At 44.8% G+C, this 65,000-nt stretch overlaps 3 protein-coding genes across 3 annotated transcripts in view; all 3 read right to left on the reverse strand.

The window, feature by feature from the left end:
* The window catches only part of stt3b (STT3 oligosaccharyltransferase complex catalytic subunit B), a 24,431-nt gene extending 9,037 nt beyond the window's left edge, over positions 1–15,394 (reverse strand). The window contains exons 1-3 of the mRNA XM_076971647.1: positions 14,889–15,394; positions 3,289–3,397; positions 1,899–2,186 (exon numbers count right to left, since the gene is read on the reverse strand). Of these exons, the coding sequence (XP_076827762.1) occupies positions 1,899–2,186; positions 3,289–3,397; positions 14,889–15,145 (654 nt within the window). The 5' untranslated portion in view covers positions 15,146–15,394. The remainder of the gene's footprint in view (positions 1–1,898; positions 2,187–3,288; positions 3,398–14,888) is intronic.
* Positions 15,395–27,025: 11,631 nt separating this feature from the next.
* On the reverse strand, positions 27,026–44,130 carry tgfbr2b (transforming growth factor beta receptor 2b). The gene is made up of 7 exons (XM_076971652.1): positions 43,936–44,130; positions 40,017–40,167; positions 39,434–39,624; positions 34,645–35,447; positions 33,692–33,833; positions 28,703–28,830; positions 27,026–28,248 (listed from the first exon to the last, which is right to left on the reverse strand). The coding sequence occupies exons 1-7, from the start codon at positions 44,012–44,014 to the stop codon at positions 28,060–28,062; spliced, it is 1,683 nt and encodes a 560-aa protein (XP_076827767.1). The 5' UTR covers positions 44,015–44,130; the 3' UTR covers positions 27,026–28,059.
* A 17,651-nt stretch (positions 44,131–61,781) lies between these two features.
* Positions 61,782–65,000, reverse strand: part of LOC143474251 (RNA-binding motif, single-stranded-interacting protein 3-like) — a 13,601-nt gene continuing 10,382 nt past the window's right edge. Inside the window, exon 6 of the mRNA XM_076971655.1 lies at positions 61,782–65,000. This exon is cut by the window's right edge and continues 1,040 nt beyond it. The gene's annotated coding sequence lies outside the window, so the exon portion shown is untranslated.

Here is a 65,000-nt window from a genome sequence, read left to right on the forward strand (position 1 = left end):
AATTGCGACTGATGGAAACTGTAATATATAGTCACAACACAGAAGTTAACGTTTGATCAGTCCGACGTCGTGCGCAACATTCAATATTCATGAACTGACAGAGCACTGCAGCGACAGGAATTTCTCTTTATCCGTACGACTCCTAAAGTGCCGTATAATTAGGCTGTTTATAAAAAGGTTTGTTTGCCCTTGATATAATGGACATATTAAAAGGATTGAATTCATTTCAACCATCAGTGATGAACTAATTGCAGAGGCCAAAATCATAATCATAATCACAATTAACTGTGCGGCGCTAACGCTACGACTGCATAACCCAGTACACGGAGAGCAGCAGTTATGCGGCTAAGCAGGCTGCACGTTCAAGATTCCCTTTCAGCGCTTCATTAAGCTCACGCCATAACACTCCTCTTCTTTGGGGCAGATTAATTCCATCAAAGCAGTAAAAAGTAAATAAATAAATAAAAAAACTGCACCTGTATTTAAGGGTGCTGATTTCCATATGAGCTGTGTGTGCTCATTAAGGTAAAAGCCCCGTGTACCTGGCATGAACCACGCAGAGCAGAATCATCCCAAACAAAAGACCAGACAATCCAGTAATCACCGCCATCATTAAGGATAATAGATTTATTTTAGGTTGCCTAGAAGAAATCATTTCCATCAAACTGTGCACCATAGAACAATTCAGCAAACAAAACATAAATCCCTGATGAATTCAGGGACCCACATATAAATCTCTTTGTTTGCCTGAATGTCCTCGACTTCTCCTGTGATGCCCTACGTGGCTGTAATCAGTGTGAAAATAATGACCAACAGCAGAGGATGAGGAGGAGGAGGAGGAGGAGGAGGACAGCTCGTTTCTCAGCAGTGGTTTCATTTCTCCAGCCCGGGACCCACAGCCAGGCCAGTGTGTTCTCTCACTACAGCTCCAGCAGGGAGCAGAAACGCCTCTGATGTCTGAGTGTATTCATCAGTTCATCTAGGGTGGCCAGAATAAAACACACACGAGGGTTTTGTTGCTATTCCGTGGAGACCACAGTTCTTAATCACCTTGGAAGGTCAAATATGCGTATGGCACAGATGGGTAGTGATCCAATAAATGAAGTTTAAGTTTCAATTGAGGACCAGGAGGTTTTAACGGTCCACACAGAAGAGGTTGTGGATGGTGGAGTGAGGAAGACAGAAGGAAGAAGGTGTGACGGAGCGGGTGAGGGTGGAGGGAGGGGGTGAGGGTGGAGGGCCGTGACGGAGGGGGTGAGGGTGGAGGGAGGGGGTGAGGGTGGAGGGCCGTGACGGAGGGGGTGAGGGTGGAGGGAGGGGGTGAGGGTGGAGGGCCGTGACGGAGGGGGTGAGGGTGGAGGGAGGGGGTGAGGGTGGAGGGAGGGGGTGAGGGTGGAGGGTGGAGGGAGGGGGTGGAGGGTGGAGGGAGGGGGTGAGGGGGGAGGGAGGGGGTGAGGGTGGAGGGCCGCCGTGATGGAGGGGGTGAGGGTGGAGGGAGGGGGTGAGTGTGGAGGGCCGCCGTGACGGAGGGGGTGAGTGTGGAGGGCCGCCGTGATGGAGGGGGTGAGGGTGGAGGGAGGGGGTGAGGGTGGAGGGCCGTGACGGAGGGGGTGAGGGTGGAGGGCCGTGACGGAGGGGGTGAGGGTGGAGGGCCGTGACGGAGGGGGTGAGGGTGGAGGGAGGGGGTGAGGGTGGAGGGCCGTGACGGAGGGGGTGAGGGTGGAGGGCCGTGACGGAGGGGGTGAGGGTGGAGGGCCGTGACGGAGGGGGTGAGGGTGGAGGGCCGTGACGGAGGGGGTGAGGGTGGAGGGCCATGACGGAGGGGGTGAGGGTGGAGGGCCGTGACGGAGGGGGGTGAGGGTGGAGGGGGTGAGGGTGGTGCGCGTGCTCTCTCTCACCCAGAGGTAGTAGGTGAACTGCAGAGCAAAGATGGCGATGCCCTCGTTGTCGAAGGAGCCGGCCACGGAGCGGGAGATGTAGCCGGGCACGATGGCGATGAAGCAGGCGGCCAGCAGCCCCGCGCTCTGGTTCCACAGCTCCCTCGTCAGCAGGAAGGTGGAGATGGACGTCAGGCCGCTGAAGACGGGAGCCAGGAACACGCACACGTCACGGATGTGTACAGTCACGTGGAGCAGGTTCAGCAGATAGTGGATGAGGCCCGCCGTCACCATCAGCCCAGGATACACCTGGAGACGGAGAAGAAGGGGAGAGGTCTCAGTATTACAACATCAAACCAACTGGACACTTTAAAATAAAAAATTACCTTTAGACATAATTTCTAGACCTCATCATCAAAAACTAGCAACTAGCAAACTAACATTATTAACTCAAGCGCCAGTCTTCATTTATTTAGAAAATAATTATAGTGTATTTTATAGCGGTGCTTTAATATTTAAAATGTAATTAGAAGCTTGCAGATTTATGGAAGACAAACTAGCAACAAGCTTTTTATAGCTTAGCATATAATCAGTGAAAGATTTGTTAATTAGACGAAGAGTCTATTCCGTGGTTTACCGGCATCATCAGTATCTTTGTACGTAAAGATTTTCTGACTACATTAATTTAACGCATGATCAGTAGCGAGCTTGAAGTTACACATCAGAACCACAAAGACCCACAGACCCGCTGCAAAACGAAGCTAATGAGGTCTTAAACCACACATACAGACAGGTCTAAACCTAATGAAGAAGAGCCAAACCGTTTGCTTAGCCATGCTACGCTAATTCCATGTTCTGCTTGCAAGGACTGTAGCAGGAAGGGGGGGGGGGGGGGGGGGGGTGCCGCCGGGGGAGGTGGGAAGTGTAGTCATAATGAAGGAGGCACTCATATGCCTTCTGGAGACAGCCTTTTGACCAATAGTGCGTCTGATCATTTCTCTTGTTCAAGGTGGCCTTGGAGTGTGGGGCTGTGTGCAGAGTGGACTACAGCAAGCAGCCATGTGTCAAAGCACCTGATGGCTGTCAGGACACACACAGGTGTATTCAACTAAATGAATTATATGTACACACAAGCATGAACAGGAACGCCAAATGGAGGAGAGAGAGAGAGAGAGAGAGAGAGAGAGAGAGAGAGAGAGAGAGAGAGAGAGAGAGAGAGAGAGAGAGAGAGAGAGAGAGAGAGAGAGAGAGAGAGAGAGAGAGAGAGAGAGAGAGAGAAGAAAGACAAAGAGAGTGAGTGTGTGTGCATGCGCAAGTGTGCACGCGTGTGTCAAAGGGTGACGGAGAGAAAGAGTGTAAAGCAGGTGAAGCCGAGAGTGTAAGGGCATCGTGAGAATATGAGCGTGCTCACCGTGCCTCCCACGATCCTGCCGAGTGGGTACCACGCCCTCTCATCGAACCAGTTGAGGAATTCATAAAATCCATTAGTGCTGAGATGATGGGTTGATCTATAGTTGAACCTGCAGATGTGGAGACAGAAAAGTTTAGTTTTTTGGAAGAGCAGGAAAAAAAGAGGGGGGGGAAAAAGAAAGAAAGAAAGAAAGATGTCACCGCTGGTAAGTCTGGCTCTAGGAATAAAACTATTCACAAGCTCTGCTATTCGTTCAGCATTTGTACGAGTCTCTGCTCATGTTCGCTGGGAACAATACACAGAAAGGAGCTCTCGGTGAGTGACAGAACCTTTGCAACTTCTACAATTGGGAGACAATCAGTAGAACAAATAAACCGCTCTCCTTTGCTAACTTCTCTCTCACAGTGTTCATGTCGGGTTGACTTGGAGCTGGTCCATACAGACCCACAAAAGCACGCTTTCAAAAGGTCCAAACCGAAGGAGGCTTTGAAGAGAATTACAATGAGTGATTATGTAGCCTGGCCTCCAAACGTGACAAAGGCGGGCAGCACCGTGAGCATACATCAGCACACCGGTTCTGACTGGCCCGTGTCGTTTGACGTCTGAAGGTGAAACCAAGCGTGAACGGAGAAGCGCAGACGTGGCTGTCGAGAGGAAACCGCTGCGGCGTCTTGACGAGGACCACGTACGCTTGAGCCCGATTTAAACCTTCGACGGGACGGCTATTTAGGCGAACTCGGAAATATGGGCTACATGTCTGACTTTGCACAAAATCCAGCAACTGCACAACTTCCTGCGGTTCTCAGACATGACAGCTGAAACTTCACACCTCTCAGCAGAGACGAAGGCCTTTCTCAAGTGGTCTTTCTTTCCCTTCACAGCTCTGGAGTCTCCACCAGATACACACATCAACTAATCTCACCACCTTCCGTTCCGCAGAAGTACGAATCGTGTAGAACTGCACTGTTGTGGAAATGAGTAGAGTGGCTTCTAATTGGCATCGACACACTAGCACCCACATCAGTCACATCTCCTCCAAACACCCATCTCACACACATCTGACTCACACACGCTACCTGCATTATCCGACAATCGGATATTGGAGATGATGCGTTTAGTCAGTCATTTTCATGGTGTCTAGATTTGGTAATCAAAGTCACTAGTGTGACAGCACCAGTGACAAAGGGGGATATCTCTCATTCGTAGCATATGGTGATTTGACAGAGCAAAAGAAAATAAAGAGAAAACACAAGTAGTGGATCAGAGGCGGTGAAAATCACAAAACAAGAACAGAACACAAACAGAAAACAAACAGCAAACAGAGTTCCATTGTGTTCCGTCCTGCCAAAACCAAACCCAGTGACCAAACCCAGAACAACACTGGAACCATTTTTTTTGTTGTTGCTTAAGTGCAGAAGGACTGTCAGGGGGCGCCCAAGAACAGCGCCCTCTCCTGGGCACGGCCTGTAGGAGCCACAGGGCAGCAGTCACCTACCTCAACTCCTCGGGAGAGAGCGCACGCCATAAAAACACCCATGCTCCGCTTAACTGCCCATCCAATATTGCTACATGAAGTCAAGAGGAAGGTAGTGATTGCCAGTAAACTTAAGATAACGTAGGCCTACTATTGACAAAAACATGCCCAAAACGCATGCACTGATGAATGTAGGCTACAGTCACCGACATGAGGAATTGCCTTAGACTGCCACAGGACAGGTAAGTATCTTAAATTCTCAATTTGAGTGATAGGAATTTGGTGTAAGCACAGCTAAAGAACTGCATTACTAAGAACCACAGGGCTGGTGAAAGCACGCTCATCTTCATCAAGAAGCGATGAAGGAGAGGTCCAGGTCACAGCTGATCACTGCTAGACTGGCTGATATCCTGGACCTGGGAGGCTCTCAGGACAGTTCACAGCACACGGCGAGGGTGAAGTCCAACGACTCTGAGCTTGAGAGGACGCCTGGACATTCGTCATTCGGGAAGTGCGCTGTAATAGCCGCTATGGCGGAAAGGAAAAATTAATCTGATGGCTGATTGAATGGCCCCCGCACTCCCCACCCCACTCAATCTCTTTGTTTCTTCTTGTAGAGCAACCTTGTGTTTCAGTTAGCAGATATTAGACTTATTAATCTTTATGTAAACCTGTGCTCTGAAAGAAAAGCAGCATGCTTTTTTTTACTCTACCATTTTCCTTTACACGAGCCCCTGTGGGCATGTTTATATGAGAACACAGCATAAGCGAGCCCAGATGAGGCCTCTGGAGATGTCCGCATCTGCACTGGCTTTACTTCCACGTCACACTGCTCTAGGACTGCACTCGTTGTTTTGAAGATAAAACTCGGTTATGGTCAGAGATGTTTTCAGCACCATCACATGAACACCCTGCTAATAGTTATAGAGCTGATCATATTTTTGCCATTTCACATGAACCCAGGTGTTCAAATGTTCAGCAAACGAAGGAGATAGACAGGGAGAGGAGGAGAGAGAGACAGGGGAGTATAAAGTTAAACAAAATATCTGGTGAGATATTTTCATTTCATATGGTTGCAGGAGGCACAGATTGAACATCTAAATGTAAGTGAATATTAAGATGTACTGAAGAAGAGGTCAAACATGATGCAGCTCGTGCAGTAAACAAAGAAAAATGCAAGACCAGAGCCGTTTATATTCATTTCAAAATAAAAGATCAGATACACATCTTCCATGACAGAGAGGTGTCTTAGTTGTTGTCATGGTAACTGAGTGAGTGAGGAACACTCTCCATGTCTGGCTAGACTTAGCAGGCAGTCATGCCTCAGATTAATGACCAGCCAATCAGATAACACAATCCTGCTAGCAGTCAGAGCTCCAAGAGTGTGAGCAAGATGATGGCTGGAACCAAGAAGATTCAGCCTGCTTACACACACACACACACACACACACACACACACAAGATATCTGACTGACACAACTGGCTTATATTTAGTTTGTAGAGTCTGTGCTTAAAACCGTGCATCTCTCTCCTCATGCGAGTGGTGAGCGGGAACTCTCACCTTTAGGGATTAAACCCTTGGCCAGCCGTTCTGCTCGGCGTTTCCTCCCTGCACCTCTGGACTACGCCCTCTCTTTCATAAAACTCAATTTCACGCTATGTGCTTATACATGGAGGCCTCTCAAAAGGTGCCACCCAGCAGTATTAAGCCAGAGAACCACTGATTAATATGCAGTGCAGGAAGGATGGAGGTACAGTCAGCTGCTTACGTTTAAGACCTCTGAGGCCCAGGTCTGCTGAGGTGAGCGCGAGAACGTATGTAAAATGGGAACAGGCTAGTGTCCTAATACTGCCTACGTAGTTCAGATATCACATGAGCGAATGACGGTAAGCGGTCAGTAACCTGGTTAAGTACTAGTGGGGACCCGAATCGACGGTCCAGCTGCAGACCGAGCAACATAGCAGAGGGCAAAATGCTCAGGAGTGGGTCCAAGCTGTAAGGAACGCACAGCAGGAAATGAGAGCAAGAACACCAGGGTGTGCGTTAAAGCTGACAGTGCCTCGTTCTCTCTAACGATGCTACAGAGCAGAATGGAGAGAGGGAATATTATTAATAACCACACAGACATACTTAATGTTTTAACTTACAATAAGATATATAAGCGCTGCAGGTGATGCCAGTTGATCGACGCGTAAGCCATGAGCTCCTGAACTGGTCTGCCAAGGTCTTAATAAATGAACCCAATGCATTCTCCTCAGGGTTGCTCTTCACAAGATCACCACTCCTGACTGCTGAAATGGCACCAACTCCTAACATTCACGAGAAAAGACTAAAGAAATCGTTATTTCTCAAGCGTTTCTCAGGGAGCCAACGCTCTCATGCAGAGACACTCCATCATGCTTAAACAATATTCAAGTGTTATTGTAAGAGGTGTTATTGATCTCTAGTCTCTGTACAGCAGTGTCACTACATTCACATTCACACATGCAACGTTTTAGACCACATGTTGTTATCTTTAAAAACCTGTTCAGGTAGCTAGATAGCCACAAGAAAATGTCACTATATTACACATCTACATTAATATCAGAGGGTTCATGATAATCTCAACTATAATCTGCTTTAAAAATGGCCATGTTATAATGTTAACGTTTGTTATCTTTGTACAGTAGCTTTACAAGGAAGCCTGCATATTAGTGTCATAGCTCAGATATCTATTCTATAGTCTATTGGTTGATTTATTTCCCTTTACACTTTGGCCTAAAACAATTTTAAGAACTGTTGAAGAGGTCTTTGAACAAACTTGGTGCAAGAATAAGCCTGGTTTTTCCATGCTTTATACCATAGCATAGCCACCATACACCTGTGACACTACAAATTAAGAAAATGCTCTTCACCATTAAAAAGTTGGGATAGTATTTTAATGTGGCATTACTGTGTGGAATATTTGCAGCATTAAACCAAAAACAAGACCACATAAGCAGGTGAACAACTCAGTAAAATGAGGTCAGCTGGATTAATAATATATTGGAATTTCCTGAATTGAACTGATTCAATAAACATGGGGGCTCTAAGCACTAGGCACACTGGACAAACAAACGATGCAAATGAGACGTGTCTCCCGATGGTCACAGCCACGGTGTTTTGATGCGTCTAGTTGAGAAGTGCCAATGCACTGTGGTGCAGTCTGTTTTGAATTCATTATGAATACACACTATCCATTTCAGTGCTTTGTTAATGGCCCACAAACAGTACAATCATGGTTTAATCATTAAGCTGTGTAAAATATAAAAATGTTTTATGCAGTAATTATTATACTTGGCTATGAATACAGAAAGGGACTGTCTGTCAGCCGCTTTGTCTAGTTAGACTTTGTTTTGTTTAAAAGGTTTGCAACATGGGACCAAATCATGAGTAATTGCAATGCATTAAAAAGTGACAACATTTAAATATGACCTGAATTATTAATATTCTAGTAAGAAAGACCTAGCGAGTGCCACCTCTACTAGGAACAGAACAAATCCCCTTCCCTGCACTGATGTACGCATCCGTGTGTGTGTGTGTGTGTGGGCGCGCATGCATACAGGATTCAACCTCACACCCCCCACCCCTCTTTTTTGCCATCAATCTACACTCCAGGGTATAGATATAATCCAACATAAAAGATGTGATTAACCTTGAGAAACAATCTAGAAGGTTTTCCAGACAAGGAGAAGGAGCCTGTCCCTAGGCAAGTGAACACCAAAGCACTGTTCCTGGAATACCTGACGCCTCGTAGCTGGCACACGAGACACGCTGTGCTTTGAATGCTGAGCAGTGGCACAAAGTGAAGGCATCATAATTAAACCTTTTTTTTGGTACAGTGACTTACTGTGTAGCAAACAGGGACTGCACGAGCTACTCTAGCGTACCTGGGGTGGAGAATATTGCCCTTATATTGCTCATATTTCAGCAAAGCTTTTTTTGTAGACAGACTACAAGATCGTTAAATAAGAAGAAGAGTTTTAGATTTTAGATTTCATGGTCATGGATATATTGAGATGCATGAAAGACTGAGACCATCAGGCACACTGAACCTGCCTCTCCAGTCGGTCCTGTTAGATGGGCTGCACAGCCCAAGGCATTATGGGCCGTTGAACCCACCTCTCATTCTGCTAAGGTGAGTTTTACAAGAGACAGCAGCAAGCAAAAAAAAATAGACTTCACAGAACCTTTCTAGGTTAAATATTTAAAAAAATGTGATTTTGAAATATTCTGACCAATCTCTCAACAGGCACCTATTATTTTTTTTTAATTATAATAACTTACCATAAGGTCAATACCGCTGCACTGTTCCAGTTCCCATAGCAGAACAAAGTTAAAAAACAGCACATAGCCTTTAGGAACACCTGGTACAGGTGAACTGGCAGCTGGCTTAGAGCTGTAAGCTGTATGTGTGCTGCTTGGTGGATACCAAGGACTAGCTTAAAGAAAACACGAGGATAGACGAATGGTCTGATTTTCAATGGAGGCATTTAAGAAACGCATTACATCAGGTCAGATGAAATAAAACGAGGAGTTAGAAGAGAAATGAGCTTGAGCACTGAGCACCAGGGCCTGTTATGAACCGGGCCACGGCCAGCTCCTCACACCATCCGCACACGGGGAACCTGCAGCCAAGCCAACACCACCATGTCCACCTCAGAGTTTACCAAAGGGACACTGCTGCTGTGAAGAGGTAGATACAACTTCTCCAATTGCTGCAGTTTCACAAATGAGCAGAGGGCAGATAAACAGAAGGTGAGTGAACAGCAGCTGGCCAGTGGCCACAAGAGTGCACCTCTCTTCCTACACATCCTTCAGTGTAGAGGGGGGATGTGTTAGACAATGCCCAACATCATGGGGGAAAACATTTACTGACACACCAATTCTAAACACTACATTTTAATACGAACAATTCATAATTAATGGGTAGTTTATTGTCAGGAAAAATAATCAAAATGAGCATTCCTAGAAACAGATGTTCAAAACTCTGAAAAAGCACACGGACTACCAATAAAAAAAGCCCTGTGGCTACAAAGACAGCTTAATATTTACATCCATCAAGTGTGAGTCAATTAGACAAAATGTATCCTGCCCTCATCTGGCTCAATCTAGTATCACAACTTCAACTGGCATGAAAGAACTGAACATGCACAGATGCATGTGCGAAGGGCCACAGATGCATGTGCGAAGGGCCCGGGGGGCACACGTCGGAGCTTCAGACCTTCTTCGGCTTAGCAGGTGATTTGACAAGCCTGTGTATCCAGTCCAAATGTACTGCGGTTTTATGGACTAGAGTGTGAACTAGGAGACTGGCATACAATTATGGACAAAGGTTCAGCTGAAGCAAAGCTCTCCACTGGAGACTTCATATGGACGTTTTTTAATGTTAGTGCTTTTCAAAAGTTTTGAAAGAAACTACTCACATTTAACTTCACACACACTAGGTGTGCCTATATAAAAATTTTAAATTATTTACTTAATGTACTAATGTTCTGACAATGTTACCAAACCCATTGGTGAAAGCTTAAACATAACTGGCTTCCCTATCTCTCTCTGAACAACAGAGATACGACCGTGTATGTAGACTTCTGGAACAATGTGTATTGTCAGGATCAAATGGGCTGTGAAGGATACTCTGCAATGACCTCAAAGCAAAGAAATACATGACTGACTAAACTGGCAAAGAGAGACAGTACAGGCAGAGAAGGCAGTTCCTGCACTGCTGCTGTAGCCCCCGAGCTATCAAGACCGCAGCAAACGGACACAACAACTGTCCTTATGTCAACCTGTCATGGGCTCCGGCTATCCCTTCAAATTCAAGAGCAAAGGTAGTCAATTAACTCTCAATACACAGTCAACAGCAAATAAATAAGGTCGACCCCACACAAGGATCATCATTTTAAGGGAAGTGTTAGGAAATGACCTGCCTTACAGGCCCTGGTTCATGATGCTCATGGCCTTTTTAAATATGGCTGCACCGTGTTGAGGGTAAAGCATTGGGTGGTTCCAAATGTCATGCCCTTTCAAAAGCGTTTACATTTTCATGGCTGTTTAACAGCTTTTATGATTGTTTAACAGCACAAACCTCTTGGCTTTTGCTTTTTGTATTATTATATTTAACAGTCCGTCTGACAGACATAATCCCAAGATATGAAAACTGGGACTTAGAGCACCAGTGAAGATCTGACGTGTGGACATTCAGGCACCCCTGGAATATCTGCAGTAGGGAACCACAAAGATTCCTGCTGGGAGACTCACATAAATAGCAAATTAAAAACTGAGGCATATAACAAGATATATCAAGTAAGAGTGCCAAAACTCTGAATAACAAACAAAATTTTTTTTTTTCTTCCCACAACATTTACTTGCAGGGAAGTTTGAATTTGAGGCAATTGGAAAAAGGTGGAGATGGTTCGTGGCCACAGAGGGAGGAGAACAGAGGGAGGAGGAACCAGCTCCACACTCACACGGCACAGAGCCGCAAGAGCTCAGAGCCAGAGCCTCAGAAAGCCATTTGTGCTTTCTAATCAATGAAGCCCCAGGATAAAACGTGGCCAAAGCATTCCAATAAGGCATAGCTATAATCTCACACACACACACACACACACACACACACACACACACACACACACACACACACACACACACACACACACACACACACGACCTTTGATGTTTTGGAATCATAGCATGCATTCAAGGCACAATAATTCCATTTCAAACTGATTGAATCAAGCACAACTAAATAATTTTGTTTGCCTCCCTCTGCGGTGCTCATTACAAAGACTCCACATCACAGTGCACCCAAAGCTGGTACTTACACGTTAAATACAGTCCGTTTAAAAAGCTCACCCAGCTGAGAGACACAAGCGTGCACACTTGCACCCGCACACATGCACAGCTGTCATGTTGGTGTCCAAATGCCGGATGACGCTACAAAAAAAAACTACTAAATTATGCAAGCTAATATGCCAATTTGAAAAACTTCCACCGATGGCATCAAAAAGAACGTGCAGTGGCAGGTGGCCTTAATTTAGAACTCCATTTGCCATTTTAATTACATACCACACTAACAGTTTCAATTTTTATTACATTCAAATATCTTTTTTTTTTTTTTGCTTGGAAGTTGTTCTACCATTTTCATGTTAAATAGGTTTATTACACTTGAAGCATACACAAAAAAACCCCCAAATATTTAAAAAGATAAAAAACAAGCAAATCTATGGCTTTGAGAACGTGAATTTAAAGGTTTATTCGGCATTATTCAGAATATGGTTAACACAATGACAAACCAGCTTGATTTAGAACCAATCACTGGACCCAGGCAGAATAACCCAACCCGTTTGAGGACTCCAAGACATGTCAATAGCACCATTTGTTTTGTTTCTCTTAAAGGGTTATAACAGTTGTTTGAATGACCCACATTCTGTCTGCATGACACAAGTGCAGTGGCCTTTCCGTCTCCATGAAAAGCACCATTGTTACTTGCAGTTAAAATCATCAGTAAACAAACTACACAACTGGAATGTGGTTTCAAGAACCAATAAGTGTGAAAGTAAATCGTCAGGCGTGTTACGTTCACTTTTCATGGTTATAGTAGCTACTCCTGTCTGTAACTAGACCCACATCTCAATCATCATTATCATCATCATCATCATCCCTACTTAATTTTTCATATATAATGTCCCACTTAAAGGAAGCACCTGAGGGGCTTGCTAGTCACAAAGAAAAAACTACACCTATGATACATTTCAATCTAATTTGGTGAACCTTCTAAAAGTCAGAGCACAGCATTTGATTCTGCATCTGCCACTAGCCAGCTAAAGCTAATTTAACAGTTTTAAACAGCATTTTATCTAGTGCACGTGACACTAGATATTAGTATCAAACATTTTGGTGTCATTTTATACCACCTAATGCCCTATAATCAAATTAAACGCGTGCATCTCGTGTGAGCTAATATCCATTATATTGTTCCAAGAACAAGCAAGATCATATGAGGGACTGCATTCCTGTTGCTTAGTGATGAACCCTGGCACAGTTCAGTTATAATAAAAGACTCCAGAAAACATTTCAGCAAATAATGCTGCGTGGTAGCTTCACAAAAGCCACACTGGAGGCAAATGATTAACTAAATGTAGAATCATCTCAATTAAAATAGACACAAAAAGCCAGATCACTCATGCCATTACCAGTTACACTGCAGGCTTTTATAAGACTTATCTGTAAACATGATCAGAGTAGTCGATTATGCAAATAACTGTTGCACTAATGTAAAAGTTGCACTCTTTTAACAGGTTATTCTATCAGTGGGATGCAAATTATTCACACCAAAATGCACGCACTGGAGAAACAGACAGAGTAATGAGCATTAGTTCCAACGGCTAAGATAATAAAGACTGCCAGAATAACAGGAACAACTCTGTCCAAAAACACAAACAAAAGAAACAAACAAAAACTCAACATTCAATCCACTGGTTTCCTACAAGGCTGCCTCAAATGTTCACCGTTTTTCTTTTAGAGAAGCATGCAGGTTTTAGCAGACACATTGAAATGATTCATTTGTCTCACTGCCGCTTCCTGTCTATGGACATAAATACTCACATTAACAGTTACTCTTCCTATTTGACCTGAGAGTGTTTAAGGGTAAATAAGTGAGATGTCATCTCTTTCAGACAGCGTTTGTGTTCATCAAAAGACATGAAACAGAATCTGCAATAGCTCCTGAACACCTATTTATTATCAAAATAATCTAATCCAAAAATTGCATTTAAATGCAATTAGTTAAATTTTGAGAAAAAGCTACTTTTTGCTGATATTCTGATGCTAAGAGGATACAAAAATGACTAGGCTAATGTGTCACCTGAAGAGTTGATCTTCTCAGATTAAAGCGTTTTTGTATCAGCTCTTACAAATGACAGACCCACTGAGCAAATCAAATGTCGTGCTGCCTCCGTGCATGTACCACGCTTTCGTAAAAGGAAGAAGCATCCAGCACCTGCCACTACTCCAACAAGGAGAACAGATTAAAAACCTTCTGAGAATTTTGTGAAATTGGGAATGATGCAATTATTCATGAGTCATTGTGATTTTTTTCCTGGTGTTTAGCAGGAATACAAGTAGTTGTGAATGGCCCTTAATGTCTTTAATAATTACATGAGATTATATATGAAAACAAACAATTATTGGTGATTATAAAATTACAAAACAATTATTGGTGATGCAATCTCCTTTTTCCTAAGACAATTCTTTTGCATTTACCAGTCCTTTATACTTCTTGCCCATTCTGAAGTTGACCTGCATCACCACATGATCTCTTAGGTTAGCACCTGCATTTGTTTTCTCTCTTGAAGTTGACTTGTTTGATATTAGTGATAAACTCCTGCGGCTTCTCTTCATAAAGAATTTCTTGCTCTGCAAATTTAATTTTTGCAATTGCAATCTAGCCATTTGCACAAACATGTAACATTATAAGCAAAACACAATTACATACAATTCCTTTCACTTGTGTTTACTAATTCCACAAACAGACTAAATTCATATCACACAAAATTTGCAAACTGCTCATTTCCCTTTTCATAACTCTATTTCATCTTTATACACAGCACAGCAACAAAAGTTCTTAAAGGTAATTATTAAAATCCATAATAATACAGTATGAAAAACCATCTTAGACACCGAGACACCAAGGTATGCAGTGCACTTAAGAACAAGGAGGAAAATCTGGTTCCTTGGGTTTAGTTTTACCTGCCAGACACTGTACTGAAACAAAACTGTGTTAACGCCCTTGATATGTTGAACATAACACTAACTCTTGGGTGACACTGTACTATAGGGGACAGCCTAGACCTGCACACCTCGCTTTAAGACACCATTAGGCAATATCCGGATTATCAGAAAGACCATTTCACCAAAAAACAGTGAAGTGCACAGATGAACAGATTTAAATGTTAGAACATTATCATATCATGTATTGTGTTCCCACATCACATGAGACTAAAGCCCAGCCGCTGCACCAGGGTGGGGGTCCCGCTACGAGGCTGCAGGCTGGACGCCCTATGTGGGCACGTATTGTTCCGAGACCAGCGGGTCAGGTCTACTCACCAAGGGTCAAACTCGTGGATGATGCTCTCGAAGCGAATAACCGCGAACAGCCTGGAGCTGAAGCCGGCGAGCCACGCCAGGAAGAGGATGGTGAACGACAGGAGCGACTGCCATCCCGCCGGCTGCGTCAACCCGCCGGAGAGGCCTCCGCCGGCGCACGCAGCCGCGGCGTTGCGTGGACCGTTACCCGAGAGGGAGCCCCCGGCGTTCGGACTGGCTCTGTGCTTGCACTCGGAGGCGGTGTGGTGCTCCGCCATGTTCTGCGTGAGCCGCGCTGGAATCGGTCAGGAAGAGCTTCCCACGGCCAAAAAATAAAACCGTTCCGGCCACAGCTCTTTAACCACGTCCGTGTCTTTCTTTTCACGGTAAACCGCTATTCCAGCACATACGCACGGAAAAATAAAGTTGTTTATCAACGGTTGTTTATTTGAAGTGGATTCTACGTGTGAGCGACATGCTAGCCGGCTCGTGTCACTCGGCACGCGAGGGCCACTAGTTCCTCCAGAAAGGGCTGGGCGGGATGACACGGCGCATCGAGGAAGAGCCTTCAGCCAATCACAGCGATACACGTACGACCGTGAGTGTCGCGCCGCCTGCTTAACACGAACCAATCCCCTGCGAGCGCAAGCTAGACGGACAGCAGGATTGGCCAATGGGATCTGGACGCACACGCAGAACGCTTGTCGAACAAAATCCGTCAGACGCGTGGAGAAAAATGGGCCAATGCGAAGTCGCGGTTTCTCTCGCCGCCGCTTAATGTGACCAATCAGAAGAACGGACGTCGCTGCGCGGCGGAGCTGTGAGCCAATGAAGTAAATGAATTCACTTAGGTTGAGAGGAAAAACGTGAGTGATAGCTAAGTTTGGTATAGATGCGACCTGAGCAAATCTGGTTACTAGAAAAGGATACAAGTAGCGCAGATTTGAATCGATCTGGGTTAGAGTTAGTGCTTATTCATTAATGTGGAGTCAATCCATATAGGGAAATGTTAGATTAGGATAATCTAATGAATGTATGAGTTGAAAATGCTTGCAAGGAGAGGCCTCCTGGTATCTAACAACTTGCCTGAAGGTTGTTGTGTGATCAAGTTAATGACCTTAATAAATATAAGCCGATGCTACGTCTAATCTAATTCTGGGAACAACTGCTGGGTCCGCCATGCTGGGCCCCAGTTTTGTCCATTATGTAACTTTAAGATGATTCCTGCATTCTGAGTCTATTATGCATAACAGAACTCTTGCATCCTGTTTGGGTGTAGACAGTCCATTGCGATTTGAAAGAAGTAGTACTTGTATATGCAGGTAAAGCAATCCAAAGCTGTTTAAAGCTGTGTAGAAACCACTCCACGCTTAATAACAGAACCTCCTCCCTGTGGTATCCAGCTGTTTTGTTTCAAGGCCCATGTCATCCACTTTTTTCTTTCCTTTAAAAAATTATACATTCACATATGCTGTGTCCACGGTCACAACTCACTGAACAGCGTAAGAAGTGTGAGACAAGCAGGTGCAGGCAGAGGAATTGGAATTGTTACTCCTTTCAAATGAGCTGTATATTGTATATTCTTCTCAGCCTTCCACAGAACATGTCAGGGTGAGACATAAAAACATCCCAAAACAGAAGACTCATGGTGAGTTTGATCATGAATCAATTCACATAGTTTCCCCTACTAAGTGTGAGATTAATCAAGACCGGTACCCAAAACGTGTTTCGTTAGTTTTACACTGGAGCTGTTATGCACGTTTTAAGTAAAACTTAAGAGAAGCTAGGCAGTACCTCACCAAACAGGTTCATGCAAAGCACTACTCATGTAATCACATGTGAAGTTTGACATCTAGTGGTAAGAGGGATGAATGAAACAAGTAGGATATAAAAAATACGACCGACTGGATACATAATAATAATAATAATAATAATAATCTTTATTTATATAGCACATTTCATACATACATGCAACTCAAAGTGCTTGACATTGAATTCATAACAGCCAGGACGTCCAACCCCTGGTTTATAATGGTAAATTACATTCAGTATATATATATATATATATATATATATATATATATATATATATATATATATATATATATATATATATATATATATATATATATATATAGAGAGAGAGAGAGAGAGAGAGAGAGAGAGAGAGAGAGAGAGAGCTGGGAACACAGAAGGATGCCAAGGTCTCCCAGAATGCTGTGTGCCTCTCCATATACTTTATTCCGTTGAAATTTTCAAAGTTGTACTTAGCTAATTTGTGTGAGTTTGTGTAGTATTCCCATGCCTTTTCCCTTTTAGTTAATTAGAAATGTGTTTAACATCTTTGTGATGTGTGTACTTTTTAATTGCCTTTCCCACAGTTGCTGCTATTAACAGTTTTCACTTTGAATCTCTTTTCCTCCTCACAAAAATGTCACTTTAAACTGCTGAGGAAGTCAATTTCAGGACACAGGGCGCAACAAATGATCCCATTTAAATAGTCGTGAAGGGCTGAGTAATGAAAAAATGGAAAACTATTTTTCAGATAAGCAATTTGAAAGCCTCTGTGGTGTTACATCAACAATTCATGATAATGATGCTTCAGAAAAACAAAGTGCTTTGAAATGTAGAGAGGGAATGCGGAACACTGATGAATTAGTTAAGTATTCACACAGGCTTTCTCTACATATGGCTATTGTACATTATGGCTACTATTCATTCTTGGTTAGTGTTATTTATTTATGTTTCACTCCAAAATACACATAGAATATAGATCCAGTCCTTATGTTCATGGATTAACCAGCTCACAGAGAAAATGCAATATGGGAATTTTCTTCATTCTCTCTGATGCATGTCTAAAGCCCTAAATACAGTTGAGGCATTTATTTTATTATTCATCCATTGATTTATTTAGGTAAATATTTAATTGTCATGTAGAACATATTTTCTTCAGATTTGAGAACACATGAATCACTGCAGTAAGTATATATAGATTGGCTTTTTCTGGTGCATGGGTTAGTGCAAACTAAAATCAGTGATAAAGTTCTGCTAATATTGTTTCTGCATGTTTTATAACCCTGTACTAACCCACAATGGAAAACATCCTCCTTTCCTCCAACCACAGCACGTCGGAACATCAGGCCCAACATAAATGACTGTTGTGAAAAGCACTTAAATTAACAGTCTGTACTACAGATTATGGCCTTGCGTCGAACAGTATCGAACACGTATCTCAAAGACGTTTCAGATATGTTCGTCAGTTTTGAGGAAGGATTTTTGCTCCCGTCCGTTCAGATTTCTGTGTAGTGTACAGTTACTGCCCTCTGCTGGTCAATTAGGTTACATACACCAAATCGGGAAGAAGTGTGAATCTGCTTTCGATGGATAGCAGTTGTGTATTAGCAAACGCCCTTTAACTCATCTACGTTGGCTGAACGATTAATGGTGGAAAATACATTTTTAGCAGAAAAATAAAAATGGACGAGATCATCAATACATAAATACTAAATCAACGAGGCAATTGTCAGAAATTGCCTCAAGCCACATATCGTTGGAAGAATCTCTAACAAAACAAACATAAATTTATTTGTACAATTTATCTGTGTCCTTTGGTAGCCTACCTGTGCTGCAATCTCCCTCAGCAGCCGCAACTGCAACCTGTAGCTACCTAGTTGTCAAAGCGAAAATGTGAAACAGACCGTTACTATTTATTTTAGGCCGGACTTTTTATTTGCTGGTGGAAAGTTAAGCACAACCTATTTTAACGACGCGAAAATGTGATGTCAGGTCAATTAGAAACGTTTCCGAGGACTAAACGCTAAGAGCCAGTTATTGACTTCATGTTCGGTACTGCAGAGCTAAACTGGGCTTAGAAACCAATGTGAAGCATGAAGTCAAAGCACACACTGAGAGAGAGTCTGTTTGCAGAGTCACCTATAGGCGATGCATCTTTCTCTTTGTGCAATGTACTGCGCATCTTAATCTGTTGTGTGTGGGAGTTAGTGCAAGTACCACAGTCCAGAACCTTCTGATCAACCCGCCAGATCAGGAGCTGGGAGGATATGTGAGAAAGTCTCAGCTGTTTTTCTGCACTGCTGACAACAATGCACATGTAGCCAAATCTAGAATGACAGTGATCACCACAACACAACATCAGCAGCTAGTCAGCCATGTTCACTCCGACCAATACCCTCCACTCGTTTGTGTCCTTTCTCCCATCTTACACATTTTAAGACTTATCCCTTAGGATTCTCCAATATAAGAAGTCAATATAAGTGTGCCAGATTGTTGCCCAGATTTTTAGTGGACACTAATTATTGGCTTATCCCAATAAGCCTGGTTGGGCCACCAGTTCTACTTAAACGTTTAAGTATTGATTCTTTGTACTTGTTATTATGAGGTGCCGATTTGTATCTCAAGCAGCTTTTTCTTCATCAAACGTCATTCTGGTTTCTTCTGCTATGTCCTCTAGAGACTGGGTCCATTACAGAGACCATCAACCCAAGCCTGTGTGCATCATGCTTCAAAGGAAGTCACAGAAATATGTGATATTCTGACCATCACACCTATAAGAGTGTGTTGTAGGTCCCATTCCAGAACCGTGGGCATTGATATCAAATGTCTCCACCTTCTCTTCATGCAGCACTTCTGAGGAGGCTGTCCACGTGGTTTTGGAGTGTGTCCGTGAGAATCCTGTGCCTGTTCAGACATAAAGGAGCATTTATGAGGTCAAACACTGATGGTGGATGAAAGTCAGGCAGTTTGCTGTAGTCAGTGATGCAACAGCGACATCCGTGAGTTTGCGTAGTCTACCACTCTGTGGCTGAGAGGTTGTTGAACCTTACATTTCACAGTAAGAGCACTTACAGTTGACCAGGGCAGATTTCGAGCTGCAAAAAATGTAGTTTTTCCCTTGCGCCAAAAGTGGTATCCTTCGACAGTGCCATGTTTAATGTGCCTGAGCTCTTCAGAACAATCCGTTCTACTGACATTGTTTGTCTATGGAGATTTGATGTATTTACACACCTGATAGTAGTAGGTTTAGTTGAACTTCATGAACTCAATAATACGGAGGTGTGTCTACATAAGTTTGGGTTTGTAGTGTAATTTGAACAGGGCTACATTCTTTTTTCAGAGAGGAGGAAACTGCACGACTGGTTATTTGGTGCATATTACACATATGTCATGGGTTTCATTCCCAGTGAGTTGATGCACTGTTTGATATATACTGAGAAATATATTACTTGACATATGTCAGCCACTTGACATAAGAGTGTTGGTCAAATTCTAAAAATGTAAAGATTCATGGCTTATTCAGTTTACATGTTGAGACATAATTTTTTTTTATTCACACTATTCTTATTGAAATCTTTGTTATTATTCATTTTGAAACTGGGAGACCAATCGTAAGTGCAGATGATTTCTGTTTCTGTCCATAAGTGTCCATCATAAGCTGCTTAAGCAGCCTGAGCTGTCCTCCACTGGCAGGTCTACATGTGAATCAGCCCCAACTGGCAGGTCTACATGTGAATCAACCCCAGCTGGCAGGTCTACATGTGAAGCAGCCCAAGCTGGCAGGTCTACATGTGAAGCGCCCCCAGCTGGCAGGTCTACACTTGAAGTGGCCATAGCGGGCAGGTCTACACGTGAAGCAGCCCAAGCTGGTAGGTCTACATGTGAAGCAGCCCAAGCTGGCAGGTCTACATGTGAAGCAGTCCCAGTGTTTGTGCTGGAGGAGGAGGCTGGACAGGAGGCTGGCTGAGCTGTTTGGCTGGGTGAAGGGGGGGTCATCCTCACCTACCCTTTGTTCATTTTTATTTCACTGCACGTAAGTTCTGGAATTTCCTGCTCTTTAAAGGTTCAAGTTCCAAATGCTTGTAAAGGAAATTCTGCAGTGTAATGCCTAGTTGTTATTTTTGTTTGATTTGTAAAGTTTTAAATAAGGTCTTGGTGTAGAAATGTAATTCCCCTTTAAGCACAAGAGTTGGCATTAAGTGTAATATTGGAGTTGAATGCAAAAGGATATCTTTAGTTGAGGACCTATCCTATCAAATCTCCAGTTACTAGTTGAGCAGTTGAGGAGTTAACTGCTTAACCCAACTACAAAAATATTATTCAGGAAAATTACAGATATGTAAAGTGTTTAGTCATGAGAACTTTGTGTTGTTGACTAGCTGGGTATCTCAGCAGCATTTATGTTCTTGATGTTGCATGATATCATCACTGTCCTGTTGCTAAGGAGAGGGGCCAGTGATAACGCTGCCCTGTCCCCATCCGCACAGCTAACGGGCAGCGATATGAACCATGTAGACACGTTTAAATGTGCATGTGTGGTGAAAGAGAAGGAGAAGACCTACTTCAGACATTATCAGTGTTGTATCCTCAAAACTATATTAGTGTTATTACTGCTTTACATAATGTTATGTTATTTTTGGACTGATTTATTTATTATTTGAAAAGTGTCTTGAGTGTGTTAATTAAATCAACTCTTTACTATTCACCATGTACATAATTCATTCAGGTTGGATTTACTCCTTGAAATCTTATAATATAATTTAATTTGCTGTTTCTTTTTTCTATAGGGTCATTACTCAGTGTCCAATGCAACAGGAATTCTGGAAATTGGCACAAAAATGTTAATGTAATTCCATTTGGCAAAAGGCAGGGAGCAACTTGTGACTAGGATATGTTAATTACCTTGTGGCATTATGAGCTGCAGTTAGTTCATGCTATTTCATATCTTATTATGACCTATATGCCAGGCTGTGTGTTATTGGACTCCCACAGAAATCTTGTGGCTTGAAATGCCTCCCTGGTCCCATTATTGTGTTGATGATGATGAAAATGATGATGATGGTGAGGGCGATGTTATTGTTACTGGGTTCCTTTTGCTCAGAGGCATAACGGATAGAGTGGCATGTACACAGCCAGAATAGAGGTTGGAATGGAGTGGATTATGAGAACATCGCAGTGTACTGAACACAGATTGGAATGAATGAACCTCAGAAAATGAATGGGTAATGAACAGAAGGAATGAGCATGTATTACATTTCAAAAATAAAAGGATGTGCATTAGATTTATAAGGGATAGCTGTTCATATTATTGGAATGCTGTTTATTTTAGCAGTCATTTAAAAGATTGGATCTGAATTGAGCAAGGATGAATTTAAAACTTGCAAGCATATTTTAAAAAGAACTATTGCTGTCAGATGTGTCACAAACCTACTTTGCTTTGATGCTTTGATGTTTGGAAACACAAACTCCAAGTGTCTGAATAGCTCATTGTGTGAGGCTTATCTGAACACGTCCTTGGAAGACCTGGTAGTTTATGTATAGGGAGCTGTTCCTTTCATGGTGAATGCCACAGCAGGCAGTGCAGTTCTTGGTGCTTTTGATCCACTGGAGGAAATTATGGAAGTGTGTGAGAGACTATGAGTAGGCTATGACCATGTCCTTCAGTATATATATATATATATATATATATATATATATATATATATATATATATATATATATATATATATATATATATACGCACGCACGCACACACGTGTATATATATATATATAACAAAATGGTTCCAGACCCTCCCTCACCATTCGTGAGGCAAGGCCACACAGTTCCCATGGAATCGTGGTTGAAGCTGCGGAACGTGATGTCCAGCAGGGGGCAGCGTTGCACGGAGTGAACCTGGCCAGCCAGTTCGGCCTCAGCCACGATGCTCTCCAGTTCTGGCGGCTCTGGCAGGCTGGAGGCACTCAGGGCTCGGAGGACACAGTGAACGAAGCTTTAACAATGTCCAAGTGTGTGTGCTGCACTGTGGTTGGAGAGCATAGGGTTGTGATATTGAGCAGTCAAATGGCTTTTATAATCCAGAGACTGACACACTGTGGAACAAGTATATATCAAGCCTATTTAAAAGGTTTTTCAAACATTGTCAAGAGGTTTTTTAAAGGTCTTGAAAGTCCTGGTTTCAATAAATAGCCTTGTGAAGGCAGTAAGATGACCATGTGTTGTGTTTTAAGTATTTTGTTAGCATGCCCTCTAGTGGCGGGAAGCAATTAAAAGTTTACTTAAATCCTTCGAAGGTACTTTGCTGAAGAAGTCCAAAAAATAAGAGAATTTTACATGGTGAAGCAGGCAGAATAAGGCACCATGGGCAGTTCTGTGAAATTCCTTAATTCATTAGTGAGAACAGAATGATTGGAAGTTGTTGTGTTTCACTTGCTTTAGCCCAAGTTTATAAATACGTTATATTGCCAAAAGTATTCGTTCACCCATCCAAATGACCAAATGATGACAAATCCAGTCGTAAAATTTCCTCGCTCTTAAATATTCCACAGTCAACTGTCAGCTGTATCATTAGAAAATGGAAGTTTTTGGGAACGACAGCAACTCAGCCACAAAGTGGTAGGACACGTAAACTGACTGAGCAGGGTCAGAGGATGCTGAAGCATATAGTGCGAAGAGGTCACCAAATTTCTGCAGGGTCAATCACTACAGACATCCAAACTTCATGTGGCCTTCAGATTAGCTCAAGAGCAGTGGACAGAGAGCTTCATGGAATAGGTTTCCATGGTCGAGCAGCTACATCCAAACCATACATTACAGACACCCCTCCTTATTAACGAGTTCATGAAGATGCAGTGGTATAATGCACACCACCACTGGGCCCTAGAGCAGTGGAGGCATGTTCTTTGGAGTGGTGAATCGCACTTCTCCATCTGGTAATCTGATGGATGAGTCTGGGTTTGGCGGTTGCCAACCGGTACTTGTCTGACTGCATTGTGCCAAGTGTAAAGTTTGGTGGAAGGGGGATTATGTTGTGGGGTTGTTTTTCAAGAGCTGGGCTTGGTCCCTTAGTTTTAGTGAAAGGAATTCTGAATTCTTCAGCATACCAAGACATTTTGGACCATGTTCTCAACTTTGTGGGAACAGTTTGGAGATGGCCCCTTCGTTTTCCAACATGACTGTGCACCAGTGCACAAAGCAAGGTCCATAAAGACATGGATGGCAGAGTCTGGTGTGGATGAATTTACATTTACATTTACATTTACAAACTTGACTGGCCTGCACAGAGTCCTGACCTCAACCTGATAAAACACCTTTGGGATGAATTAGGGCGGAAACTGAGAGCCAGGCCTTCTCGTCCAACATTAGTATGTGACCTCACAAATGCGCTTCTGGAAGAGTGGTCAAAAATCCCAGTAAATACACTCCTAAACCTTGTAGACAGCCTTCCCAGAAGAGTTGAAGCTGTTCTAGCTGCAAAGGGTGGACCAACGTCATATTGAACCCTATGGATTAGGAATGGGATGTCACTTAAGCTCATATGTGAGTTAAGGAAGGTGAGCGAATATTTTTGGCAATATAGTGTATGTCCTTCTAGTTTACCTCCCTCCCCAGTGTGATAAACAAACCAGAAGTCCATGAATTCTGCAAAAGATTCACACAGTAAGCAGCAATACAGACAAGAGGAGACAGAGTTGCAACAGGTCAACTGAGAGAAAAGTACTGGACATGATTCTGGCTTTCTGTGTGTCAATATACATCATGTCAGGCTAACAGAGCCAGTTTTCTCAAAACACTAAATAACAGTAGTACAATAAAATGTTTTTTACTACTTAAAACATCCTTCGTAATTACAGAGAGGGTTTTCAAAGGATAAATTTGCGTAAATTACATACAAATACAAATAGGAATCAGGCCAGACATCCCTAAGCAGAACTAAATTATGTTTACAGTCTGGTTTGACTCTGGATGAATAAGACGTTGAGATACAAGCAATGACCTTATATCATTCCCAGTGTACTGCATCAAAATGAGGATGCCAGCACTGTACAGAGAAAATGAGGGCATAAAACGATGTGCAATGTGTGTGTGTGTGTATTATATATACATAATGAAATGTGGATGAATTTACATTTACATTTACATTTACAAACTTGACTGGCCTGCACAGAGTCCTGACCTCAACCTGATAAAACACCTTTGGGATGAATTAGGGCGGAAACTGAGAGCCAGGCCTTCTCGTCCAACATTAGTATGTGACCTCACAAATGCGCTTCTGGAAGAGTGGTCAAAAATCCCAGTAAATACACTCCTAAACCTTGTAGACAGCCTTCCCAGAAGAGTTGAAGCTGTTCTAGCTGCAAAGGGTGGACCAACGTCATATTGAACCCTATGGATTAGGAATGGGATGTCACTTAAGCTCATATGTGAGTTAAGGAAGGTGAGCGAATATTTTTGGCAATATAGTGTATGTCCTTCTAGTTTACCTCCCTCCCCAGTGTGATAAACAAACCAGAAGTCCATGAATTCTGCAAAAGATTCACACAGTAAGCAGCAATACAGACAAGAGGAGACAGAGTTGCAACAGGTCAACTGAGAGAAAAGTACTGGACATGATTCTGGCTTTCTGTGTGTCAATATACATCATGTCAGGCTAACAGAGCCAGTTTTCTCAAAACACTAAATAACAGTAGTACAATAAAATGTTTTTTACTACTTAAAACATCCTTCGTAATTACAGAGAGGGTTTTCAAAGGATAAATTTGCGTAAATTACATACAAATACAAATAGGAATCAGGCCAGACATCCCTAAGCAGAACTAAATTATGTTTACAGTCTGGTTTGACTCTGGATGAATAAGACGTTGAGATACAAGCAATGACCTTATATCATTCCCAGTGTACTGCATCAAAATGAGGATGCCAGCACTGTACAGAGAAAATGAGGGCATAAAACGATGTGCAATGTGTGTGTGTGTGTATTATATATACATAATGAAATTAACTTCCATAAATGACCTGTATACCTATGAAAATATCTTACCTCTACATGTTTACTAGACTGGATGGGGAATTCTTAGAAGAACAAATCTTATGGGACTGAGACAGGCAGATAAGGCACTTGAAAACGAAGGAGTCACTCTATTTCAAACAGTTTCACTCAAATAATGCCATGGTTTGTGGCAAGTTTACAAATTCTTTGCCATTTTTATGTAGGGATCTGTTCTCTCTAAATTTTACGCTGTTGCGTTGCCGTGGAACTGAACCCTGATTGGTGCGCGTGCTTTGCGCTTCTTTTGTTTTGACGTTCCGTTTTTAACACATGAAGCCTGAAGGAACGACAGATTTCACATAATGTTGTGGAGTAAAAAGTAAAATATCTGACTTTGAAATGTAGTGGAGTTAAAGTAAAAAGTTACAAAAATGGAAATTCTTGAGGAAAGAAACACAAAGATTACTTAAGTACAGTAACGAATTACATTTACTTCATTACTGTCCACCACTGGTGAAATTTATCTTTATTAAAGTGTCCATTTTGTTATAATCCAGCTTTTTCTTTTTGAGCAAAATGGTTTTTGGATAATAAAATTGAAATATTTTGTTTTCAGCAAAAGCAAATGTGCAGTATGTTTTAGTTCTCCACCCAACACAAAAATGCAGAGATGGAGTGCGTCGCTCTGGTCAGCCCTGTCCACTTCAGAACAGCATCAATACCATGTAGGAATGCCAAGACTCACCCAGAGCCCACGAAGGCTGTTCTGAGATCAGATCCACACAGAGAGCTATTTACAGAAGCACGTTTATCCGTGGCTACTGCTCCAGACACAAATCTCATGGTTTAATCCCAAAATAGTGCAGGAACAATGGTGACCAAAGTGAAGGGTGGAAAGAGAGAGAGAGAGAGAGACAGAGAGAGAGAGACAGAGAATTGAGGAAACTGAGGGTAACAGGAAAAACATAGATCATTAGCTCTTCTGAAGACTCTTCTGAAGGGTGAGGTAGTTTAGTCATGCTCTAGTCGTGCAGTCTCTGCTGGGTGGGAGTGTGATCAGCAGATACACTACACACATCTTAATCTGAGGTGAAAACTCTCTCCAAACAACCTCACTCGTCAGGAGACGTTTCAGTCGGCTCCATTACGCAGATGTCAACCGGCGACTCCACCCAGCCGAAGTGAAGAGAACCTCTGCCTAATCAATACACACAGGTGGCAATATAGATCAATATATATAAGGAGATAGTTGCATAACAAGATATTATATGCATTTCTATCAACCAATGGTATACTTTGAAAAGGAGGTTGCGTAGGAGATCAGGGCGAAATGCATGAAATCCCTCAGAAATAAAACACATCGAGACATTTGTAGAGTAAATACTGTACATAAATGTATTTAATCATAAAAAATGTACAATATTTTACATAAAAACATAAAATGAAAGGCACACTTTTTCTTTTCCTGATCATGTATAAAATTATACCTTTGGAAATGCTTTACTAAAAATACTGTCTTTTACACAGGACATAGATGCAGGGCTGTAGTCCCTTTTTCAGATGTTTAATGGTATGATCTGATTTTCTTATGCAACACCACATTACACTCAGCTTTCTTCCTTGGCAAACATGAAAGATCAAAGTATTTGTTAAGACAATACACACCACTTACTCATACAGATGGAGTAAAACATGCTTGCACACAGTTACACACACACAAACACACACGCACACACACTCTTTTTGATTAAAAACAAACAAAAAAATAAACAGTGCTGAATCAATCTGTACATGTAATATAATCTGTTTTGAATACCTGCTTAGGTGAAGAATTGCCCTGAAGGCTGGGCGTTAAGAACACCAGTCTCCTGGTTCCCTTTGGCTCCTGGTGAGCTATGAGGAGTGAACTTATCCTCCATCTCCTCCAGCCATACACTCTCTAGTGCTTTCTTCTGTTAGCTATGCATAGGCAATCTGATAAAGTGCATTAACTCTTTGGTTATGAGAAACATGAACATGTTAGCTACTTCATTTCCCCATGGCCCACACCCTGAGGCCTTTGATACAATCCCATAAAAACACAAACACGCACGCAGGCACGCACGCAGGCACGCACGCATGCACGCACGCACGCACGCACACACACACACACACACACACACACACACACAGTAACATACCGTATGTCTCCACACTTCCAGTTTCCACTGTTTGGAGGGAATCACATGAGGTGAGCATAGATGAACACAGCTGGACACCAGTCAGTGGTGCAGAGAGGCACACGAAGAAGTGGAACACTCTTTCAGTCCAAAGAGTCATAGCAGGGGAAGCTGTAGCCCTCTCTCTCTCCCTCTCTCTCTCTCCCTCTCTCTCTCTCCCTCTCTCTCCCCCTAATACATACACCCTTTCTCATTTGTCATCGCTCACGCTCACGGAGCAGTCTTCTGGAATCTTCTCCTCAGAGCTGCTGCGCGTGGACAGCTTGTCCAGCTCATCGTCCATCTCCATGAAGCGCTCGACCACACACTGCGCCGTGAGCCGAGCCTCGGGGTCGTGGTCCCAGCACTCACTGATGGTGGCGCACACGAGGGCCACGCCCTGCAGGACCAGGACGGGGGGGGGGCACATGGTTAGCGCTCATCCTCACTGCTCTGGGGTGTGGGACAGGGTACTTACAGAGTACTCACCTGCATTCTGTATGTTTTTATAATAGGAACAATGCCCAGTGCAGTGAAGAAAGCAGAAATCTGTGCAATACTGCACTTTTTATTTACTTTTCATAGTAGATTTACCAAATGGTTCTAACAGACAGCACAAAAGTTTGATTTACAGTCATTTTTATGCTAAGATACCATTGCTGTGAGAGCTTTCTGCTGACAGTCTAATGTTAGCCACTGCTCACACACTATATTCCAAACAGTTTCCTTCTGTTTCCCCAGCAAAAACCGTTTCCCCAGCAACAACAGTACGACTGTTAGCGGTTGTGCCCTGCGTGAACCTGAGCGGAGCTGTAATGGGGGGCTGTAATCTGAACACCTTCCTGCCCTCTCACCGGGTGTTTGGTCCAGCCGTTGGGGATCTCGGGACGTCCTCTGTCTCGCAGCACGTTGTCCTTCATGCTCTCCACACAGGGGTGCTCTCGCACTTTAGAACCGAAGGGCGGCTCGTAGTCCTTCACCTCTGTAACACACACACACAACCACTTACACTACAGCTCTAATGTTAGAACAATACATTCTATTGTCGGACGCTTGTCCGTGCGTAGCTGCGAAAGATGCTCGGTTCTGGTTTTAAGAGACAGTGATGTTGGAAGAAGCTTGTTTGTAATAATATTTAGTAATAATATCTGTTCTGTCACCTCCCTTTAGTGTGGATAACCAAACAACAAACACAGTGGAACACCAGGGCGGTCAGTTACTCCAGCAGAGAGCTAACGAATAATATGAAGTTATGATGGTGTGATGTTTGTTTTCTTTATGAAAACAAATTGAGGGAAATATGGGCTAATGACCGGACTGTGCCAGAGTGCTCCAGGGTAATTTCCCCGTGAAATGGAGCTCACAGCAGCTGCAAGCTCATGTCCTGTAACTCTCTCCATTTCACACACACACACACACACACACACACACACACACACATGAAAACACCGCGTGCTAGACCAAAATAAATAAAAAAATAAATAGAAGCATCTGTAATATAACGAGAGACTTTCACTGAACAGTGGAATATGTCTTCTATTACAATATTGGCCAACATGAAAGCCATTCCCACAAATGTAAGTGGATGAGTGAGTTTACTTTTGAGAGGGTGTTCTTGGGAGAGTGTGTTATGAGAGAGTGTGTTATGGGAGAGTGTGTTATGAGAGAGTGTGTTATGAGAGAGTGTGTTATGGGAGAGTGTGTTATGGGAGAGTGTGTTATGAGAGAGTGTGTTATGGGAGAGTGTGTTATGGGAGAGTGTGTTATGAGAGAGTGTGTTATGGGAGAGTGTGTTATGAGAGAGTGTGTTATGAGAGAGTGTGTTATGGGAGAGTGTGTTATGAGAGAGTGTGTTATGGGAGAGTGTGTTATGAGAGAGTGTGTTATGAGAGAGTGTGTTATGAGAGAGTGTGTTATGGGAGAGTGTGTTATGAGAGAGTGTGTTATGAGAGAGTGTGTTATGGGAGAGTGTGTTATGAGAGAGTGTGTTATGGGAGAGTGTGTTATGGGAGAGTGTGTTATGAGAGAGTGTGTTATGAGAGAGTGTGTTATGAGAGAGTGTGTTATGGGAGAGTGTGTTATGAGAGAGTGTGTTATGGGAGAGAATGTTATGAGAGAGTGTGTTATGGGAGAGAATGTTATGAGAGAGTGTGTTATGGGAGAGTGTGTTATGGGAGAGTGTGTTATGGGAGAGTGTGTTATGAGAGAGTGTGTTATGGGAGAGTGTGTTATGAGAGAGTGTGTTATGAGAGAGTGTGTTATGGGAGAGTGTGTTATGAGAGAGTGTGTTATGGGAGAGTGTGTTATGAGAGAGTGTGTTATGGGAGAGTGTGTTATGAGAGAGTGTGTTATGAGAGAGTGTGTTATGGGAGAGTGTGTTATGAGAGAGTGTGTTATGGGAGAGTGTGTTATGAGAGAGTGTGTTATGAGAGAGTGTGTTATGGGAGAGTGTGTTATGAGAGAGTGTGTTATGGGAGAGTGTGTTATGAGAGAGTGTGTTATGAGAGAGTGTGTTATGGGAGAGTGTGTTATGAGAGAGTGTGTTATGGGAGAGAATGTTATGAGAGAGTGTGTTATGGGAGAGTGTGTTATGGGAGAGTGTGTTATGAGAGAGTGTGTTATGGGAGAGTGTGTTATGAGAGAGTGTGTTATGAGAGAGTGTGTTATGGGAGAGTGTGTTATGAGAGAGTGTGTTATGGGAGAGTGTGTTATGAGAGAGTGTGTTATGGGAGAGTGTGTTATGGGAGAGTGTGTTATGAGAGAGTGTGTTATGGGAGAGTGTGTTATGAGAGAGTGTGTTATGAGAGAGTGTGTTCTGTGGTTCTGCCCTGGAGGACAGGCCCACAGGAAGAGGCTAGGCCAGCATGAAGCCCGGGACAGGAAGTGCCGGGCTGTGATTGGGCCCCTGCAGAGGAGCTGACTCCACAAGAGGACACATCCTGTTTTTGACAAGTGGACTTCCCCTGTTTCAGTTCTAAAACACAATACTCCTACCAAAAGTGCTATTTCTGCTGCTCTGCTTCAGCTCTGGACATACGCTTGACGAGGTAAAATGGAAAAATGTGACACCCACACAGTAAACTGCCTGCCATACGGTGCACAAGGCGATAGCTTTGCTTCACCCTAGAAGAAAGTGCCGGGAAAGAGAAGCCGTTTGTTTTTTCCCCGTCTCTCTCTCTGCCTGTCTCTCTCTCTGCCTGTCTCTCTGCTCCGAGGGCTGTGGCCTGAGTGTGTGGAATGCCGCGGTTTTGAGAACAGATGTCCCTCGGACTGAGTTCTCCCTCTCGAGGCCCGGTTGGTCCACTCTGGCGGAGTGAGGTGGGGAAACACTTTTTAACGACGTCTTCCCTTTCAGATAATCAGTCTGAAAGCTCCACAGACCTGCCTGACATGTTGGGAAAAGGCTAGATGAAAAATGAGGTTTTAGTCTATCCAAGATTGTGGCAGCTAGTCAGGACACAGAACTAGAGGTTATGACATGTTTAAGGGAGTGGGTGGGAATCAATGTCTAGGAGTTTAGAAAGGCAATTTCGGGATGAGGTGTGTGTGTGTGTGTCTGTGTGTGTGTGTGTGTATGTGTGTGTGTGTGAGAACACTGAGATATTTGAACGTGTAAGAGGAGAGAGGTCTGAGAACACTGCAGTGAATCTGAAACCTATGCTGATGGATGACCTGGCTGTATGGGGGTACCGCCACCTGCCAACCAGCTGCTCTGCCCAACCTCTCCCCACTCCCCTCTCCCCACTCCCCACTCCCCTCTCCCCTCTCCCCGCTCCCCTCTCTCCACTCCCCTCTCCCCGCTCCCCACTCCCCTCTCCCCTCTCTCCACTCCCCGCTCCCCTCTCCCCGCTCCCCGCTCCCCTCTCCCCTCTCCCCTCTCTCCACTCCCCGCTCCCCTCTCCCCGCTCCCCACTCCCCTCTCCCCGCTCCCCACTCCCCTCTCCCCGCTCCCCGCTCCCCACTCCCCGCTCCCCTCTCCCCTCTCTCCACTCCCCACTCCCCACTCCCCTCTCCCCTCTCTCCACTCCCCGCTCCCCTCTCCCCGCTCCCCACTCCCCTCTCCCCGCTCCCCACTCCCCTCTCCCCGCTCCCCACTCCCCCGCTCCCCTCTCTCCACTCCCCACTCCCCGCTCCCCTCTCCCCTCTCTCCACTCCCCACTCCCCTCTCCCCGCTCCCCACTCCCCTCTCCCCGCTCCTCGCTCCCCTCTCCCCACTCTCCCCTCTCCCCTCTCCCCTCTCCCCGCTCCCCTCTCCCCACTCCCCTCTCCCCACTCCCCACTCCCCTCTCCCCTCTCCCCACTCCCCTCTCCCCGCTCCCCGCTCCCCACTCCCCTCTCCCCTCTCCCCTCTCTCCACTCCCCGCTCCCCTCTCCCCGCTCCCCACTCCCCTCTCCCCGCTCCTCGCTCCCCTCTCCCCACTCTCCCCTCTCCCCTCTCCCCTCTCCCCACTCCCCTCTCCCCTCTCCCCTCTCCCCGCTCCCCTCTCCCCGCTCCCCTCTCCCCACTCCCCTCTCCCCTCTCCCCTCTCCCCGCTCCCCTCTCCCCACTCCCCTCTCCCCACTCCCCTCTCCCCACTCCTCTGGGGAGGGAGGAGCCGTGTGGGTGGGGCCGTTCCTCAGGCTGGCTGCCTCTCAGCTCTGTGCTCCTCACGGCTCCAGCCAGGGCCGCACCCCATGCTAATTCAGGACACGTTAACAACAACACAGCGAGCCAGAATACAACAGACCAGCCACAGGTTTCCATCCCGCCTTCATGGTCTGTGCTGTCTGTGTCTCCTGCCAGGGAGCGCCAGGCCCGGTGAGCTGCCAAGCATCGGACTCCAGCTAACTCCTGGCCCCCGCTCCCCACTGGGCTAGAACGTTACAGTCTGCCTGGCTGGGAATGTCTCAAGCTCTGCAGATAAGCCTGTAGTAGCTAGGCCCCTAGCACCACTCTCAATCAGAGGGGGGGGTGTGGATCCAGGAGCATGTAGGCAAAATAAATGGACACTGGGGCAGCGAGCTTGTCACCATGCATGTATGTGCTTGCGATGGTGCGCACGGGGCCCATTAAAATAGCTGACAGCCACACAGGAGGCCTGCCCTGACACAACCAAGGCCCGGGTGCTTGAATGCCAGCTGAGCTCCCAGGAGCGACTGGCTTCCACATGGAGCATAGCGTGCATTACTGAGGAGTCAGAATGTCTTGCACAATCTTTCTGCTCTCCTTTCAGCCTCTACCACACACACACACACACACACACTCCTTACACATACGTTTTGACATGCGAGAGTCGAAACCGGCATCCAAGAATCCGATTGGCTTTAAAAAAGCGGCCGGCGCGCGCATTTGCGCGTACAACGATACGCTCACACCCACAAGAAACATAAAGCCATCTCGGGTCCCACCTGATCAAAGAAGGACAGGAACGCCGATGGTCCGTCTCACATTCTACACATTCCACCCATTCCAGCAGCAGAGCGAGCTGCACGGGCCGCCGTGGTGTGCGGAGGCCTCAGAATAACAGGAAGCAGCAACTTGCTCGGATACGTGGATGCAAGAGGAAGGCGGCGGGCTTTCCGTGCACAGCTCGGAGACTGAGGCCCGGCAACGCCGGCAAAACAAAATGCCACAGCAAAACAGCCAAGCTATCTTAGTCCTGCTTCACCTCGGCAGGTAATCACCGGCTCTGTGGAGATACAACTCCGTTCGTTTGAGGTTGTTGGGGATATTGGCACGAAGCCGTGGTCACACAATTTTTTTTTACTTCTGCAAAATGTGCCATATTACTGCCTGTGTGATTGGTGCTGTCTTGCTAGCTTATTGTTCTTCGGGTGATGTGTGTGGCTGTACGTGCACTGACCTCCGATGGCGTTACACCTGGAAGTCATTTCCCAGAGCACGAGAGCCATGGAGTAGACATCTGTCTGCTTGAAGGACTCGATGTTCTCGAGGTTGATTCTGGACTCCAGTACCTCCGGGGCCATATACCTCGCTGTTCCAACCTGTAAAAAAGAGACAGGTCATCACACGCCCTTTTCTTTGTAGTCTTAACAGTTTAGGCTTTGATCTTGATCGTGGGCTTCAAGAGTTATCGCCAGTTTGAAATACATGCTTGAATCTCCGAGCTGGAGACGCCGTGCTATCTGATTGTGGACGCTCTACAGTACCAGCCCTTTGTTCTGTGTTCACCACACTTGGGCTTCTGTGCGCTTGTGACGCCAGCAACTGTGTCCTTAAATACTTTGATGTGCGAACCAAATCCAAATCAAGCTTCATACTGTGGAATTGACCAATAAAATGATCAATGAAATGTGCGATGTTACACTTTCAAAGTAAATATCAGACAAAGCTACTACAATGTACTATGTAGATGACTCATTTCTTGAGCACCTCTGATATTTGTATCTGCAGCCTATGAATCATAAATTAGGGCATACACAATGAACAAAGGTCACACATGCTCCGAGGCTAAGTGATGCCTGAAGGGACTTTCCCTGCATGTCAAAACACGGCCCTACCCCTCGTCCCTCTCACAGTCATCTAGTCAGCACTCAGCTCTGCTTTAGCTTGGCAGCACGCCAATGCATCAAGCCCATCAGAAATGACAGTGTGGGAGAGTAAGACTAAACATGCAGTACTACATCTAGCAGATAAAGAGCTGTTTCAGTAGCTTGTAAGTTCAGTAGTTGGAAATCTGAGCATTCCAGGTTTAAGATCATGATGAGATTTTTATTGTTTTTGTCATGGTCCTAGGAATATCCCCATTTTACTCATGCTCTTTTGTGATCCTTGAGGACGCATTTCAGGACTTACTTGTCCACTGTTCGCCAGGTCATCAACAGACAGCGAGTTGTCCAGTCGCAGGCCTAAGCCGAAATCACACAGACAGCAGGTGAAGTCGTTCTTCACCAGAATGTTGGAGCTCTTGAGATCTCGGTGGACGATGGGCACCTTGGGCCTGCCGCAAGGTGTGTGGTCGCTGTGGAGATGGGCCACGCCCCGAGCCAGAGAACCGCCCAGTCGCTGCAGGTCCTCCCAGCTGATGAGGTGGTGGGTGAGGTACTCCTGCAGGTTGCCACGTGGGTGGTACGCCGTGATCAGCCAGTACTGCTTCTCTGCCTTCCTGTCCTCCGCCGTCAGGAAGTGAAGCACGTTCTCGTGTTTCAGGTCGATGTCGGAGAAGATGTCCTTCTCGTTCTTCCAGGAGGCGTACTCCTCATACGGGAAGATCTTCACGGCTACCGTTTGGAACTGCTCCGAGGAGCTCTGCCTCAGCTTGGCCTTGTAGACCTCGGCGAAGCGACCTTTGCCCACCTGCAGGTCCAGCTCGAGGGGCAGCGGTTCGGTGTTGTGGTTCAGGCTGTTGGCGTGCGTGGAGCTACTGTCTGAGCGGTCGTCGTCCATCATGATGGCACAGGCGTCGCTGCAGTCCAGAGCGCCTTTGGGGCCTTTGCGCTTCAGCGGTTTCTTCTTCTCCCACTCGTTGACCTTGCGCCGCTGCTGGATCCTGTACCAGTAAAAGAAGGCGGCGACCAGCACAGCCAGGACCAGCAGAGGCAGCAGACTGACCAGGATCACCGATACCATCGGGGTCTCGATGGTACCTGGCCCCATACCTGGGGACACAAGACAGCAATCAATCTACACAGGCAGCTTAATCAATGCCAGAAAGAATTCCCTATAGTGCAATGTGTGCCATCCACAAAAAAATCACCAACAGCTTCAGTCTTAACCTCTTCAAGTACAGCGTGTTTGTTCTTATGGTAACCAAAGGAAAGCACAGACCTGAGATATACAGATGCTTAGGATGAAGAATCTTCACAAATATGACTACGACTTCTGTTTGTGTGCCTGAGGGAAGCCTAATTATAAAGCGTTATACAGTGAGACTGTTTTGGGGAGCCTCCCTTGTGCTTCAGGAACGTTTACCATGCAGCTCTGTCTGTCTGCCAGAATGGGGTTTGGCATAGCACCCCAAGCATGGCAGGTTTATGTCTGGAAGCGAAGGCAGACTACTGTCAGCTATCAGGGCAGAGAGTGCAGTGAAAGCTTAGCCTGTCTGCAATTTTTAATCTCTCACACAACAAACCCTCACACTCACACACACACACACACACACACACACACACACACACACACACACACACACACACACCGCACTACCACTAAGACCCAGACATAAAACACTCCAAAATAGATACCTAGTTCTGGAACATTTAACATGACAATAAAAAGCAAGCCTCGGGGCAGGCTGGCAAAGACAGTAAAACAAAGAAAACTTCAGATTACAGAGTCAACACGAGGCACACTAAAACGTACACATTTCTACTTGTTGGAGTAAAACACTTTTTCAATCACGCAAGCAAAAACCCTTTGCAAAACCACCAAAGTTATTCGGAAGTCATGAGAGTCATTCACACTTTGATTACTGAGATCAAAGCAAATGAAATGAAAGCAAATCAGTGTTTTTGTCCTATTACACAGATACAGACATAAGGTGAGCAAAGAGCTTACACTGGAGATTATCTGCTAAGAGCCTGCTTTTCTCAGGAAATACAATTAAATATATCATTGAGTGTGTTGTGTGTTTATGCCAAGCTCTTTATTCCAAAGAACCCAAAGAAGCTTATTTTTCCCAAAGCTCCTGACTCACTGTTAGTCAAATACAGCCTAATTGCTTCAGCATTCTGTGTTTTATGAGCAACATGGTTCCAAGCAGTGATAGAATGTCGCTCTTTTTTCAATAAATAATAAAAAATGCAAAGTCGATTTAATCTTCAAACTAGGCAGGCAAGTGACTAACCACTAAGCACCTTCATGTTGTTAATGTGGCTCTGTTTCGGCATGTAGAAAATTCCACACACTAAAGTGGAAGAAGACTTATTTTTATCTCTGACTGGCTATAAGGTTATTATATATATTATATTATATAGGTTATTTACAGTAAAACACAGATAAATGATTGTATGTCTATACCAGCACAGCAGTACTGCACAGTGAGTCTGACCACATGCTGACAGAAGCCATACATCCCTGACTACACCGGCCAGCAAGAGTTGTACACAGGTCTGACTAACAGGTTACACTGACCTTTTCTGTTATCTGATGTGTAACTAGATTGCACTTATTTCTTTTCTTCAAGACTGGGATTGGTAGCATGATTGGTGGTGGTGTTGGGGTGAGTGGTGGGGTGATTGTTATTGGTTTGTTTATGGGTTTGTTATGGTTACCACTCGGTTTCGCAGCATGACTCCTGCCATAAACGTGTTTACCTCTCTTCTTTGCATCAACCCTGCCCCCATCTCCCTCTTTGCTCTGTGGCTGACAGTGACTCACTCGTCTCTTTAGCACATCTGCTCGATGACTGGAGACTTGCATTCCACAGTGTGGGGGAAGAAAGGGAGATTTGCGCAGAGCAGACCTGTCAGACGTTTCCCCGGCGCTGTCCCGGCTCTCCTTCTCCTTTAACTCGGACCGAGTGGTGATGAAGGGTCAAGTGAGCATGACCGAGCCAGCGCCTCAGTCCAACTCTGACAGGACAAACGCCACGTATAATGTCCCCACTCCCGACAAGCCCGACAGACGCCGCCGATGAACTGCCCAGCATAGTACATTCACACGTCGGCCACTCACTGTGATCAAGCCTGCTGTGCGTACTAGCTGGAGTCCCATTTGAGTAAAAAGTAAAACAATCAAATAAACTGGTTTTGGTGTAGTATTCTATTATTTTTGTCATGTATATTTTACTGAATGTAGAAAAGCAAGAGAAAAGTGATGTGACTTGAGGGGATAAAAAACAGCGAGTGTGAAGATCATGATAAAAACGACTGGAGTGAAGGCCGTCTTCCCACGGCAGACTGCGTGTACCAACAAGCCGCAAAAAGTAAGTGTGAACCTCGCAGTGTGTGTGTGTGTGTGTGTGTGTGTGTGTGTGTGTGTGTGTGTGTGTGTGTGTGTGTGTGGGTGCCGGCAGTCGTGCGGGCCTTCCTTCAGTTACGAGAGCTGCTGCGCTCCACATTACATTTGTCCCTCTTCCTATTGAGAAGATCAAGTTAACAACTTCAAAAACATAAGGGGGAAAAAAAAACATGTGTACCAAACATGGCAGATCACAGCAGACTGACGAGCTTTATGAGTTGTTTATTAGAAGCAAATGTGCCGTGCTAATGCACTAGCAGCTATTATTATGAAGAGCAAAAACAGTAGTGGGGCGCTCATGTTTCATTTAGTAATCTCCATCTGTCCTGACATTTTATCAAGAGGTCAATTTAAATGAATGAATCAGGGACTGAAAAACATGCAAGCAATGATCTTCTGTAGTGTTCTGACATTGCCTGGTAATGTTAAAATTACCAGTATATTTTCACTGAAAACGAGAACTGTATTCTTTCTCCCCCCCTCTCCATTTGGCCCTACTGTGATCTTTTGCTTTCTCCTTGCGTCTGTCGTACAACAGGCCACTCTGATGGCAGTCTTCAGTCATCTGACCCCCAGCATTCAGATTCTCACTGCTATTTTGATAAAGCAAAGGTTCAGGGTGCACTACACAAAGTTTCAGTTAATGTTACAAAAATGTTTTGGCAGGGGAACACAATGCCAAGCATTTCTGGTTAAGTAAATGGTGGCTCCATTCCAGTAAGTAAACATGAACTTCCTGTGACACGTCCTCACAGAGAGAAGGAGCGAGGCCTTCTCCTCTGTCAGAAGCCCGGGGAACATTTAGCCTCACACACGTTTTCCATGTTACACACCTGCTTTCAACGTGCTACTCCAACCTTTAATCTAAGTTACTGTACAGCACTATGAAGTCTTAAGATTATGTCTATTATCCAGTGTTTACAGGTTTACGTGTAGCTTTTAAGAATATGTGGAAGGCACCAGAAATGCCTCTAACAGTGAGTGTACCATCTCAGGTTTGTTTACATGCGGGACCACAGAGCCAGAGCAGGCCGTGTGTGCCCAGCTGCTTTGCAGTGTGGTTGTAATGTTTCTGCTTCGAGTTAAAGAGACAGGAAACCACATGTCTAATATCCTCTTCTGCCTGCCCCACAATGCCAGCAGAGCTAGTACTGTGTCAAACAGTCCCCGGATGCTACGCTAGACGGCAGTTGCTGTGGTGTACATCTCATTTCGTGTCTCGTGACATGCTAAATGCTAAAATGTTATTCTGTCTAAAAAAGGGCACGTTATGGTATATTTATAGGACATAGCCACTGAAAGTGGGTAGCTTTGCTCTTAGTTTCGCAGCATGATATATGCTACATTGGGCTTCCTGTAGTCAACACCACCTCCTACAGCAGATGAACTACAGATCTCATACCGTGGTGCTACAGATGTGAGCTATGACTCATTTTATAGCAAAGCTTTTCCTTCTACTCTAACAAAATGACATTCTCACCTCCCCGCAACCAAACACAATGCCAAAACATTACACAATGTTGTAAATGTACACACACTACTTACATTATATTAGGCTACACTATTGCTTTTCAAAGAACACGCATCTTAGTCAACTGCGTCTAATGATGGTTCATGATGGACCATGTGATGGACAGACAGGTGGACGGATAGGGAGGAATGGGAGGACAGACGGGACACTCACTGTGATGGAACACCAGGTTCTCGTTGCACTCTTCTTCTCTGCATGAGCACATGTAGATGGGCCCCGTGTTGGACTCCTGCTCCTTCATGTTACACGTTGTGCTGTTGTAGTTCTCCAGACGCAGGCCATACAGGGGCTTGGACGGGAGGTGACACATCGTCTCAACCGTGTAGTTACCCTCGTTTCTCCTCCTGGAGGCACAGAGCATGTTCACATGCAGGGACACGCCGCACATGGGCATGCACGCGCGCGCGCGCACACACACACACACACACACACACACACACACACACACACACACACACATATTTTAAAGGGTTTATAATATAAAGAGAGAGGTACTAAATATAGTCAGTGAAGAATGTTTTCACATCTGTGCTAGCACAATAAACCCATCAAATCCTGAATTTCCTGCCAAAATGAATTCTGATATCATTTCTGAGAAACAAAATGACAGCAGATAACTAAATTGCTTTACTGAAGCACATTTTTTATGTCTGGTGACTGTTATGTTATACATATTTTGTTATAGCTAAATATCTTGAAGATAAAGAAGACCACCGTGTGGGTAGGTGTGACGTACCAGATTGCCACACAGACCTCGTCAGGATCTGGGCAGATTGAGGTAATGCTGCAGTTGGCTTGACACGTGCCCGTCCCATTACAGGAAGAAGGTTGAACATCACAGAACTTACACAGCATCGTCAGCTTGAAGATCCCAGGAACCATCCCACCTAGGACAGAGCACACCACCACATACCGTTCAATCACATGACCACATACTGTCCAATCACATAACGCCCACACTGCTCACCACCACATACCGTCCAATCAAGGCCTGTGCAGGTCTTCATATGACCAGCTTATTCACATTGAGAAGCCAAAGAAGCAGATGACATACAGACAGAGAGAGAAAAAACTTTCCTCTAACTCCAGTCACATTCAGGTTGTCAGTGACCCTGAAGATATTTGTTAGAAGTTTTAAATAAGAAGGGGATTCCAATGCACTCCTCAAAGCCAATCTGCCTGTCCATAGTTCTAACATACCAGTCTTGGTAATTAGTACAGACCCCCTTATTTATTATTTTTTACGTGACTTATGTTTGTCAGAACACAGTAAGATTATGGTCTGGTGGTCTTTGGGCAGTGGATCAGGACTGTCTGCATTAATATATTCCACTGAAGGTGTCCCACTTCCTGTCTATAGTGGCGGCCTCACTGGTATGCAGGAAGGGGAAACAGAATGGAAGAGCACCGCTCCATGCTGGTTGTATGCGTGATAAGTACAATCTTGTGTGCTGATCTGCTGGGCCATCTTCTCTCTCTGACCTGTTCAGACCTGTTCTTCTCTGTAGGACCTGTGATAGTTCCCTCAGAATACAGTTATGCCCTACACAAAACACACATGTGCGTCTTTTGAGAAAACCTAATATTCGGTCTCAAACCAGTGGATTCCATTGCTGTACTAAATTCTCAGAAAAATGTGGCGGATTGAAATTGGTGTGGAAACGAAAGAGAGAACCGTTTTTGATGAAGACTGCTAGAGCCAAATGCCAGGCACACTCAGGCACACCTAGGGCAAGACGAGCAGCTGACCACCCTGCTGTAGGCGAGGGCGTGTGTGCGCCCGTGTGGCGGGGCATTTGCAGTCATTAAACACTGTAATGCAGCCCCATAGACCAGCTGTCAGCCTGTGCAGTGATCACACCTCTCCTGATACAAGTCTTCCTCTGTCTCGATACAAGTCTTCCTCTGCCCTGATACAAGTCTTCCTCTGCCCTGATACATGCCTTCCCTGTTTCTGCGTCTTTTACCTCAGTTGTCTAAGAGCATTACATGGTGTCCAGTATATTGAACATAACAGGATGCATAACCATTGTTACCTGCAAGTTAAATTAAGACCGATGGTAATCTTGTACTGTTCTATGCTATGGGCATGAAAACGTTAAACAGTGCGTGCTCTAACTGAGAGCATGTCAGATTACAGCAGGCTCACTTGGCTCTCCCCAGGGAAGCCCCATCCTCTGTTGCATCCCCCTCACTCCTCCCCTACAGAGCCCCTGTTGAGGATGGATCGGGTGACCTGGATGAGGACGGAAACACAGACGGGGCGGAAACGTGGCTTCCCTTCCTCAGCTAGAATAACAGGCCACTGTGGAGGGTCAGCAAGGTGCTGAGCTGCGCTCTGCATGGGTCGTAGGAGGGGTGCGTCTTCGTTCGGCGAGCACGGTGCAGTGTGCCGGGTGTCAACACGTCTAGCTGTAGCACGCTCCCCACGAAGCCCCCATCGGGTCGGTCTTTGCAGGGACGGACCAGACGAGACGCTCACTGGGGGGCCTCTGGCTCGTCTGCGCGGCCCAAGATGAGACTACATGCGTCACGGGGCCGAGGAAAACGAATACGCTCAAATCAGACGCATCCACATTGAGATTACACGAGTCCTCTTCTTATCCCCAAATAGCTGTTTCTCAGCACCGCACTCAGGGGCCCAGGGAGACAAGAGTAAACATGGGCCGAGACTCAGCACCCGCCCACAGACCCAGGACGTATGCTGCTCCACAGGCCCACAAAAGAGCTCATTCAGTGTGCAAGCTCTCGCACTGCTCCCTGCACTGAAGACCCTTTCACTGGAGTCCATCGCTTCTGATCTGAGCACAAAGTAATTCACACTTCTACAGTTTCCTTTGTGCATTCCACAGGTGCAGATACGGGGCGGTGAATGGCCCCGTGAACATTGCTTTATTAGTGGTATAATTGAGAAGCTAGCGAGCCGCCGTGGGTAGTCTTTCTGCTTTGATCACGCCAGTCAAGCTTGACTGTTGCCACTGAGGTCGTGCTGACGTACAGTGTCTGTCTGCTCACACAGGCTGTGCGGGTCCTGATAACAGGGGTTGGGGGGAGTGGACACCGTTTCGTCTTCAAAGGTCAAACCAGGCAACAGGAATAAAGGGGCACCCTATCTGACGGCAACACACTTCAGTGCAGTCAGACCCAAAGCACATTCAAACAGACCAACAAACACACAGACAAGCAAATAGACAGAATTACCAGCACACACACAAACACGAGAACTAACACACACTTAGAATAAATATTAAACTGGCTGGTTATTGTTTGAATGCCTATCTACTAACCGGGAGGAGGGCCTCAACTACACACCTAAAAAAACAGTGTGGTGCTAGCCTGAACGAGAGTGTGTCTTCTTCTGTGTATCTATGTTTGTCAGCATGTGTACTCTGGCTCTAAATGAACAGTACTGAAAGGGGAAAGGAAGCAAACAGGTAAAACTGATGGTAATACCTCAGTGGAAGTGGCCAAACCCCCATAAAAATGGGCTGTCTGATGTAATGTGCTACATGTAGAGAATAACACATAGAACTACTGCACATGGACATGGACCTGACTGGACAATGGAGTTTACTGGGCTGGATGCTCTTTGTTATAATCTGCTCAAAATCTGCTTTATAATCTGTTCAAAACATGACATAAAGATATAACCCCAAATTGCCTTACATTAGAAGTAAAAGCATTTTTTTCCTAAGACACCAGAACAAGTCTTAATAAGTATTGACAAAACTTATAATTCTTTACAACCAAGTCTTCAACATATGAATTAATCCAGGTGATGCAGAATGCAGGGAGCTTGGTAACGAGCTCACCAGCAGAAAGCACGAGTTCTGTGGGCCCCAGAGAGGAACTACGGGCCTTATCTATCATCTGAGGGAGGGAGGGACTCGTTGGATGTTATTAGCACCTAACTCACCTGTAATCATGGGCTAAAGAATGGAAATTAATGACAAGGGAGACGTGAGCAAACAAACAGCAGTTTGAAGGAATAAAAAGGGGGTCTGGAACTGAAATGTTGCTCTCCCATAGATTACAGTGGCAAAATATCTCTCTAAACCCCAGACAAGCAAAATGTTCTTGCTCAGTACGAGCCGTTTCACAGAAACACACATGTAAAGTTATTCTGTCTGTTATTCTGCATACCTCAAACTGAAATAAAACATATAAACAAATATTAACATTTGATACAAGCAAACAGAAAGACACTCAAGGTTTTAAGACACCTGAGAGAATTGTATGCATTTAAAGAATGGGGGAAATAAAATATTTAGGCTGTGTAAATATCCGTAAAGGAAAATATATATATATTCATCTTCATTCATTCCAATATATACATCTTCATAACTGTTGATGGACACGCATCATAACGCCATGCATCAGCAATACGGCGCGTGCGTCATTATAATGAGGCACCTGTGTAAATATGTGAGTTATTACCAGTATTGCGTAACTTGTACGAACTGTGGAAAAAACGCGTTATATCCAACTTTGAAAGAACACGTAGAATTAGATGTACCACAAGGTTGAAGACAACTTTGTCCGATTTTTAAAAACTTGCCAATAGTAAATTGGTCTTGATTACTGCTTAAATATGTTGACGTTTCGAGAATAGTGTAACTATGCGGCTGGGGAGTGTTGGAAGTGTCAGGACTCACCAACTCTGCTATGGTCCGGGACGACTGCAGACACGAAGAACGCGCCCCACCAGAACACACACGACCGATATCGCTCCATTACTGAAACTTCTTCTTTGGGTGCCGTGCATTAATTTTAAGCAATAGAATTCGCCGAGGAGCAGCGCGAGCGCGCGAACTTCACGCGCTCCGTGTGGTGTGGCGAGAGCAGGATCTCGCGCTCCGGGCGCGAGCGCGCTGTGGGTTGAGTCTCAGGATTCTGCTCGCTTGCTTTGAAACAGGAAATCTTTCAGCAAGGGCTGGACCTTCCTCCTCCATCTGCCTCCCTCGCAACACGCTTTTACTCCAGCCTGTAATTATACGCCTTAAATTCTTATTTAGGATATACCACTTAAAATGACACGTTGACAGTATTATGCTCACGTAAAAAAAAAAAACGCGGACTTAAAACACATTGCAGCTGTAACCACTTTTGTAACTTTATTAGTTATTTAATTTTAAGTTGTCTTAACTGAGAGAGAGAGAGAGAGAGAGAGAGAGAGAGAGAGAGAGAAGAGAGCGAGGGAGAGAGATTATTTGGAGTGCTGGTAGAAATAATTATGGTTGTACCTCCTAGCTACATGCTGAATAGCATACTTATCAGTGAACATAATATGGATGGTCAGTTTGGTACAATACAGTTTTCAGTACAACACTATTTTCAAAGCTTATCTTTTACTTATATAGTGACGGAGAGAAGGAGAGGGAGAGAGAGAGAGGCTGAAAGATAGATGGGTATCACTAAGTATACTATCATCTTTTGTTTGGGATCAACACATGTGAGGCTCCACGATGTAAAGGGCCAGGGCAGACAGACAGGCCTGAACATGCACTTAACCACACACACACACACACACACACACACACACACACACGCACGCACGCACGTACACACACACACACAAACATGCACGCACACGCAAACAAACAAACAAACACACACACACACACACACACAGACGTCCAGCCACCAGACGACCTCCCTCAGACGTCCGACCCATGAAGGAGAGAGAAGTCTCAGCATCTCTCCCTGGCGCTATGTATGAATGGGGACGGAGCACCTGATTTTGGGGGCGGAGCACCTGATTTTGGGGGCGGAGCACCTGATCTGGGGACGTAGGAGTGGAGAGTGGACACATATGCTTTGAGAGCACCACCATGTCCGTGGAGGTCTCATGATGATCGATTGCTGTTTGTGCACAATCATGTTGAATCACTTTCTGGGCTTGCGTAACTCAGAACAGTGCTGAGAACAGTGCAACAGTTTGGACCAGGAGCTCACTGCCAGAACCTTCATCATCACACCGCCCTACAGGATTTACACAGTGTGTCCAGAAAGTCACACCCTCTCTCCCTCATGGGGTTCAGGTCTACAAAACCGCATTACTCATGTGGGCTACGACCTGTTAGGTTCTTAACACGATTCTCACTTCACGTTATTCAGCTGTTTATTGCCAAGGGCACATTGGAGTTCTTTTGTGTGAGAACATTTTCTTGTCATGAGCAGGAAGGGGTTGTGGACAATCATAGTACATGAGAATGCTGCTTCTTCCACTGCTGAAATTTTAGAGAGAGAAAGGAAGAGAATGAGAGAGTGTGTAGGTGTGTGTGTATGTGTGTATGTATGTATGTCTGTGTGTGTGTGTGTGTGTGTGTGTGTGTATGTATGTATGTGTGTGTGTGTGTGTGTGTGTATGTGTGTGTGTGTGAGAGAGAGAGAGAGAGAGAGAGAGAGAGAAAGAGAGAGAGAAAGAAGGACCTATTTTATAGCTCCCCCAACTGGCGTATGAGATGAGTAGCTGAGTAAGATTTTAAAAAATTCAAAGTGAACAATCCAAACCCCACAAGCCTCTGGGGATCTTCAAAAACTGTACGTTCAAAAATTTGCATAAAGTACCTTGTAGTTTCCCATGGTTTGCTTCATTCTCCATTACATCAGCAAAAAGGCTGAGAATGTAGATGTATTAGTCTGACTAGTAAATGATTAGCCAGTGGCAGTTGTCTCGTCTTGCATCAGACTTCCTTAGGCTGTCACACCTCCTGAAAAACAACACAGGTAACAACAAAACACACTCAACTAGTCTGATCGTAGACCGTTGGCCATAGGTGTACATCAGGACAATAAAACCATAGACAAAGACAGAACCAAGAAAACATGCCTTCCAGATCATGCCTTCCAGATCATGCCTTCCAGATCATGCCTTCCAGATCATGCCTTCCAAGGACTAAGTAAACTAGGAAACAAGGAAATCAATGCCAATACACTTCCTGTGGTTACATTAGGATTTTTTTAATCAAAGTACTCTCATGGGGTTGTGAACTTTATCCAGATCTATTCTTGGCTCTCGCAGGCAGAGTAGAGGAGTTGGGTTTCCGTTAGCACGCTTTGCTTTGACAGAGGCACTGTGCCTCACTCATCCAATGTCACATGATACAAGACACTGTGGAAAACGCCAGAGGAGGTGATGCATCAGTCACACATGGTGCAGGTCAGAGGTGTAAGCCAAAGGACAGAATCTTATTTGCTGTTGAAGTGGGAATCTGATTGGTTTCTGAGAACTGGGACAGTATCTGTAGCTTTTTGACCTTCCCAACACACTTTCAGCAAACCGAAAAGCCCCAGAACGGTATTGTGGAAAACAGATCAACTCATGGCAGATGGATAGGTTGTCATATGACAATGTGAAAACTATTCTATGGAATGAATGGAAGGGCATTAGAATTCCATGTTATATTTTGAATTTTCATTAGTATTGCATATCTTTTATTTTAAAATCAGGATAAAAATTGAGTTTCACACTTTTTTGGAACCTTGATGACTGTTCCCTTTTCTTTCCAGCACACTTTGCGCTACCAGTGGTAGTCGAGACCACCAAAACCACAGTCATAGTAATCTCTTCCTGTGAATATACCACAACCACAGATACAATTCCCTGAACTCACTTGCCTAAGTCAGCGTCTGAATGCTTTTGATGTCCAATAGAGGGATTTATGTAAAGAAAATCTACAGTACTACACACTACAGTACTACACTTCCGCAAGAGCTGACATTTGCCTTTGTCTGACCTAATCACACATGCAGTCTTCTCTAGTATACAGGCCAGGAATGTTTAAGGTCCATAAAAAGGAGTCACAAGAAAAATGTGGAGATCCTAGCCCATTAAAAAATGATATTCTCTCTATATATCACCTCCTAAACAAAACAATACCTGACTTAGTACCAAAATTCAAAAAAAGTATTTCTTAGATTTCTATCCATATAGAATAGATTTTATACAAGAGAACATAGCAAGAAATTGTCATCTGCAAGGAAGGAGCCATATTACAGAAAGTGAGGTGTATTTTTAAAATGGGAGGCTCCACCCTACAAAGGAATTGCTGGATGTCTAGCAGCCTGCTGGCAGACACTGGAGGAGCAAGCAGACCCAGAGCCCCCCTTCACACAGCCCAGCACTCCGTTACACAACCCAGCACTCTGTTACACAGCCCAGCATCCCGCTACAAAGCCCAGCACTCTGTTACACAGCCCAGCACTTTGTTACACAGCCCAGTACTCTGTTACACAGCCCAGCACTCTGCTACACAGCCCAGCACTCCGTTACACAACCCAACACTCCGTTACACAGCCCAGCACTCCGCTACACAGCCCAGCACTCCGTTACACAGCCCAGCACTCCGTTACACAGCCCAGCACCCTGCTACACAGCCCAGCACCCTGTTACACAGCCCAGCACTCTGTTACACAGCCCAGCACTCTGCTACACAGCCCAGCACCCTGTTACACAGCCCAGCACCCTGTTACACAGCCCAGCACCCTGTTACACAGCCCAGCACTCTGCTACACAGCCCAGCACTCTGCTACACAGCCCAGCACCCTGTTACACAGCCCAGCACTCTGTTACACAGCCCAGCACTCTGCTACACAGCCCAGCACCCTGCTACACAGCCCAGCACCCTGTTACACAGCCCAGCACTCAGTTACACAGCCCAGCACTCTGCTACACAGCCCAGCACCCTGTTACACAGCCCAGCACTCTGTTACACAGCCCAGCACCCTGCTACACAGCCCAGCACCCTGTTACACAGCCCAGCACTCCATTACACAGCCCAGCAATCTGCTACACAGCCCGACTACACAAAGAGAAAACTCACAAAATAATGAAGCACATACTGCGAATAATAAATTGTGTGTGTCCGCACACACACAACCCCACCCACTCACTCACAGACACACACACACACACACGCACACACCCGTAACCCGCCCACCCACACACACACACACACACACACAACCCCCACCCACTCACCCACCCGTAACCCGCCCACCCACACACACACACACACACATACAGCCGCTCTGTGTAGTACACTTACAAAGTGGCACCATCATATGAGAGCCATAATGCTCCTATCCAATTACAAGAGGAACAACAGTAATAATCTTTATGTATATACTACCTTTTACTTTGATACCAAAAGCTAATTTAAAACAAACGTTATATGATATTGAAGTATTTTAATGATAAAACACATTGCTACGAATGAAGTATACATTACATATAATATAAGTGAACATAAATATTAAATATGAATACATACAGATCAGATCTTTAATCTGCATTTGATTCTCTCAGTTTGTTGATACTGGACAAGCTTGGTATCTATAGGGGTTCTGACTAATTGACATATATGTTAGAACTAGAGCTAAAACTGTGCTTGCTGAAACATACCATAGATATGCCAATACTTAGACTAGTTCTAAACCATTTTTCATGTCTTCTATTCCAGCCATAAACCATATATCAGTCACTAAATACAAATGATTGTGATGAAAATGTGATGAAACTATTTTAGTTTTAGTTAATTGTGGGTGGGAAGTACCTTTATTCAATGTGAGGCCTGTGTCAGTGCTGATAGGGGCGTAAACAGAGAGATAGACAGATCAGCAAGTATTCAGCTTTGATTCTCTTCACCTCCATATGTAAATATAAAGACAGTATTTTCTCACTGGCTAAGACTGGTGATTCTGTCTCATTCGTCAGTCCCAGTCTCTGCCCAGGAGCCCTGCTGAGTGGCAAACAGTTGAGAAGGAGCTGGAACAGTGAGCGGAGTGGTGTAGACAGGACAGCAGGAGGTGTGGCCTCCCAGCGTCTGGCTTGGAGCAGGATGTGACCACAGCATGCTGCTTTCTCCTCTACCTAGACTACTTTCTAAAGAATATTGTAAACATATGTATATATATATATACAGGGAAGTACAGCTTCATTAAATGTTCAACTGAGAATAAATTAATTTCAACAACAGACTACGCCATGCATGCAGATGCTTATGCTTTATCTACAATAGCCCTGACCTGACTAAAAAAACAAACAAACAAACAACTTGTTATTAAAATCAACAACACTGCTAAAATGGTTTTCTGAGAGTACAGTTGAGTGTATGTGTATGCTGAATACTTATAATAATGCTGCATTAAAAAAATAATGCTTGGCATAAAAATAAATTTTAACTAAATCAGATGTTTAAAGCAAGTTAGTGAAGGTTATGTAACCTGCCACATTACTGTAGTTAATGGCTGACATACAGATCATCTCAGCAAGTTGCCTCATACTAGTAAACAGGGAGCTTTTAGCCCGTAATCAAAAGAATAGTCTAATCTTTTTAGCCATCATGGCTGCTTTATTAGGGTTCTGTGTTGGAAGCCAGAGGGGTGCAGTCAGACTCTAGGAGGGGTAGTGTGGGAGCAGCAGAGACCCAAGCGTCCATCACAGCTGCAGTATCTGACCACACGCTATTGATAGCGGGGAACTCCCACGACACATGTAGAGAAAGACCAGCTGCCTCTCTGTGGCACATACGGCACAGCGGGGATCTGCTGAACATGTCCGGGAACCCTTGAAAGCGTCTGAGAGGGATTCTGTAAGAGCATGGTTTAGTAATGGCTAACCCCACCTTCCTTCTCTTATCTCTAAAAAAAGGTCCCTGAGGTTTTCAGCACTGGGACATCAGCAGGGACGGAGTGCAGCAAAGCAGAGTCTTTATTCTCCATCGCGCGGTATACAGCACGGCAGCGAGCGGGAACACGAGGACAAAGGCGAGAGTGCTGGCAGGAGTTCTGGAGTTCTGGAGGTGTTGTGACATCCTTTTGCACACAGGAAGGAGAAGTAACACACAGCTCTGGCCAAGTGTTCCTGTGGGGTTTGAGTAGAGAGGGAAAACAAGGCAGGCACAGAAGGCACAGGTGCAAGCAGTCAATAATCAGGTGATTGGGAGCACGACAGGTGTGATGTGTGTGCGTGTGTGTGTTTGTGTGTGTGTGTGTGTGTGTGTGTGTGTGTGTGTGTGTGTGTGTGTGTGTGTGTGTGTGTGTGTGACAGTTGGTGTGTCCCTCAGATGGGGCACCTGGCACACTGTGACAAGCACCGTCTTCAGGGAGCACTTAGTGGGTCTATTAGACGTGAACTGCTTAAGAAAGTAGCTGTGTAGCAAATTGTTACCATTTTCTTATTCTCACTGACCTCTTGGCAAGACAGAGTACATAAGTGATGGATAGTTTCTCCCATCAGCATTCATTTGGTGACCACCAGAGTGTTTTCTGGTTTGCAGATTTTTTGTAGTGTTCGTTGCAGGGCCTTTCTGCAATGTAAGAGGGTCTTAGAGTGTGTAGGTGCGGCCGAGGGCATGCTGGGAACATGGCACCAGGGTCGCGCTAGAGAGCGTAGCGCTGCCGGGGTGGGTCGGGGTGGAGTGAACCCCACAGCCCGAGAGGAAGCCCCGATACAGGGGGAGGATGCGGCGTGCACGGGTTTGGGTTCTGGCCTGGGGATCCATAATAAGGACCAGGTCTGTCATTAGTGGATGAAAACAGAGGGCTACAGCCTGAGAGGGGATAATTACAGGGCCTGCTGGTGATGGCTGGAGATACAAGACCCTTGCTGGAGGGGAGTGCAGGATTTAGTGTTTATCATTTAAAATAAGAGTTTAGAAAAATGTGGCCTGAAGTACATAGTTTTACATAGTTTTCAAAACCTTTTCTGGTCTGTGCTAAAAGACCAAACGACTGCTGTGACAAAAGAAGCATTTCTGGGATGTTCTGGGATGTTCCGGGGGGACTCGCAGGCAGACTGTGTGTGCTACAGCCTGCTCCTGGCTGTGGTTCAGACGAAACCGGTGCCACTGGCCTGAACTTCTCTCCCAGATCTGGAGGAGGCGTGACCCATCCCTCCACGACACACCGGGCAGCAGCGGCAGGCTACAAGCCAGCAGTGGGGCCATGGGACAGGAAATCCCTCCAGGAAGACGAGGATCCAATAACCCCGGGCTCAGCCATACGGGCCTCCTCCCAGCGCAGCCACTGTCAGCTATTACACCATAATGATTTAGTGCTGCTGAACCCTCGGTCAGCCTTCCTTATCGGCCGTGTGCGAGGGAGGAGGGGGGCCTCTAATCTCTGCCCAAGAAGAATAACAGCTGATAAGTCTTTTGCTGAGATGGTGTGTGTGCCTGTGTGTAGCTTGAACACACAGATGTCGTTTGTACTGTAAAAGCCTGGAAGGGGACTTTCTTAGTGCCTTAAGGAATGATGTAACTCAATACCGCTACTTCTGTGCTGAAACATTACTCTGACCACATTATGTTCACTCTGTGGAGTAATAGGAATACATGCGATATGGTTTCTCATTCAGATATGGTGAAGTGGCTTCTCACCATCAAATGAATAATTTTGTGATTGGAAAACAAACCAATGAGGGGGTCCTGAACCCTAGTGATGTCATCCCAAAGGCACCACAGAATGCCCAGAGGGCCCGAGAGACACAAAGCTTCTACTTGGCTACTAAGTGACTAAGTGCACAAAACCCACCGATTGCTGGAATGAACAGGAAGCAGCCAGCTGCGGGTAAACCCAGAGCTTTCCTGGACCAGCCTGTATTATCTGGGCAATGCGTTCAATAGGATCTTACGAATAAGAATTAGAGTGATTCAAGACTGCACAAAAGATTAAGAAAAGACCACCGTTAGCTCACGGTTCATTTGGTAAAGCAGGACTAAAAATAGCCATGTTTTTATTTAAAAAAAAAAAATTGTCCCTCAAGGGAATTAACAAAATGTTCTGACGACATAAGATTTTTTTTTATGGTTTCCTATTATTGTGAGAACATTTGGTCTCTAGAAGGAGAGTAAAGAATAGAACACACTGACCATTTCACAGACTCTAGATTCAGGACCACAGAACTAGAGTTGACTTTCTTTTATCTTCTTTTTCTGATTCACATGATCAGTACTCAGTACCCAGTCAGGTGTGTTAGAGAGCTCACTTATAAATGGTGCAGGAAGTCTTTCCTGCTAGGACTGGAATTAGTGCCCTCCTGCTCCAGAATTACCCTCCACTGGTCGGGGTGTCTATGGGCTATGCCATGTATTACCACAATGCTCTAATTAGGTTATGTTTATTTGTCAAGGAGGATAAATTATTAGTGTTATCAGGTGTTGCTGAACAGGTTTGTACCAAATCCCTGCAGGCACTGGGAATCTTGATAGATCTCTTACCCCGCACGCTTCTCATAACCACCGCAGAAATAACACCCTGATACTTTTAACCACTCCCTAACTGAAGTGTTTTGCTGCCTATCAAATTAAAGTTCATGTTCCCATTCCTGGCACATATTACATGTCTGGCTTTTTCTTAAGAGTCTTATCATCAGTCATGTCTAGTCTGTACCTTTCACTTCCCAATTTAGCCCAGTCCACAGAGCCGTGCAGCTCTTCCAAACAGTCAGAAAGAACAAACGGGTCATATATGCTGACAGCACAGTCCTGATCAAGTCGAAAAGCAAATCTGTATTTTACTCAGCTGTCTAAACACGGCCAAGACACGCACCATGTGTTAACAGCTGTAAACAATGCTACAAGCCCTCAGCGTTGAGTGCATTGTCTTGGATGATGGAGAACAGTGTTTAAGTGAACAATAACGGTGCACATGTTGACTTTACACTTTTCCAGGGTGACATGCCCAGGCGAGGCATGCGGCCAAGATAAACATTCTACTTGGACTAAATCACTGTTTCCAATCACAGCAGTCCACGTTACTGGCTGCTGAAGACGGCTATGGGCTAGGAATTAAGTCAGAGGCAATTAGAGAAATTCTCATCCAAAATGGGCGTGGACGGAACAAACGCAGTTGATTTGGCACTGCCGAACGCCGTCAATCTCCACGCCGTGGGACTGACTCTCCACCTGCCTTCTCGTCTGAATGCTTCACATGGTCAACATGGGGAGGGGCTCCTGCAGAGAGATGGTGTGCAGCATGCGGTGTGCAGTGTGCAGTGTGTGGTGTGGGGTGGATGGTGGCTTGCGTGCAGTGTGGCTGGGATCTGTCCTTGTGGAGGAGAGTGTAAACATGGACGTAGCAGAGAGCTCCTGCATTGCACTGTAGTGTTGCTCTTATAGCATAACATGCCGTAATATGCCCTAATAGGCCCTGATGTAAAAAACAGAACACATCATGGATTTGGGCAAAAACTGAGCACAGGCTAAACCTATTGGACAGAGACTGAGAACCACCAAACAAAAATTCTGTTACATATTATATTTTAATTCCTTTACTGATGTACACATTGGTACACAAGACACACACACACACACACACACACACACACACACACACACACACATACACACACACACACACACACACACACACACACACACACACACACACACACACACACACACACACACACACACACATACACACACACACACACACACACATGCACACAAGACACACAGACACAACACACTCATGTACATACAGGCACACAAGACACACACACATTCATGTACACGTGCACACAGCAGGGGGATCAAATAGATCAAATGTTCTGTCCGATGTCACTACTGAGATTGAGGAGAAAAGGGCAAAGACGGACCAGGATGGTTTGGTGTGATCTGCTTTTTTAGACAGACAGATCTGTTGAAGTACTCAACAGGACAAAACACAATGGGCAACACCACCTAAGCTACATGCGAGGTGTGGTGGCAGGGGAGAGGGCTGGAGGTGGAGAGAGATGGAGCAGGAGGAGCTTCACAAACGAACGGGAGACGCAGCGGTGAGGGCGAGCCCTTCGCACGGTCAGAAAGCACAATGTGATCCCACCTCACAGTTCCCTGATGATACAGTTCCTCGCACTGCTCTCTCTCTCTCTCTCTCTCTCTCTCTCTCTCTCACACACACACACACACACACACACACACACACACACACACACACACACACACACACACACACACACACAGTCCCTCGCTCACACACAATCACAGAGAGAGAGAGAGCAAGAGAAGAGAGAGAGAGAGAGAGAGAGAGATCTCCTAGCAAAATCACAAGGCAAAACAGTTTTATGTGTGCATTTGGAAACATGACGTAGTTTATTCATTTACATGAGTAAGACCATGTGCGTTTTATGGAGGGAGAATATTTTAGCAGAGCATTCAAAGCTGAAAGTCATATTTGGAGGCTCGGTGACACCCACGGCCATGTGTGTTTGAGCCCCAGAGGAGGTGAGAGAGACAGCAGACGTCAGGATGGAGGAAGTGGCTGAAACCCTGTCTGAGGTTCAGGGGATAAACTGCAATGCCTGCAGCTTGGCATGTGCAGAGCAAGTGTTTGAACAGCTGGGCTGCAGCCTGCTAGTTCCAGCCAGAGACGCTGATAGTCTCAACAGACTCTGAAAATAGTGTAATATTTCACCAAAGTCACTTTCTTACACAAACCAGAAGTGTAATATAGTTTGTAGCTTTTAAATTTATGTTGCACTGTAAACTACGCGTTTTTTTTTATTATTAAAGAAGCTATTTGCATTCCAAACTAATTAAAATGTAACATGCTGTTCAGGTCTCAAGGCACAATGCAAATCAGAACAGCAATGCTGACGCTCGATCAGCCCCGTGAGATGGTGCAGAAACACTGTATCAGGCTCGGTACTGAAGGGCATGCGCAGGCTGCGGCGTAAGAGTCCTGCATGGACTTGGATCTGAACCAGAGCTCGTTTCTATACGGTGAGCACACCCCACTTCACGAACACAAACATATCGTTGAAACGTTGTGAAAACGACACATCATCGCGCACGGAGAGTGTTTGCGTATCATGTGAGCGTTTTGCGCAACATGCCTCTCGCTGACCCCGGTCCACCCTGCCGCCTCTACCTCACAGCTCTGGTATGCGGTGTGTTCTGCCTCCGCCTTCTGTCTGCCTCACTTCACACGTCCGTCTTTCCACCAGACAAGAAACCTTTTTAATCAGTTGATTCCACTTCCTGCTTTTACTGCTCTGCTGGGAGCGGTCGGCGTGGAGAGGACCGGCGGCCGGCGTCTGCCCTGTGGTGGCTGATGACTTGTGATCAATTGCTTCATGCCTTAGTCATGCATAGCCAATCTTCCTAGAAACGCACGAGAAACATTGAAAGGGAACACAGAAAGGGAAGGTGCTGGAGGGAGGTGGGGGTGGTGGTGGTGGAGGTGGTGGGGTGGGGGGGGGTATTCTTCTGTGTATTTATGTACTGTGTGTGGTCAGGGCATCGGCTGGGGCATTCAGCTGAAGTCATTGATCTCAAAGCCTTTTTTTTAACGGCTGACTCAAATAAGCTCCAGCTCTGCAGTCAAGACTATAAGGACATAGGCACGTTTACTCCAAAAAGCACGAACAGCATATGGAGACAAAACAAAAGCATAAGGATCCATGGCGACCTATCTCTCATGAGCTGGGAACTGTAGCTCGCCAGACTGAAACTTGATCAAACCACACACTTAATTCAAGAGGACAAATCTGTTTTGGTCAGGTGACTCCTGGGCCTTTGCCGCCACAGTCAACCAGCTAATTATGGTTTTTTCCCACCTCATGTTTTTTCCTCCTAGCACAGGATCTTCAGCATGCGGTGGAGAAACAGTGGCAGGCAGACCTGGGCGGTGTAGAGGGTGGTGGAGTCTCATAGGTGAAGGGTGGAGGAGAGGTGGGGAGCTCGGGGCGGTGCAGACGCGCTCGCCTCCGTGCCAACGCTGCAGTCCTAATGGAGAGCAGATGTGGTCTGGAGAGTCTGACTCAGAGTCCACTTACACACAGCGAGTGTGAGCGGAGCAAACGGGGCCCCCGCATCTCTGCTGGAACACGGAGATCCCGAAAGACGACACTTGTGCATTGATAATGTATGTCTTCAGGAGCTCAGCGTCAGCAGGTTTCTCAGTAACTTAGTTCACAACAGACTGAGCACACTGCCTATGCGTTCTAGCAAGTCAGGGGGACTTAGGAGAACCGTTTGTGGTTTTCCATTTTTCCAAAACAAAAATGCGCCCCCCCCCCACTCTGTTTTTGAACCTTACCATAAACTTACCATAAAGCGTCATATTCTGTGCTACGCAAAAACACCAGCATATCTTCTAAAGAAGCTTTATTGGTAATTTGCTGTTTCTGGGTAAATAGTGGCCTTATCCCAGACTGCAGTGTAGTAATCAGCAGGTTTGTGCTGGTATTTGGCATATCAGTGGGCTTAAGTTAACATTCCATTTAATTAGCTCATTACCACACTGCTCAAACATTCCAATCCCACAGGACTATTATAGAGAAAATAGTTAATATGCTGCCAGTGCCAGTGGAATGTTCCAGAAACCCTTGAAAATCCTGGGGCACACATTCATGTACAATAACACACACACACACACACACACACACACACACACACACACACACACACACACACACACACACACATTTGTTTTATACCTTGTCAGGACTTGGAATCATAAATATGACATGTGCATTTGATATATACACAACTGTTGCAAAAACCTATATGGGAAGGATATATGGAAAGAGAATGTTCTACCGCTAACCATAAACCTCCCTCACTTACTCTATTAGTATCCAAAAGAAATGTTTTCCCTCTTTTCATTATCAAAATAAAACAGCTTTGTAAAAAAATGTACGACAGCACACACCCACATACCCACATATGCACACAAGCAATAGCATGCTTCCACACACGCACGCACACACACACACACACACACACACACACACACACACACACACACACACACACACACACACACTCCTGCGCTGTTAATCCAGGCCTGCCCATTCTGCTGGGTGAGGATGCAAACAGAGGTGTGGGAGTAGACTCTCTCTCATCCTCCATCTCTGACTACCTCTCCTCACACTCACTCCACGCCCAACTCTCCAGCTCCGGCCTGCAGGAGAAATGTTCACGTCTCCCGCCCGCAGCAGCCTGAAGAGACCAGACCTGTGTGATGTCAGTAAAAAAACATTTTTATTGAAACAGCAAGAAAATCGCTCTCTTCCATCGAGTCAAGTGTCATTCTCTACAGCATGTACTGAACTTCCTCACAGCACACGCACACTCTCATGTACACACAGAGCACTGCTGTTTATGCCTGTTGTCAGGGCTGAAGCCATAGCAACAGATCTAGCCATCTGAGCTGCTGCTCGGCTGGCCATGTCTGGAGAGAGACTATGGAAACGGGCGGGAGAAAAAATCTGAGTGTCTGCATAAAATTCCACATTCCTGCACCAGGGAAATATCATATAGAAAGAGGAAACATCAAGAAAAAGGAAGAGAGAGAGGAAGAGAGAGAGAGAGAGAAAGAGAGAGAGAGCAAGAGAGAGGGAATGTAAGCACTTGGCAAATGAGACAGTGAGAAATCTTAATTTCCTTAAAGACATTAAGTGATAATTTGAGGAGAGGCGGTTTAGAGGTAGGGCCCACGTCTGGGCTCCAGGCCCGTGTTCAGGCAGGAGGCCTTAGCAGAGCTGGGATGAAGAAGGCGGAGCTGGGCTGAAGGAGGCGGAGCTGGGCTGAAGAAGGCAGAGTTGGGCTGAAGAAGGCGGAGTTGTCTCTGATTAGTGGGAGGCCCAGCCCACTCACGCACCCCCAGCCTCCCTCCGGGGGAAAGAGTTCAAATGCTCTCACACTGACTTCACATAACCTCCAGTGGGGCTCACTTCAGTAAGAATGTCTGTGTTCTTCAGCAGTCTTCATACAGGACATGTGATGTTGTTTATTCAAATATTTATGCTGATTATTATGTATGTATTTAAGGTTTACAGGAAAAGTAAGTTTTAGGACATATGGTTTTCACAATTATTACACAAAAAAATATTTAATGTTTATAAAAAAAAAAAAAAAAAAACGTTATGATTGATTGGCAAAATGTTCGTAGTCATTTTAGGTTTTAACCCCTTCAGTGCATATCCATGTCATTGTGGATCCAGCATCAGTACTGGAGCTGCTCCCCGTCCTATTGTAGCAGAACCGTGCTGATGACCTCAGCATCCCCAGCAGATTTAGGCCAGCTGACTGACCTCTGAGCTACCAGGACTCCAGGAGCCCAGATTCACACAGAGCAGAGGTGCGCTGGCCTGAGACATACTGGAAACGAACCGGGCCGTCTTAACCTCTGAAGCTGTTCCTCCGTGTTGTTCCGTCGTCCGCCATGTGCCAGGACGCAGAGGCATCACAAGCGCTCGCTACATCAGGGACCGTCCACAAGCCCACGCACAATTCCGCAGGTTACCATAGAAACCTCCCCCCAGGGTCCGGAGTTTCTCCCGAGTCTGTCGGTCGGCAGGTAACCGTAGAAACAGCTCGGCCAGCTGGCACGGTGTTCGCGAGAGGCTGCCAGCATCTACACACAGGCCTGGAGGGCGGGGCCATGCTGGTGTCCCGAGCTTGCTCCTCCAATCCACACAGGTCTGGAGGGCGGGGCCACGCTGGTGTCTTGAGCCTGCTCCTCCAATCCACATAGGCCTGGAGGGCGGGGCCATGCTAGTGTCCTAAGCCTGCTCCTCCAATCCACATAGGCCTGGAGGGCGGAGCTACGTTGGCGTCCTTCAAGCCCTCCACAGCTGGAGTAGGCCTAACCTTCTCTTAGAGGAGCTTGGCTGGCAAGCTTTTGGCCTACAGAAGTGGAATTTAGTCAATTGAACAGATGCCTCTTATTAGAGATGTCTGTGGGCCTGGGTAAGGGTTTGAATACATCAGGTCCAGTTTAGGCTATTTTTTAAGTCCTATGCTTCATGTGGCATCATTAAGATATGATCACTTTGACATTCTGAATTTATATAATTGAAACTCCTTAGCTCCAGGTTTATTACAGTTTTTCGCAGTCAATTTGGTTCATTTCTCAGATCAGATTTGAAATTCTCAAAACTGTTCATTCAGTCTCCAAATCTCCTTGTCACTTGTGCACATCATAATTGCATTTCTGATTGTGTTTCACATCTTGCAAATGCTTTTGTACGTATTGCAAATGGACATGGGCAGTTGTCTGTTGTTTTTTACATTATCAGTTGCTTATGACATGTTTATCAAAATGTGTTGTACGGATTGTCTGTTGAATTGTCTTACCCTCCAAAACATTTAGTCTTTAGGTCATCGCCTAGGTCATTATATGCAAAAGTGCTGAACATGTTGTCATAATCTCTAAGGAAAAACAGTGAAATAGGCCCACAGTAAGAGCAACAATTGTGGACCATGTGTTACGTGTAAGTCATGGTCTTACAATGGCTGAAGCTGGTCGCTGGGTGCAGCTGAATATTGGAAGAACAACTGTCTTCAATCATTCAAACATTTTACATACAGTACAGTACTGTAATAGAGAAAACATGTATGTAATTCAGAAATGTGCTCTCTGCTGTAATGTTGCACATTGACATAAATTCTGACGTTATTCAATTTTTTGTTTTGCATTTTTGCATTCTTGCATAGGATATCAAGATTAGCTCATAGGGGTAGCAGTGGTTCCATTTTCACACAGCAAGAGGAGGCTGTATGTGCTTAGGTTGTTTTGAATGTGTAGAGTAAGGTTCAAATTTTGCAGTTTTTCCAGTCAGTTTTCTGTTTTTTTCTGAATTTCAATCAGATTTGTTTTTGTCAACAAATTCCAGTGCGAACAATACGGTCAAACAATATTGCTGTACAAATTTGATTCCAGTCCAATTTCTTGCTATCAGTCTCCCACATACAGTCATGTGTAACTTTGTGTTACATTTAAGTTTGTATGTGTGTAACATGTATTTGATATACCACAGAATGTGCAGCGTTCTTGAAATCAAAAGCTTAGTTAGTTTCCATCAGAATATACAGTCTGCACTGACTGTGACTTATAGTTGCACTGACAACATGACTAAGTATTTTGACTGTTTTGTTCATAGGCAATGGCACACAGACTAGATACTCTGATGGCACCGAAAAATTGACTGACCTAAACATTTGCTTTTGAGTCAAAAACAAGAATTTTGAGTGAAGTGTGTGCTTTTGCAGGTATTTCATTGAGTTTTGCTGTTTGCAATAACTGTTTTGAGAAATGCACTTGTGATGCCAATGTAAAGCATGATGTGAGAAATGAACAAATCGACTGAGAAAAACTGTAATTAGCTGTTCATTTTAAGGTGTCTTATTTAGGATGTACTTGAATGAGTTATTTAATAACAACAGTGGATGTTTCATGAGAGCTATGTAGTTCTTACAGCAAAGGTGGTGTTAGAGGTGAACTCCCAAACGGCCAAAACAATGCTTCATGTTTTGTCATTTTATGGGGATGGACAAGAAAGAAAGAAAGAAAGAAAGAAAGAAAGATAGATAGATAGATAGATAGATAGATAGATAGATAGATAGATAGATAGATAGATAGATAGATAGATAGATAGATAGATAGATAGATAGATAAACAATGTCATCAGAAAGAGAAGTGGACAAGCAACCAACAGGATCATGTCCACTGCGGAAGAACCAGTGAGTGTTGTGAAAGGGAGAGACGTGATACTGTGCATCTAATAACGGCTGTAATGGGCTCATTCGATACAGGAAGCTGAGCTGCTGTGTGATTAATGTGGGATACACAATCCACATGTCAGAGTGTAGTGTACACAGTCATAACACCCATACCAAAACACAGGCTTACACTGCACTCTGCAAACAGGCCTTATTACAAAAGAACAGCTCCGTGGCCCTGTATTTAGCAAACCGAGAGCTTAGCTGTTTGGCAAATAATGTGCATATGCCTATGGTATTAAGATTTCTGCAAATAAACCAAATATGGGAACGTATATAGGATGTTAGCAAAGTTTAAGTCATTGATCTTCTGGAAGAAAGAACAAACCCCCCAGTGTTTGTAGGATGAACCCGTCCACCTCTCTTGCGTCTCTAAATGTCACACATGAAGATGAGCATTGTGTGTGAAGGGTGGGGAGTTGCCATGGGGTCTGAACCGAAGGAGGAAAGGTGAAAGGTCACCAGCGAGCCTGAATTAGCCACTTGTGTGGAAGAACAAGCTCTCTATCGATCACCCTTGTAAGAGTGGGAGGAGACCAGGCGAGGAGATGTACTGGCCACTGTAGCACAGGCCATGAGCCACTGACCTCTCATTCCTGCCATAAGGGTCCTCTCTCTCGCTCTCTACACTACACTGATCTGCACACACTGCACGAGTTACTGTTCCTGTACAGCAAGACCATTTTGTAGGTCTTCCTTCCTTCCTTCAACGTGTCATGTAGTCTACATGTGTAAGCACATGCTACATATATAACACACTTCATACAGTTTGTGCATGTATGGCCCCTTCCAACTAGTGGACATGAGTGCACATATGTCATCACCATTTCACTTGGCTGCAGTTCGATTAGTTCAGCAATTCTGTTCACTTTAGTTCAAGATGCACCTACTGTCACCCCCCCCCCCCCCCCGCCCAGCCATGCAAAACAAAGCTGCCATGAAGTCTCACTACCAGAGCAGTAAACACAGTATTGTGAAAATGGGGGTTTGATCTTTTTTTTATTGAAAGCTTCATTGAAAGAAAAATAATAAACAGAAATTTAAACTCAACATCCACTGATTTACAGAAACTCTCAGGATCACGACTCGAACACATGGGAGGCAGGAGTGTGCAGCAAAACAAAAAAACTGCATCCTAGAACTGCTGGAGAAGAAATACACGTCAACAAATAAACAAACTCCATAAATAGTCTTCTACTTCCTCTGGTAATAAGTTAAATTCTTCTAGAGGTTTTGCCATTTGGCTGAATTTGGTAGAACATAGTAAATATTCTCCATGAAGACTTTGTATGATCCTCCCCTTACTAAAATCAGAGGTCTTGATTGGTCAGTGAACATTCTTATTGATGAATACGATATCTCTGACAGCCAATTAGATCTGAAGACTTGATGTCAATGTCTAATGAAATGAATGGGTTGTGTTACAAAAGAGGGCGATGTTTCATGGGCAGTGCAATGTAAAGGCCAGCAGTAATCTTTCTCTAATGATCCCTGACCTAAACAAAGCAAACCTAGGCTATGAAGATCTTCCTATAATGAATTAGCACTACGCTTTAGAGTGAGAGCAGACTTAATCCATGTCTGGGAAACCGACCTTCACTGACCTTTCTGCACAGGGAGAATGTTTATAATTTTCTTGGAGATCATTTATATTTGAATTTGCTAGAAATTAATTTGTAGTTTTCATTTGAATTATTTAAGTTGGCTCACTGTTGGATTTTACAGTGTGAAAACCCCATTAGGAAGGGAAGAGCATGGTTTATATTTTCTGTAGGCTACAGCGAACCAAATAAAATGAGAACTCTGTTCTCCAGCTTAGAGCAGCTCTCCCCATATCTCGTCACATCTATATTCTCTAATACAGGAGTCTTTTGGGGCCGTGACGCTGGAGGGCTGCACTCTCGAGTGTGTAAGTGTGGATCACCACTGCTCAGACTGCCGTTGTGACTATTCAACAAGCAGCAGGCATTTTCCATCTGCTACTGTGGCCTCCGATAAAGAAGGCTTGATAGCAGCAGTTACACGATAAAACAAACTCTTCAGAAAGGTAGTAGAACAAAGAGATATAAATATGTGTTTTTTTTTTAGCCGAGGGAAATTAAAATGTAATCTAACTCACGCTCCATATTGTAACAGAGCTATTCCTTGTAAGTTACACTGTAGCCTACACATTGTCCTTGTCAAGGTGCATGGCGGAGATGAATTGAAATTCATGACGGAGATGTCTTCTTCCAGAAGACGACAGACAGTCCACTCAAGCCCACCTCCAGCCCCACCAACACATAGCATAATCTGGCTACTGCAAGAATTTATTTTATCCATAGTAATAAAATTCTAATTCTATTTTATCATCTCTCATTCAGCAGCTAGCAATTTGCTTTAGCAACATCAAAAAGGGGAACACACAGAAAATTTGTCCTGTCACTACAAATCACCAGCATTGCTGTTACACTGACCCCTAGTGGATAACTGATCACCACTCACTTGTATAGGACATTACCCAGTGCATGCAGTGGAACAAATTGGTTAGCACCCAGAGGTCCCCTCTGTGAAGAGATGGTGAGAAATGAAGCTTGAGAAACAACATGGACATACCGCACACAGATGAACGACAAGCACCAAGTGGCTCTAGTGAAAACCTCCTGTTTCTGCACCTCTGTTTCTGCACCTCTGTTTCTGCACCTCTGTTTCTGCACCTTTGTTTCTGCACCTCTGTTTCTACTCTCTAATGTTCAGCACACTGAAATGGCTTCTTTTTAAATTCACAAAGAGCAAGGATTGAAAAATGTGTTTCCTCGTTGTGACGAGGAACCCTCAAAATTACGTTAACAGCGAGATCGTAAATGGAGAATGTCTAGGATAAAGAACACCACCTAGAACTGACTGACAGTCACACGCGTGTTTAAGCTCCATGTTGCATTAGTGTTATCAGATCATCTAGCCAAAAAATGATCTATGCCATGGCAGATTAAGAATAGCAGCGAAACTCTCTTTATTCTGAAGCAAAAATCATTTTTCCTAAACTGACTCTTACATTTCTTACATTACCTTCTTATGAACTGGCTTGCCAAAAATTACAAGAGATCTGAGATGGGTGGCCTAAACTCCATTTTATGTCTAGTTCATCTCTCTTTAGTTTGAAGATTTATCTCTTCATCCTTTTGTAAGAAGGCACTGGAATAACCAACTGGTCCAATATTGACTGATAACCTTATTTGCCACCTTTACAAGGTGAGCTTATTATGTTGTTCAATAAACAACCCCAGATGGGGCCTTTCAGCCAATGTGAGCATGAAATTACTTTATAGTGGAATAAAGTAGAGTGTTTAAGTATTCGGTTAACATCTACCATGTCACATGAGTATAGCATAGCTTTCCCCACTGGTCCCAAAGGAACTCTCAACCTTTCAGGTAGTTCACAACCAGAAGGTGCTACATAACAGAAGGTGATACATTACAACCAGAAGGTGAAACATTAGCTTCCTGTTTCCTCTTGGTGGAAATGCTTTTAATTGAGGTAGCTACCTGCAAAGAGTTTAAATACACACAAGTTCGATTAATTTCTTTGACTTTGATGAATTCCTACTTTGGCAAAGGGTACGACGTGTTAGCAACACTGGGATATGAGATTTCCTTAACACAAACGTATCAGAGGACCCATGCAGAATATGTCAAACTGAATACTGAATTGACCTCGAGTCAGTGACCCTCGGGATGCTGTAACAGTGATGAACAGCGAGCTCAGCTGAGAGAGAGAACATTGCTTCTGCCGTTTCTCTGATGCCATCTGCTGGGGAGGTGCTACACCCAATACAACACATGCTCTCTCTTCTTTTAAGTTGTAATGACTGACAGAAAGGCTGCAGCAGTGGAAGGAAGTTTAAACCTGTAACACCGCCCCACCCCCATTCCCAATTTAAGTACCCGTTTGATCATCAAGGTCAAACAAATACTTCTGAGACGCAGAGACCACAGCAACAAGGCCAAAAAAAAAACTGATAGAAAAGAAAAATCGATTTTCTCCACTGTCTCTAAGGGGTTTCTTCATCTTTGGTTTAAAATATGCCATCCATGGGCTGCATTTGATCCACAGCTAAGAAAGACTAAAGAAATTGTCAACAATTTCCTATTACTATTGCTTTTTGCACACATTTGCTTTATTTTAATTCAAAAGCTCCTATCTACTTTTGCACTGCCAATAC

This window comes from Brachyhypopomus gauderio, chromosome 13, assembly GCF_052324685.1.
Source record: "Brachyhypopomus gauderio isolate BG-103 chromosome 13, BGAUD_0.2, whole genome shotgun sequence".
Classification (NCBI taxonomy): Eukaryota; Metazoa; Chordata; class Actinopteri; order Gymnotiformes; family Hypopomidae; genus Brachyhypopomus; species Brachyhypopomus gauderio.

Excerpts from the sequence above, each read along its gene's own strand:
- tgfbr2b (XM_076971652.1), bottom strand. The coding sequence starts at position 44,014 with ATGGAGCGATATCGGTCGTGTGTGTTCTGGTGGGGCGCGTTCTTCGTG. Across the intron at positions 40,168-43,935 it reads CCCGGACCATAGCAGAGTTG|GTGGGATGGTTCCTGGGATC; the intron begins GTGAGTCCTGAC and ends GCTCTGTCCTAG. Across the intron at positions 33,834-34,644 it reads ACCTGGCGAACAGTGGACAA|GTTGGAACAGCGAGGTATAT; the intron begins GTAAGTCCTGAA and ends TCTTTTTTACAG.